General features: G+C 47.7%; 1 protein-coding gene and 9 non-coding genes across 10 annotated transcripts in view; 7 read left to right on the plus strand and 3 right to left on the minus strand.

Moving 5' to 3' along the window:
• Positions 1-8,737: 8,737 nt before the first annotated feature.
• On the plus strand, positions 8,738-8,811 carry TRNAI-AAU (transfer RNA isoleucine (anticodon AAU)). Its single transcript has one exon. It is a non-coding gene; the product is annotated as a tRNA-Ile (tRNA).
• Positions 8,812-14,700: 5,889 nt separating this feature from the next.
• On the minus strand, positions 14,701-14,772 carry TRNAW-CCA (transfer RNA tryptophan (anticodon CCA)). The gene has a single exon. It is a non-coding gene; the product is annotated as a tRNA-Trp (tRNA).
• Positions 14,773-15,789: 1,017 nt separating this feature from the next.
• On the plus strand, positions 15,790-15,860 carry TRNAG-GCC (transfer RNA glycine (anticodon GCC)). The gene has a single exon. It is a non-coding gene; the product is annotated as a tRNA-Gly (tRNA).
• A 611-nt stretch (positions 15,861-16,471) lies between these two features.
• Positions 16,472-16,542, plus strand: TRNAG-GCC (transfer RNA glycine (anticodon GCC)). Its single transcript has one exon. It is a non-coding gene; the product is annotated as a tRNA-Gly (tRNA).
• Positions 16,543-20,094: 3,552 nt separating this feature from the next.
• Positions 20,095-20,165, plus strand: TRNAG-GCC (transfer RNA glycine (anticodon GCC)). Its single transcript has one exon. It is a non-coding gene; the product is annotated as a tRNA-Gly (tRNA).
• Positions 20,166-32,409: 12,244 nt separating this feature from the next.
• Positions 32,410-32,480, plus strand: TRNAG-GCC (transfer RNA glycine (anticodon GCC)). The gene has a single exon. It is a non-coding gene; the product is annotated as a tRNA-Gly (tRNA).
• A 220-nt stretch (positions 32,481-32,700) lies between these two features.
• On the minus strand, positions 32,701-32,771 carry TRNAG-GCC (transfer RNA glycine (anticodon GCC)). Its single transcript has one exon. It is a non-coding gene; the product is annotated as a tRNA-Gly (tRNA).
• Positions 32,772-46,713: 13,942 nt separating this feature from the next.
• TRNAR-UCU (transfer RNA arginine (anticodon UCU)) lies at positions 46,714-46,798 on the plus strand. Its single transcript is given in 2 exon segments — positions 46,714-46,750; positions 46,763-46,798. It is a non-coding gene; the product is annotated as a tRNA-Arg (tRNA).
• A 366-nt stretch (positions 46,799-47,164) lies between these two features.
• Positions 47,165-47,235, minus strand: TRNAG-GCC (transfer RNA glycine (anticodon GCC)). The gene has a single exon. It is a non-coding gene; the product is annotated as a tRNA-Gly (tRNA).
• Positions 47,236-51,495: 4,260 nt separating this feature from the next.
• Positions 51,496-71,573, plus strand: part of LOC137560933 (transcription factor HES-7-like) — an 84,750-nt gene continuing 64,672 nt past the window's right edge. Inside the window, exon 1 of the mRNA XM_068272119.1 lies at positions 51,496-51,537. Within this exon, the coding sequence (XP_068128220.1) occupies positions 51,496-51,537 (42 nt within the window). The remainder of the gene's footprint in view (positions 51,538-71,573) is intronic.

Genomic DNA, 71,573 nt, shown 5'->3' on the forward strand with positions numbered 1-71,573 from the left:
TCATGAATGCGGCAGCCAGAATTATCCACTGCTCTCATCGCTCCACCAGGGCGGATCCCCTCTTTGAATCCCTCCACTGGCTTCCTATCCAGTCCAGAATCAGATTCAAGATACTGTGTCTGACCTACAAGTCTGTCCACAAAACCTGTCCAACCTACATTTCCAATCTTACTCAGAGATACACACCTAGCCGCTCACTCTGCTCCTCCAATGAACTTCACCTAACCGCCCCCCGCATCACCCAGTCCCATGCACGCCTCCAGGACTTCTCAAGAGCTGCTCCAACACTATGGAACTCCCTACCTCCACCCATTAGGGCAGCCCCCTCCTTCAACATCTTCAAGAAGGCCCTCAAAACTCACCTTTTCACTCTGGCCTACTACCCCTCACAAGTGCTCTAAACCCGCAGCTGAACTCTGGTCCCCTACCTTTCGTGTCCTTACCTCTCCCTCTAGATTGTAAGCCTTTGGGCAAGGTCCTCCTCCTTTTGTGTCTGTACAAAGAGGCAAAGAGGCGTGCACCTTCCGTCTTGGGTTTATTTCCGTATAAGTGACAATTCCGTATATCAGTATTCAACCATTGCATAGCTTATAGCGTATTAATTTTTCGTGCATATAAGAACTTACATGTCCTTAAATATGTGGGTCCTCATGGTGGAGGTGGGTGGTGGGTAAGAGGTGGCAAAGCGACGGCCGTTTCGCGTCTCCTGACGCTTGGTCACGCTGCAGACCACTGTCTGTGGTCTGCAGCGTGACCAAGCGTCAGGAGACGCGAAACGGCCGTCGCTTTGCCACCTCTTACCCACCACCCACCTCCACCATGAGGACCCACATATTTAAGGACATGTAAGTTCTTATATGCACGAAAAATTAATACGCTATAAGCTATGCAATGGTTGAATACTGATATACGGAATTGTCACTTATACGGAAATAAACCCAAGACGGAAGGTGCACGCCTCTTTGCCTCTTTGTACAGATGTGATTGGACCTTTCCTTCAGATATTTATGCGGAGCACACGTCTTGTGACATGCAGACAAATTGCATATAGTGGTCCTCATAGGAAGTTGCCTGTGTCATTCATGCTGAGACCTGTCATCTTTTGAGTGGGATGTGCCACACAACTGCTATCCTTTTCTAGAGTGATTTCAAATAGTGACCTCCTCCTTTTGTGTCCTACCTGATCATGCACCTCTATTACTGTGCACCCATGCTATGCATCTGAGTGAACCTAACTTGCCTAATCTCCATGCTCCCCTCCAGTGACTGACTAAGCATTACCCTGTACTCATACTGTGCTGTGTGATCTGGTCTTTCTTGTATTCCTGTATTGTCTTATTGCTGTAGGTCACCCCTAAATATTGTCTGTAACCTAAACTAATGTCCAGCGCTGCGTAATATGTTGGCGCTTTATAAATACAATAAATAAATAAATCAAGAGACTGTGAGATGAATGGAAGTTCAGCTGTTATTGCATAAACTCTTCTTGTATAGCAGAAGATGTTTACCCCTAAACAGCCCCATTACATATCGATAAAAAGAGAAGTCTATTTCTCCTTAACTTCAGACAAAAGCTACAGGCCTATTCCTGGTTACTTCCTGCCAAAAAAACCTAAATTCTATTATATAACTGGAAAAACTAGCACAAGTTCATTCACACTTCAAAGGGAACCTAAACTGAGAGGGATATGGATGGTTCCTTTTAAACAAGACCAGTTGCCTGGCAGTCGTGCTGATCTCTTTGGCTACAGTAGAGGCTGAATCACACACCTGAAACAAGCATGCAGCTAATCCAGTCTGACTTCAGTCAGAGCACCTGATCTGCATGCTTGTTCAGGGGGAGTGGCTAAAAGTATTAGAGAGACAGGATCACCAGGAGAGTCAGGGAACTGGTATTATTTTAAAAGGAAAAATCCATATCCTCAGTTTAGGTTGCCTTGAAGCACTAATTGGCCAATATTGACCAGTGCTGCCCAGCACTGAACAGCGCTTAAAGGATACCTCAACTGAAATGTGACATAATGAGATAGACATGTGTATGTACAGTGCCTAGCACACAAATAACTATGTTGTGTTCCTTTTTTTCTTTCTCTGCCTGAAAGAGTTAAATATCAGGTATGTAAGTGGCTGACTCAGTCCTGACTCAGACAGGAAGTGACTACAGTGTGACCCTCACTGATAAGAAATTCCCCTTTTTTACCTCTTTCTTGCTCTCAGAAGCCATTTTCTATTAGGAAAGTGTTTTATAGTTGGAATTTCTTTTCAGTGAGGGTCACACTGTAGTCACTTCCTGTCTGAGTCAGGACTGAGTCAGCCACTTACATACCTTATATTTAACTCTTTCAGGCAGAGAAAGAAAAAATGGAACACAGCATAGTGATTTGTGTGCTAGGCACTGTACATACACATGTCTATCTCATTATGTCACATTTCAGTTGGGGTATCCTTTAAAGCTACTGTATGTACCTACATTGCAATTTTCCTGACGATTTCCACAAGGACTGACGATTTTTTTGAGCACCGAGGGGTCATTTCTACATTATTGCTACGTGGGTACAGTCAAACGACCATGCGAACGTCGCTTAGCATCGTGCCTCAATAACGACCGTCACGGACTCCCGCGCAAAGTACCGCAATCGCTTGAAGTCGCGTTCGCTCTCTGCCGTGTAGCGTCACGGGACGTCGTGCATACCTGCCGACAGGAAGAAGCATTGCTTGTCGTCAAGGAGACATCGCAGGACCCGTTGGGCGGTGAGTATGGGAATTTACAGTTAAGCCTGGTACACACTTTCAATTATGATTGGCCAATCACGGACCAATTTTACCAACTCCATGTAGTAAGAAAGCTTACCAACACATTCTGCTCTAGTATTTAATATCTGTTGACCCTCATACACCGTGGAGGTGGTAAAATTGGTCAGTGATTGGCCAATCTTAATTGAAAGTGTGCATGAGTTATGTAGGAGACAAGCAGGCAGTCATTGCCCCCAGATGCCACAGGAAATGCCCTGCCTCTCTCCCCCCTCCCTCTCCATAGCACAGTACATGCAGCTCGGAAAAAACGTATAAGTACAAACTGTATACCTCCCAACTGTTTGAGATGGGGAAGAGGGGCACTTAAGCCACGCCCCTGGCCACACCCCTGATCACGCTCCCGCCACGCATTCCATAAAGACTTCATAAGAAAAATATGTTGTTTTATAATTCAAACCACACTGGCCCTTTCTATCCTGGCTCATTTTCCTTCATATTAAGATTTTAAAGAGAACCCGAGGTGGGTTTGAAAAATATTTTCTGCATACAGAGGCTGGATCTGCCTATACAGCCCAGCCTCTGTTGCTATCCCAAACCCCACTAAGGTCCCCCTGCACTCTGCAATCCCTCATAAATCACAGCCACACTGCTGACAAACAGCTTGTCAGAGCTGGCTGTGTTTATCTCTATAGTGTCAGTCTGCTGCTCTCCCCGCCTCCTGCAGAACTCCAGTCCCCGCCTGCATCCCTTCCCTCCCTGCTGATTGGAGGGAAGGGACGGGGGCAGGGACCGGAGCTATGCAGGAGGCGGGGGAGCAGCTGAGACTGACACTACAGATGTAAACACAGCCTCACAGCACGGCTGTGATTTATGAGGGATTGCAGAGTGCAGGGGGACCTTAGTGGGGTTTGGGATAGCAACAGAGGCTGGGCTGTATAGGCAGATCCAGCCTCTGTATGCAGATAACATTCTTTAAACACACCTCGGGTTCTCTTTAAAATTAGTAATATATCAATTTAAAGGATGGGAATAAAGCTTAGAGTCAAACACATTTTTTAATAGAGAATATATATATATATATATATTTATTATTATTATTTTATCATTATTTATTGTATTTATAAAGCGCCAACATATTATTATTACGCAGAGCATAGAAAGAGGGACATATGAGCAGGAAAGATGGACAGGGCTCCCAAAGAGGGACTATCCCTCCAAAAGAGGGACAGTTTGGAGCTATGCAAACTGTGACAGTCTGGCAGCAGGCTGTTGGCCGGAATGATCTCTGCAGCCAAGAGAGTAGAAGAATCTGTGCAGGGCTTTAGCCTAGAAGATCACCAGGCTGTTTTCCTTTCTGACTCTGGGCAAGTCACCTGTGTATGGGACTCTGGGCTCTTCAGACTTGGAGAAGAAACATCAAAGTCTTAGAAGGTGTCAGAGACCCTCAGCATTCCAATGGTGGCACCATAACCACATCTCACTCTTGAGCACACTTCTCAGTCATTGTCCCAGCACAGTAAATGAAGGTAACACTAGACAATAATTGTCAGCTATATGTTAATTCCACACTGGGGCCGGGAAACAGCCAAATGCTTGGTTCCCATGGCCAGGTCTCCTCCTGGAATGGGGAGTCATAGTTATCAGAAGAATGGAGAGGTGTGAGGAGCACAAGTCATGGAGAGGTGTGAGGAGCGCAACTGCTTCCAGCACATGATCCAATGACAGACTTCTTCTACATCTACTCAGGTCTAGGAGGTAATAGTCTTCAGCTTATGCCTAGAAGCATGCCGAGATGTATCCATGAGGCTGTCTTCACTACTTCATGCTTCCACCAGGGTGTTCCCTTTCACCACTTCATACGCTTACAGATAAGGACAGTAAGCATGAAGATCAGCTGTAAAAACCATAATTATGCACGGCACAAACACACTGCAGCCAGCTGACAGTTCTACTGCAGTTAGCAAGCAGCAACTGCTCGTTCAACAGCCTATCTGCCAGGAATCCTATATGCTAACCGAAGGTAATACATATGCATGGACCTGGAAGCACCTGTTAGCGGCAGCTCATTATGGCCACTAACAATCCATCCAATCTTACCATTTCAATGTAACATAAGGGAACTGCATAAATTATCCATTCAATACATTCACTCAATTTATCCTTATATTACATAGATTTGGTCAAATTGGATGAAAAAGATGGAATAATTTGTGGCCCCCTTTAATGTGGACGGTGCCTTAGTGCAGTGGCAGCTTAGCAGCACAGTTGTGGGCAGCGGCTTAGTGCAGCAGTTGTAGTGTGCGCACTAAGTGCACAATTCTTTTGAGAATCGGGTTTCCTGGTAAATATACTGAAGACTACTGGGTACCCCGCTTTCCCAAAATGAAGGCATCCCCCGGAAGTAAGCCCTATCAGGAATTTTGAGCATGCTCGAAATATAAGCCCTACCCTGAAAGTAAGCACTAGCTGCAGAAGGGGTAAAAAGTATGGCAATTTGTGTTATTACTGGAGCCCATAGTCTCGTGGGTGGGACCATGGCTCCATCATTGGGCCAATCACTGCTAATTAGCGAGTGCAGTGATTGGCCCAATAACGAAGTCATGGTCCCGTCTGCAAGACCATCGGCTCCAGTAGAAACACAAGTTGCCATACTTCTTCGGTATTCAGACGAGTTGAAGAGAACTAGTGATATGTGGTCCACAAGACGTTGTTCTACGGTAAGGGTGCCATTGCATCAATCCAGTAGGTCCCAAAGGACTCCTGGGTAGATTGTGATCATGCATTCATGCAGGGAATAATATCACCAGGCTGTCAGGCTGGCGCTCTCCTCCTTCTTCAGAGTATCTTTCCATCTCCATTTCCCGTAAGTAAGTGTAACGGGAAACAGAAAAGAGCCCCCGGTGGGCATTGGCTCCAATTTACAAAGCATTACCGCATTTGGTGATGCAGAAAACAGTTAATTTTACCGAAAATTATGTGAAATGTCAATTCATAAAGGCTGTTACCGCATGGCAAGCAGTAATTACCGACCAGTAGGCCTGAAAGATAAATCGAATTTAAACCAAAGTCGCAATCACCAAGATCACAATTTCGGAATCGTCAAAGTGCAGAGTATCGCGATGATGTAATTTCTGCATAGGGGAAGTTTGAAGAAGCGTCTTCATACTCCCCGAACCCAAGTCCAGACGAGTGCAGCCTGCAGCATCTGCAGTGTTGGACATACTTTCTGCACAAACCCAACAGTCTGGCATCCATCGACTGCTGCCGACTCATGTGCACAGCATACGTCCTAGTTCCTATATGTCACATGACATACAGGAAGTATCCTGTGCATTAGAGGAGAAGAAGTGGATAGACGGGCATCGCTGGAAGGTATCTCCAGAACTGCCGCAGCTTGGGGGACAGAGGGGCCACAGAGAGAGACCTAGAGCGGGTACAGAGAGACACACAGAGGGGGCGCAAAAAGACAAAATGAGGACACACAGAGAGACACAGGGGGTGCACAAAGAGAGACGGGACAGAGACATGGGGATCAAAGCTTGATTTGAAGAAAATCGGGAATCAAATCGAAATCGTGATTTGGGACAGAAATCGCTCAATTCAATTTTTTCCTAAAATCGTTCAGGCCTACCGGCCAGTGAGGTAAATTACTGACGTGTGTGGTAAATACCTCAACAAATGTCAGTAAATGTTAATTCATAAAGATTAGAACATGCAGTAAAGCCCAGAAACGTGCCGTAATTACTGGCATCTCTGATGTGTCAGAAACAGTGTGGTAGACTAACAGAAGCAGAGAGGGATAACACCCCTGACTGACAGGAGCAGAGAGCCAATAGGAAAAGCCTCCCTCTCCTGCAAGTCCCTGTGATATGCTCCGATACTTTCTAGGGAGGGTTAATCTTCTCTTGCTCCCAGGCAGCGGAGGAGAGAACTGGCAGAAAAAAGGTTTCCCGTGCAGCCTTTCAGGCGTTTAAACATTTAGGTTCCTGTTTGAAGATGCAGAGGATCTAATGGGGAAATCACCTAAGCATGGTGTGTTTAATGTTTCGTGGAAGTTCATCTAAACTGTGGCAATTAAATAAAATGTTAAGACTAATAGAGACTAACACAGTAAAACCCCATTATCCGGCGATAAGTTTCTGGTTGCTTGAGAACCAATGTTAAAAAATAGGCCTAGTTAAAAAGAATACCGTACCCCACACGGTACACTTACCATAAACTCTGTATTAGGGCCCTTTTCCACTAGAGCAATTGCGATTGCTAAACCGCAAAATTGCAAATCGCTAGTGATTTTTAAATCGCTAGGGTTGTTACTTTATCATAGAAATCACGAGAAGTATTTTCCACTACAGTGATTCGATTTGGAAATCGCAAATCACTTTCCAACCTGGAGATAACAGTATCTTTGTTTGCATTCCAATGTTGATACATGTGTGTAAACAGAGTGTAACAAGTGAAAAGGAACACTCTGTGATGTTCTCTATGCTTCAAGCATACAAACAGCTCAGAACAGCAAATTAGAAGATGGTAATATATAATAAAAAGCAGTTTGAATAAAATGCAATGGCAGCTTTCAGGGTATGATAAGCTACACTTTGGAAACTTATAATTTGTAAACAGACAATATTACTTATGCACAAAAGCAAATATGATAACTGTATGAGTAATAAAAAGTATTGAATGTTATGTCAGAATTTCAGACTACTTTAAGACAAAGGACAGACTTAACCTAATGTGACAAAGGTCTATTACTGTATAAAGAGATGGAAAAGTAGATTTACGATGCATCCTGCAAGGCCAGAGCTTTTTTCTTCTGATTGCTTAAAGAGAATCTGTATTGTTAAAATCGCACAAAAGTAAACATACCAGTGCGTTAAGGGACATCTCCTATTACCCTCTGTCACAATTTCGCCGCTCCCCGCCGCATTAAAAGTGGTTAAAAACAGTTTTAAAAAGTTTGTTTATAAACAAACAAAATGGCCACCAAAACAGGAAGTAGGTTGATGTACAGTATGTCCACACATAGAAAATACATCCATACACAAGCAGGCTGTATACAGCATTCCTTTTGAATCTCAAGAGATCATTTGTGTGTTTCTTTCCCCCCTGAGGGGGGAGTGCATAGCAGAACCACAACACTGAAGAACTTGGCAGCCTTCCAGACACAGGCTGACAAGTCTGACAAGGGAAAGATACATTGATTTATTACAGAGACTGTGATAGTACAAAGTGCTGCAGTAAGCTAGAACACAGAATAGCTTTTGGAACTTGTAGGATGATAAAAAACAGGATGCAATTTTTGTTACGGAGTCTCTTTAAGGCTTCTGGTTAACGGAGTTCTTGATAATGAGGTTTTTCTGTAGACAGATTCAGAGGGAGTAGAACAAACATGAACATTATTCTAAAGGGAATGTCTGAGATGCCTTTTACTATTGTAATGCTTTCAGTGCAGGGAGAACATCATGTCACAAAACAGAGACTCCATGCTGCTGTTCTACTGATACCGAACAGGACTTTGTGAATTGAAGCCATGATTTTTATTAAATTACCAAACTTCTACCACACCTGTGAAAATCTTTATGAATTTATGAATTGCCCTAAAAAAGTCTAAAATACCAAATAGTGTATTTTGCCGACCTGATTTTTTATTTTTTTTAATCGAACAGCCCGTTGTGAATTGAAGCCATTGAGGCTGAAGGTAAAAGACGGAGGGAGCTAGCTAGCTGTGTGATCATATGTCCTAACATCAGCTGCTTCCTTTTCAGCAGAAATCCTTGGCCAGTTGCTACTGAAAGTCCTGTATAGTCTCCTCTTCATAGGAAAGAACGTGCTGCTAGTCAGGGAGCTAAGCAGGACTTATAGAGAATGCTTATGAATGTTCAATAAAAACAATATATACTCGCATGGTTTTTTCACATTACCGTACTTCCACAAGCAAACAAAACTAAGCTGAGTTCGATTCACAGAAATGCTTGACATTGCTGGCCGGTTAGCTCAGTTGGTTAGAGCGTGGTGCTAATAACGCCAAGGTCGCGGGTTCGATCCCCGTACGGGCCATGTGCTTTTTTTTCCTGTATTGTGATATACTCTTACATCCTACATACTCTCTTCTCTCTATTTTTATCAGTTTTGCTACTCAACGTGAGAAAACAGATGGCTGACATGTTTTGTTCACAAGATACTTTCCTTCTTGGTTAAGAAAAAAAAAATCGTAATTGTTTGACGTGGCCCTGAGCTGAAAAATAAACGCATGAGTTCAACAACTGTATCTGTCACTTGCTGATGCAACAAGGGCAACGGGGTCACTGTACACACACTAGATTCTAGGCAGAGGTGGTTTTTCTCAGTCACCTCGACCGAGTTTCATTTAGCGGATGTACAATGCTTAAAGGTGGCCACTAACGATAGAATTTGCTAAATAATCATTTACGAAATATTCTTCCTATGAACATTCAGAAAAGATCGTTTGTGACCACTAATAGAAAAAAAAAAATCTCCTAACCAATCCGATCAGATTCATAAAATCGATCCCATCTAGTGACTTAGCAGCAGGTGCACCATCCGAATCGGATGGTCCATTCAATAATTATCGAATCGATTATTATTAAATGCAAATCAGTGCCGCCTCAAGCATTTGTCCTTAAGGGCTGGTTCAAACGGACGCTTGCGGAGCGTTTACCGCAAGCGTTCGGAACGTAGCAGTAAACACTCCCATTCAAGTGAATGGGAGCGTTTACACCGAGCTTTTGCGCGTGTTTGCACGATCGCGGCATTCGCGGTCCCGATTTTCGCGAGCGATTGAGCTGCCCCTGGAAGCGACATGTAGCTTCCAGGGGGCGGCCAACCGCGACAGCTAATGTCCCCCTAGGGGAATAAAAAACGCAACCGCATCGGAGCGCGACGCGAAGGCTACTAAAAGCCTGACCGCGCAACGCACCCAAACGCGACGCCACGCAGACGTCCGTCTGAACCAGCCCTATATTGGTCCAATCCAATCTCAATATATCGGTCAGACATGCTGGGAAACCTCAGGCCATCATGGTCGATTGGGTGCATGGCACTAGCGACGTGCGATATCAGGACGAGCGACTGACGCGACGGAGCCCCCCAGTGCTCCAACGTTGCCCACCCAAATGTAATAGTGCCCCCTATCCGGACATTTATACTTTACCTGTCCACTGTCACCCACTGCGGTGCCCATCCATCTTACGCTTCTGCATTCGCTCCCCACCCGTTGCCTGTGTTTGTGATGTCACACACTGAGGCGCTACACCTGCTATTGCTGGAATTCTGTTATGTCCCTACGTTTATTGCCTGATGAAGCGGGCTCGGCCTGCGAAACGCATTGCACTTTTGGGGTACTATATAAAAAAATGTGATTGCTACTTTTCAGACAGTCTTTCGTGTCTGCTTTATGGAGGTAAGCCCACCACTTCCTCCAAGCAAATTTTAAAGGTTTTATCCACTTTTATTCTGCTGGCACCTCTGTTCTCCTACTGCAAAATCGTGTCCACCCCTGGTGGAGGGGTGATTTACCCCTTTTTCTCATCTACAGAGAGCTACTTCTTAGCCCTGAGTGAGGACAGGTCTAATCTCCTCACCTGCCTATACAGTGGTTGCCTGTGTGGTAACCCACGTTTGTGAGTAGATTCTTCTCACTGATTTGCCTTACTTCGTTTATGTTTTAACATACTACACTATATTGGGCTCTCGGTTTCTCTACATTTTATCTTTAGAACAGTCGTTTCACATTAACATAAAGACTAGCGCATACCTCAGACACTCTGCATAACAAGGACAGAAGTGTGTCTGAGAAGTGTGTCCAGGTCAGCTGACACACTTCCAGCAGCCCCGCCCCTTCTGCAGGGGCTCTGAGAGCACAGAATGGGATCTGAGGACATCAAGAGACTGTGAGAAGAATGGAAGTCCAGCTGTTATTGAATAGACTCTCCTTCTATAGGAGAAGAGGTTTACCCCTAAACAGACCCATTATATATCCAAAAAAGGTGGACTAATTGGTTATCAACTAAATGCAAATATTAGGTAACGTTTTCCCCATTACCTCTGGGCAAAAGCTGTATAACAAAAGAGCAAGCAAATATAAGGGCTTGTTCAAGAAATAGGGGAGATTCACAAAGCAGCATTATGTTGTGACACATTGATTTACAGGACTTATTTTACATAACAGTGGGACTAGATGTGACAGGTTGGGGACGCATTTGCGGAGAATCTAGCATGTCAACTGCTTCACATCTCCCACAACCTCAGGTCAAAAGGATCCGATTACTTGACTAACCCAAGAGTCCAACTAAAAACCTTTGGATCCAGAGCTTTCTATCATGCTGCCGCTACCCTTTGGAACGCCTTGCCAAACCCAATCAAGACAGCTCCAACCCTGTCCATGATTATGCAAGTCAAAACTGAAAATCCACCTGTTCACTCTGGTATTTATGATCACATAACTGTTTCCCCTGTACAAATCACTATTTACTGATCTGCGACAAGCGCTTTGGGCCCTATAGGAGAAAAGCACATTACAAATGTTTAGTTGTTGTTTATGGTGGTCACGATAGGTTGGTAAGAGATCTGCTGGCTCAGAGCAGTTTACACTCATAACATGTGCCTAATGCAGTTGACCACTGGGAACCTACCTAAGTGTGGGTGCGTGGCAGGTGTGTTGAGGGAGGGAGTTCCAGAGGAGAGGATCCAGAGAATTCTTGTATGAGGAAGTTGGAAATGTTTACCATGGCAATCTAAGTCATCTTGACAACAGGCATGCCATACGACCGTAGAATTTTTGGTGAAAAAAATGGTATTATATGATGATTTCCAGTGACAATTGAGGAACTGTGGCTCTGCAGATATGCAACCCAGGTCCTCGTAAGCCGCATGTTCTGTCCTATGGACATGGGATGTTTGAGGACTTTCAATAGCAATATGCTGACGCTTACTCCCATCTGCAGAATGTCTCTCCATCGTGCAGCAACCCGATATATGTCCTGCTCCACCACTGAACCATGTAGTCGACTGATGTGTCTGCACATGCTTGTGCATTGCTTACGGCTTAAAGTATTAAGGCCCATACACACGGCATACATTTGTCTGTAGTTGTGAGGCAATGACAAACAGACAAGAGACAACAGGATATTTATGGCAGCGCCAATTCAAGATCTAGACTATCGTACCGACGTGACAACAGAAAGAGTGAAGACACAACGGAAGCTGTCTGCCACAGACTACGTATAGTAGTACTATGGTAGCGACTCTGCTGTCTGTAGAAGACTTTGGTACACACGACAGGATACAACCAGACTAAGTGACGGTTTGTGAAACAAAAGTCACAAGCGAATCACCAGTTGAATTGCTCAAACATGGCTGTGTCTGCAGACAGTCTGCTGACAAACTTTGTTTTTTGCAGTGTACACACAAACAAACCGTCTCACAAACCGTCACTCAGCGCGTGTTTGTACAGACATTTGTATGCCGTGTGTATGAGCTTTTAGAGCAGGGGTCCCCGAACTTATTCGGTCAAGGGCTGGGTCAACATACTTCAGACTGTTGGGGGGGGGGGGGGGGGGAACATACATACAATTATGTTGAAAAACATTACATTGAATCTAGGTATTGATTCCCCCAACCATGCCCGGAGGAGAACTCCCAGCAGCAGCCAGTCACGCGGTGCCAGAAGAACATCTTTGTGCACCAAACAGTAAAGCATACTCAAGTGACAACCTGCTGTTGTCACCTGATGCAGGATTGGAAGCCAGCGAATGACTGCTCACTGGTTTCTACAGTATGTGGATGGGTGGTGCCAGCACTGCTTTTCTATATGAGGGCCACTGATATTTAGGTGCAGTGGGCCACATCTATAAGTTATACATTTTGTGTTTGGGGGCAAGTGAAAAAGTCTCAGGTGGGAGAGGGGGGTGCATTTGGCCCGCGGGCCGTAGTTTGAGGACCACTGCTTTAGAGGCAGAGGATTAGCAGGATAGCCAGGCAACTGGAAATAAATATGGCAGCCTCCATACGCCTCTCACTTCAGCTGTCCATTCATAAACAATTTGTCCTGTGACTTAGACTATGATCTAGATATTTTCCCTTTATATGATTGAAAAAAGGAAATTAATTTGCATTTCATGTAATCATAGTGCCCTGTATATGGTCTTCAGGTCTGCCAGCTGGAGGTTATTACCTAAACATTGCAGTGAGTAGTAGTAGAAGGATGGTGCCCTCAAGGTGGAAAGTGTGCTGGAAGCAGTTGTGACTTGTGCTCCACACTTCACACCTCTCCATCCTACTCCTGCTGGATGTGACACCCATACCAGGACAAGAAAGGACCATGGGAACTATGCATTTGGCTCTTTCCCAGAGACTCAGTGAGGAATTAACAAATAGATGCCAATTGCTGTCTGCTGGTACCTTTATTTATTGTGCTGGGACAGTGAATAAGAAGTGTGTTCAGGGGTGAGATATAGTTATGGTGTCACCATAAGCATGCTGAAGGTGTCTGACTTATGCCTGTTGAACCTTTGATGTCTCAAGTACAAGTCTGAACTGCCCAGTGTCTTGAATTGAAATGACCTCCTTGGAGTCAGATAAAAACACAGCTGACTCAACCCCAAGACCAAAGCCCCACGCATACAACTTGTACACTGGTGGATGTGAGGGCTTGTGAAATCTGCAGAGGACTCCTGAAGGCGTGAAATTTGAATGGGGAACAGTGGTGGGATGAGGGGACATAGCGAGGACTGGGAAGGCTCTATGGCAGACTTGCCCATACTTTTTTGGCTTGCGAGTTACTTAGAAAATTAAGAATTGAAAATGATCTACCAGGTAGACTAGTAGTGAGGAAAGTGCTAAGTGAAGATGGCTTCATGATTGGCCCAAGTGAGAGCAGAACGATTTGCAGGACATGTGCTGCCCCGGAGGTATCGGAACCACTCACAGGAAAGAGTGTGGCTGCCTCTGAAAAGTGACGGCTGCAATTTTTAAGGAGCCTGGATACTGTACCAGTAATTTGTCCAGCCTGGCTATGCAGCCCTAAGATATTCTTAACCCTGTAGTCCACCAAATGTGCAACTGCTTGTACTTCACCTCCAATGGGAGGACAGAGCTGGTCCTGTGCAGCAGAGAATGTACCAGGGCATGCTGGGCCATTTCTAGGTCAATTTCTGATATAGTAAACCAGTTTTTCTAGTCCTTTGGATTTTACTATAGCAAGGATATACTTTAATACAGGTAGTCCTCGGTTAACGAACGAGATAGGGACTGTAGGTTCGTTCTGAACCTGAATCTGTTCTTAAGTTGGACCATTGTGCCATCTCTGTCCCCTGTACCTTCTCTGTGCCTCCAGTGTCCCCCTCTGTGTCATCTCTGCCCGCTGTACCTGCTTATACAAGTTTAATAGTAATTTTTCTTTAATTTTTTTTAAATCAATTTTCTTAAAACCTAGTCCAATTTGCAAATTTTTTCTTTTGACTTGTTCACATGGAAACACAGAATCCATGCCATTCGTATCGGGGGGTCGTTTGTAAGTCGGGCGTTCGTAAGTCAGGGACTACCTGTAATGCCAAGATTGAGGTTTCGACCTCAGTTCATTCTTTTGTATTAGTTCTTTTTATGTCTATGTTGCACCCTAATTCAATTTTTTAAACATTTTTGTCATTTACACCAGTGTAAAAATAAGTGCTGTACAGTACAATGGGGAAAAAAAAAAACCTTTGACAAATGTTATTGTATTGCTGACCATTGCCTATCTTTGCTCTTCCGGCAGATTTTATCCCATTCTTGTTAAAATAGTACGAATGATCCATTAATGTTCATTTTAAAAATAAAGATCCTACTTTGTACAGACGATTTTAAATTTGAGTACATTTCGAAACTCAAAGACAATAAGAAAACGTTTCCATAGGTTGTCATTGAAAAGAAATATAAAAAAGAAACAATTGACCCCGACGTGATTTGAACACGCAACCTTCTGATCTGGAGTCAGACGCGCTACCGTTGCGCCACGAGGTCCTTGGCTTGCCTGAGTGTTGCCTTTCTCTATTTCCCACATGGTGTGTCATGCTTGTGCATTACAACAAGCTGCTACATGCAGTCCCCTCCCTATTGAACTGGTGACAAAGGCATTCCTTTGGCATAATGTTTAACTCCTTCTTGGCATCTAATGCAGATTAACAGAGACACCATAAACCAGCCGTTAGGCTTGCTTTCTATTCTGTTTATTTTCTGTTTACACCAAGCATTTTTTTGTGTGTTTCAGAATGACTTTAACCCAAACAGAAAGTGGAAAACGAAATTTAAAGTGAACCCAAGGAGGAAATAAACTGATTAGCTAAACATTTGTATTAATCCTCCTACTTCTAAAAATGAGTTTGTTTGTTTTTTTAGATAATCCATGGTTTTACTTTATATTTAAACATTTACAAATTAGATTGAATGTTTTGTTGGCTCTGCTCAGTAGTAGCTTATTAAAGGGAAGATCCATGGAGTTGTTTACAAAAAAATAAAAATACTAATCCACTTACCTGGGGCTTCCTCCAGCCCGTGGCAGGCTTCTTCTCCGGTGGCTCACTCGACCTGGCCAGGCCGGCTTCCTGGTCGGGCTTCTCCTTGCTCTCCAACGTGCGTCTCACGCGGTCGCACTGACGTCATCGGGCTTCCTACGGACTGTACTGCGCCTGCGCAGAACAGCCTGGAGGACGTTCAATGAAGTCAGCGCGACCACGTGAGACGCACGTTGGAGCACACAAGAGCCCGACCTGAAAGCCGTCCTGGCTAGGTCGGGTGAGCCACCGGAAAAGACTGGGAGCCTCCGGAGCGGCGTTGAGGGCACGTCCTGCCTGCCACCAGCTGGAGGAAGCCCCAGGTAAGTGGATTAGTATTTTTATTTCTCCGTGAACCCTCCCTTTAAGTGTCCCTAAATAAAAATACAAAAAAGTAAAATTATCTATTGCAGAAAGAATATAACTATACACAGCACACAGCTAAGACTGCAATTTTCAGCACTGAGAGCTTTACCACATCATGTAAGCATTGGTGGTTCAGTGGTAGAATTCTCGCCTGCCACGCGGGAGGCCCGGGTTCGATTCCCGGCCAATGCAAGCTCGAAACTTTTAATGTCTCTTCTACAAGTTCCTGAGGACTGGGAAGATTTTCCTTGGTCCACTAGTTGAGGAACCAATGAGAATCCCTCTGGGGAGGGAATTGTCGATTGCAAACCAATTGTAGCCTGCTTCTGCTGGGGCTCTGGGATTGGTGCACACAGCGTTTTTTTTCAGTGCAGGGACCAGAGCAGTGCTGCCAGGGGCACAAAGAACCTGAATGGTGGGTGGCAGATGAGTATTGTGCAAATCTACGCACTGAGTAACCTAGCGACAAGGGACATTGATTCTGCCTCCATCGCCATTCGCTTCGTCCAGTGAATCCGGAAAAGTCAAACGGGACCCAAACTTGCATTCCGTTCACTGAAATGAACCTATTCAAAAATGGACTAAGGTGAATGGATCCTATTCATTTGCAAAAACACTTATGGTAAACTGAAGAGAAACATCTGAGCTGAGCCAAGTTGTTTTACGAATATCCCACAATTACCATTGTGCCAAATACCCAAGGGAAAAAGTTAAATTATCTACTGCCTAGAGTACAACCATACAAATAACACCGCTAAGCCTATACCATCTTCAGCACTGAGAGTAAAGTCCACAACAAGTAAGCATTGGTGGTTCAGTGGTAGAATTCTCGCCTGCCACGCGGGAGGCCCGGGTTCGATTCCCGGCCAATGCAAGCTCAAAACTTTTTCATGTCCTGTGTCATGTCATTCACTGAATGTAATGTTTAATCAAATTCAGAATAGATTATATTTTGCGTAGTAATCGTTTACGATTGAGGGGGATCAACTTCAGACAAGATAGTTGTAACAAAATAGAATCCATGGGAGAAAAAGAAAGTCTGGCCCTATAGTTTATTACAGCAGATTAAGTTGCAAGAACTTGTACAAAACGTTGCTGTGCAAAAAGGCAAATGTGCAATACAAACTGACATGCATGAGAGAATCCTATCTCAAATAGATCCAAATGGTGGGAGGTGGCAGCTGTGGGCGCCGCTGGTGCACGGCCTTACGACCGTTTCGCTAGGCTAAACGCCAAGCTTCTTCTGAGGTGGGGTGTGCACACTATTTGAGATAGGATTCTCTCATGCATGTCAGTTTGTATTGCACATTTGCCTTTTTGCACAGCAACGTTTTGTACAAGTTCTTGCATCTTAATCTGCTGTAATAAACTATAGGGCCAGACTTTCTTTTTCTCCCATGGACTTTGTTGCAATGTTTGCTTTAGTCTTGAGCACATAGTTCTTTAACCTGGATGGTGAAGCACAGATTATTTTTTAACCCAGTGAACCCCGAGTGCCTGCCTGTTCTCCCTATACTTGTAACAAAATAGAAGATGATGCTACAGCAAAGGTGACACTACCCTAAAGAGCTTACAATCTGCTCTATAATTTTACCAAAGGTAATAGAAATGACCAGATATTTAAACCCATACAAAAAGTTTTGTATGAAGAGCTAGCAATCCACATGGATACAATGGATTCCCAGTTTACCACTTGTCCTATCTGGTATAAAACAAGTTTGCCTAACCACTTCAGGACCACAGGCTTACACCCCCCTAGTGACCAGGCCATTTTTCACAAAACAAGGCTGTGCAGCTTTGTCAGCGTGCTGCACAGCCATAACACTTACCACAAATAAATTTTTCCTCCTTTTCTCGTCCTTAATAGGACACTGTTTAGGACAGGCATGGGCAAACTCGGCCCTCCAGCTGTTATGGAACTACAAGTCCCACAATGCATTTGCCTTTATGAGTCATGACTGTGGCTGTCAGACTCCTGCAATGCATTGTGGGACTTGTAGTTCCTTAACAGCTGGAGGGCCAAGTTTGCCCATGCCTGGTTTAGGAGGTCTCTGATCGCTGCTGCGATCTTTTTGGTTTTTTTTTACCCTCCCTCCTTCCTCGTCCTAAACTAGCCCTGGATGCCGATCCATCTTCTTCCTCGCCTCTCATAGGCATCAGCCTATGAGAGGGCTTTATTCCCGAGCCGCTCTGAGGCACAGCCGAGTGTCCCCCGTATAGTGCTGCTGGAGATGGCAGCGCTGTACAAATGTAAACAAAGGGGTTTATAGTCCCCTTTCGGGTAAAAACAAACAGTCTGCTAGCGTGATCTAGCAGGCTGATCACGGAGCTCTGCTCTGTGACATGGCAGGAAACAATCACACATACGCGCAATCGTTCCCTGCTAAACTGCAGCTCCCGGACTTGACAGCAATCTGCATTAGGCGGTCCTGGGGCTGCCAGCTTGCGACCGCCAATTAGCGTTGGGCGGTCGTAAGGTGGTTAAAACAGAAGGTATTTGGGATAATTCAGGTTGGAGTGAGCATATGTCTGCCACGATGCATCACTGCTGAATATGTAAATTATAGTTTGTTGTCCCTAGGAGCTCTGGTTCACCATGAGCTTGCTGGGTAGTCTGTAACTCCTATCTGGTATGGAGAGGAATAATGAGGGGATTAAACATGGCGGCAGCCAGGCCCTAGGCATCTACCCAAGCTCCCTGTGGATGATCTGGCTTAGAACATGCACATTTTATCTAGGTCCTCTGGCCATCATGTCATGGCAATGTAAGAATCTGTGAGGTTCTTGCAATGTAAAATCCTCATTCATTTAGAACCAAAGTATCAGCAGTAGGGATGGCCCAGCTTAGGAGAACTCATGGAGAAGCATGTGATCAGTCTGATCAGCTGATAGATTTGTAAGGTCCTGATCATGTGTTAAACCAGAAAATCATCACTGCCAATCAGGACCTTACAAATCTATCAGCTGATCAAACTGATGACATGCTTCTCCATGAGTTCTCCTAATCAGGGTCATCCCTAAGCAGCAGAAGTCTATATTAAGAGTTCTCCCTGAAGACATATTCTCAGCTAGTTCTAATCTGCAAATTGTTCTTTCCGGGTATCATATCACCTCGGGTACTTTTTAAGAAGTGTTACCCTGAATACAGATATATGACAGTATTATTTTCTATGTGGTCAGATTGTAATTCAACAGGCTGTTATTGTTTATATTACGATTATTATACAACGTTAGTTTATAATCAGGAAAAGCGCTTGACACCTGAGCCCATATGCAATTCACTTTTTCACTTGAGTTTTCTCCTCGGAGATAATTTTTATCTTCGATTTCAAATAACGTCTCAGCACTTTTCAACTAAAAAAGTACCAAAACGTAGGTGAAAAAGGATTATCAAAATTATCTTGAGTGTTTTCTTGCTTACTGGTTGCTTAAAAGGAATTTTATTGACAAGTTTAAAATGCTGCAGTCCATTCAGGTACTCCATGCCGCTGGTACCACTACTCGGATCTGCTGCACACAAACGCCCGTACAGCAATCCCAGAGTCATATTAGAGGAATCAGGCTCCCATTGGTTTGCAAAAGACTAATGGGAATCCTTCCTGAGCACCAGGTAAGAAACACTTCAACAAAGGTGTCAGAGTGAAACACTCTAAAAAGAGTTTAAAAAGGTGATGGTGGACTTACCTCCACCAGATTTTGTAGAAAATCAGACAAAAATTGGATTTATTTGACTACTCCACAGTGCAACACGTTTCACAGGTATTACCCGCTTCATCGGGCAAAATAGAGAGCAACTGGAAAGAATGTAATTTAAACCTAGCGCTTTTTGTCTCTTCTACAAGTTCCTGAGGACTGGGAAGATTTTCCTTGGTCCACTAGTTGAGGAACCAATGAGAATCCTCCCTGGGGAGGGAATTGTCGATTGCAAACCAATTGTAGCCTGCTTCTGCTGGGGCTCTGGGATCGGTGCACACAGCGTTTTTTTCAGTGCAGGGACCAGAGCAGTGCTGCCAGCGGCACGGAGAACCTGAATGGTGGGTGGCAGATGAGTATTGTGCAAATCTACACACTGAGTAGCCTAGTGACAAGGGACAAGGATTCTGCCTCCATCGCCATTCGCTTCCTCCAGTGAATCCGGAAAAGTCAAGCGGGACCCAAACTTGCATTCCGGTTACTGAAATGAACCTATTCAAAAATGGACTAAGGTGAACGGATCCTATTCCTTTGCAAAAACACTTATGGTGAACTGAAGAGAAACATCTGAGCTGAGCCAAGTTGTTTTACGAATATCCCACAATTACCATTGTGTCAAATACCCAAGGGAAAAGTAAAATGATCTACTGCAGAAAGAAGAGTACAACCATACAAATCACACAGCTAAGACTGTGGCATCTTCAGCACTGAGAGCAAAAGCCACAACAAGCAAGCATTGGTGGTTCAGTGGTAGAATTCTCGCCTGCCACGCGGGAGGCCCGGGTTCGATTCCCGGCCAATGCAAGCTCAAAACTTTTTCATGTCCTGTGTCATGTCAATCACTGAATGTAATGTTTGATCAGATTCAGAATAGATTATATTTTGCGTAGTAATCGTTAACGATTGAGGTGATCAACTTCAGACAAGATAGTTGTAACAAAATAAAAGATTAGGCCACAGCAAAGGTGACACTACCCTAAAGAGCTTACAATCTGCTCTATAATTTTACCAATGGTAATAGAAATGACCAGATATTTAAACCTATACAAAAAAGAGTTTTGTATGAAGAGCTGGCAATCCACATGGATACAATGGATTCCCAGTTTACCACTTGACCTATATTGTATAAAACAAGTTTGCCTTCTTAACCACCTCTGGACCACAGGCTTACACCCCCCAGTGACTAGGCAATTTTTCCCAAAACAAGGCTGTGCAGCTTTATCAGCGTGCTGCACAGCCATAACACTTACCACATAAATGAATATGTCCTCCTTTTCTTGTCCTTAATAGGACACTGTTTAGGACAGGCACGGGCAAACTCGGCCCTCCAGCTGTTATGGAACTACAAGTCCCACAACGCATCTGCCTTTATGAGTCATGACTGTGGCTGTCAGACACCTGCAATGCATTGTGGGACTTGTAGTTCCTTAACAGCTGGAGGGCCAAGTTTGCCCATGCCTGGTTTAGGAGGTCTCTGATCGCTGCTGCGATCTTTTTGTTTTGTTTTTTACCCTCCCTCCTTCCTCGTCCTAAATTAGCCCTGGACGCTGATCCGTCCTCTTCCCCGCTTCTCATAGGCATTAGCCTATGAGAGAGCTTTATTCCCGAGCCCCTCTGAGGGACAGCCGAGTGTCCCCTGTACAGTGCTGCTGGAGATGGCAGCGCTGTACAAATGTAAACAAAGGGGTTTTAGTCCCCTTTCGGGTAAAAACAGTCTGCTAGCATGATTTAGCAGGCTGATCATGGAGCTCTGCTCTGTGATGTGGCAGGGAACGATCACGCATGCGCGCAATCGTTTCCTGCTTAACTGCAGTTCCAGCAGTTTGACAGCAAACGGCGTTAGGCTGTCCTGGGGCTGCCACCTTGTGACCGCCAATTGGCTAAGGTGGTTAAAACAGAAGGTATTTGCGATAATTCAGGCTGGAGTGAGCATATGTCTCCCACGATGCAGCACTGCTGAATATGCAAATTATAGTTTGTTGTCCCTAGGAGCTCTGGTTCACCATGAGCTTGCTGGATAGTCTGTAACTCCTATCTGGTATGGAGAGGAATAATTTAAAACCATTAAAACCAATACTGGTAAGTACATGGAGCCATACTACACATATCTACTTCATCACCCCACTGTCACAGTGATGGTTACTCTCAAAAATGATCGCCCAGCCAAAGCCTATGCAGATCACATTGGTCCACCAACCACTGTCTGACATCTGTGGGCCCACCACCAGCGCACACCGCGAGGCCTCCACTCACACACTCCTAGATGGCCATCAAATACTATGCACAAAGTTGCTAAATCCAGGCTATTCAACACATGGCTTCTTCTCCAAAAGACTGCGACTTTCCTTAATGTCCATGCAAGGTGTCTCTAATGCGCAGTAGTATGTTGCTAATATATATATAGTATTACTGTTGGATCTTCCCTCAATCCGCTAAAAAGCAACCCCCTGCATGATGCATGGATGTCAGTATGCCCCTCTTATGAAGCAAAGTCCTCTATTGACAGCAAAGCAACTCTGGCAAACAAGCAGCTTATAGCAAGTGTGACTGTGGGAAGCTTCAGTTGGCACTTACGCTACCGGCATCCAACGCTAATCTTCACGGGGGAGCTCCGCTCAGGGCGCATCTCAAGATTCCATTACGCTTTGAAAAAGCCCCGTAGGCAGGGCGAAACGCGTCAGCGGGAGGGTCCTGGTTAAGTCATGTGAGCCCTCACGAAGTGGAACCAACAGCGTACATTCGCGGATCTCCGGGGGAAGAGTTGTGTGACGCACCGTCTTCAAGCTGCGGGGTGACGAGTACGTCGGGCGAGCTTCATGAGATGCGCCCTGAGCGGAGCTCCCCCGTGAAGATTAGTGGTGGATGCCGGTAGAGCGTAAGTGCCAACGAAAGCTTCCCACAGTCACACTTGCTATAAGCTGCTTGTTTGCCAGAGTTGCTTTGCTGTCAATAGAGGACTTTGCTTCATAAGAGGGGCATACTGACATCCATGCATCATGCAGGGGGTTGCTTTTTAGCGGATTGAGGGAAGATCCAACAGTAATACTATATATATATTAGCAACATACTACTGCGCATTAGAGACACCTTGCATGGACATTAAGGAAAGTCGCAGTCTTTTGGAGAAGAAGCCATGTGTTGAATAGCCTGGATTTAGCAACTTTGTGCATAGTATTTGATGGCCATCTAGGAGTGTGTGAGTGGAGGCCTCGCGGTGTGCGCTGGTGGTGGGCCCACAGATGTCAGACAGTGGTTGGTGGACCAATGTGATCTGCATAGGCTTTGGCTGGGCGATCGTTTTTGAGAGTAACCATCACTGTGACAGTGGGGTGATGAAGTAGATATGTGTAGTATGGCTCCATGTACTTACCAGTATTGGTTTTAATGGTTTTAAAGGGGAGGGTTCCGTTTGACATTTGCTGGGATTTTTGTATGTCATCAATAAAGTATATTTTGTTACAGCACGTGAAGAGAGGAAGGTTAGTCTTTGTTGTGGTCACAGTAGGGAGAACCAAATGAATCAGCAGTAGGGATGGCCCTGCTTAGGAGAACTCATGGAGAAGCATGTAATCAGTTTGATCAGCTGATAGATTTGTAAGGTTCTGATTTGCTGGTCCTGATCATGTGTTAAACTAGGAAGTCATCACTGCCAATCAGGACCTTACAAATCTATCAGCTGATCAAACTGATCACATGCTTCTCCAGGAGCACTCCTAATCAGGGTCATCCCTAAGCAGCAGAAGTCTATATGAAGCGGTCTCCCTGAAGACATATTCTAGTGAAACATCTTACTTGATAGGAGGGTCAGCTAGTACTAATCTGCAAGTTGTTCAGTCCGGGAGGCACCAGGAACCATTCCAGGACCTTCACATCATGCAGAGGGACAACATGAAATAGCAGGGAACAGGTCACCGGCACTCCAGATATACTCTTGGGTTCCTGACAAGCGTAGTGGATGGGACGTCAATCATAGAAGCTAATAGAAAGCTCATAATGTAGATGACAACTATCATCCACCCACAGTGGGATGTGACTAATGAATACTTGTTAAGTCTGAGAGTTTTCTGTATATAAGATGTACCCATAGTTTAATAGTCAGCTTACTTTAGCTTATTTATGTTAAGCTTAGCTTACATTTGCTTATTTGTGCTTACTTATGATTGCAACGCTAGCTTCCGTTACTTTTCTGTTACTTCAAGCTATGCAATCATATTCGGATTTCCTGATTTGCTGTAACCAAGATAACTGCTGAATGAACACTGGTTGATGCAAATAAATTCCTAACTGCTCCAAGCGTCTCATGGTCTGGGTATATCTGTTAAAAGCAGTGGGAACTCCCAACTAATAGAGACGGGGTATGATCATCGATGCTGAAAGATAATTAGAACAAAGGCCCAAACAAAAATCACAGGCAACAGAATCAGTTCAAACTAGATAGAACTCAGCAGTACTTTGCCCCGTGTCAGCAGGGGCTATGTGGCAATTTGCAACACACCAGAGCACCAGATGTGAGCTAGTGTTGCAGCAAAAGGTGCCCTCTATGCTGTGCTCACACAAAAAGCAAGATAGGATGTTCAAAAATCAAGGACGAATCAGGCTCCAGCCATGGATTGTTTTAATTATCCAGTTGCACATCAATACACAAAACTTGCAAAGATGTACAGCAACAAGACATTACATTTTGGCATGTGAAGCCTGCGTTGGCGAGGTGAATAGAAGAGGTGGATGCGACGGCACAAGGTGGACCTTTAGGAAGACCAAAATGGAGGAAACGGGGTGTGAACTGAGATTCATATGTATATACAGGTGATCTGTAAGGGAAACTATGCGCATGCGCTGTATGCCCTTTCTGCTTACCCGTGGCCGCACATAGCAGGCTGCTGCGTCATTATGCATGGCCAGGGGCATTGATAGTCCCACAGATCAGTGGTACGTGCCTCTTATCTAGTCGGAGGTGCCCCGGATGTCACCCAGGCAGAGTAGAGGCACCACAGGACCCAGCATGGCGCCATACAGTACCCAGCATGCCCCACAGAGGGACCACAGCAACCAGCATGGCACTACACAGCAACCAGCATGGCACCATACAGTACCCAGTACAGTACCCAGCATGCCCTACAGAAGAACCACAGCAACCAGCATGGCAGGACACAGCACCCTGCACAGCACCACAGTACCCAGCATGGCATTAGCATAGCACCTAGCATGGCACTAGAACACACAGCAATGGGGGTATGCTGGGTGCTATGGTGTCTCTATGTGGGCATATTGGGTGATGTGATGCCTTTATGGGGACATGCATGGAGCTGTGATTGTTCTATGGAGACATGCTTGGAGTTGTGGTGCCTCAATGGGAGGTCCGTGGGAGCATGGGAGGGAGTCCACTAGAAGGTCAGGGAATTATATGGGGGACTGGCAGCAGGCTAGCACACTGCCTATTTATGTGATATGCTGCATTTTTTTTTTAATAAAGGGATGGGGCTTCAGCCAACATTTTGCTGGGCTGACCTGCTTAGACCACTGTTAAGTTCATGCAATGTTGGCTCCACCCATGACCACACCCACCTTCCAGTGTATGGCCACACCCACTTTTCATCTGGAGTGCCCAGAAGTGCCCCATATCTCTTAGTATCCTAGTAACGCCCCTGGCCAGGGGGAAGCAGAAAGGACATACTGCGCATGCACGGCTCAGTATGGCCTAGTGCACAGCAGAGCGGTTCGGCTGCGGTTTGCGACCCGCTTGCGGGTGCGGATCCGCTAGGGTAATGTATTTCAATGGGCTGGTGCACACCAGAGTGGGAGGCGTTTTTGAAACGCATACTCCCGGACTGCTGCAGATTTTGGATTGCGGAGGCGTTTCTGCCTCAATGTTAAGTATAGGAAAAACGCAAACCACTCTGAATAACAGCACTTCAGAGCGGTTTTGCAGGCGTTTTTTGTTACAGTAGCTGTTCAGTAACAGCTTTACTGTAACAATACATGAAATCTACTACACCAAAAACGCTTCCCAAAACCGCAAAATGCTAGCTGAAACGCTACAGAAAAAGAAGAAAAAGCGTTTCAAAATCTGCTAGCATTTTGCGGATCTGCAAGCGGGTTTTGGTGTACACCAGGCCTATGTCCAGATTACAAGCCAAGAGAGTCATCTGACTTGCGAGAAGACCGGGATGGATTACAGGAGAACCGAGGCTGACGAAGGAGTACGGAAGGCATGGTAAGTATTACACTTTGTTTTAATACGTCCTTCAGTTCCGCTTTAAAGGGAAGGTTCAGGGAGGGTGGGTAAAAAATAAAAATCAATTTCCACTTACCTGGGGCTTCCTTTAGCCCGTGGCAGGCAGGAGGTGCCCTCGCCGCCGCTCCGCAGGCTCCCGGTGGTCTCCGGTGGCCGACCCGACCTGGCCAGGCCGGCTGCCAGGTCGGGCTCTTCTGCGGTCCAAGGCCCGGAACTTCTGCGTCCCACGCCGGCGCGCTGACGTCATCGGACGTCCGCCGGGCTGTGCTGCGCAGGCGCAGAACTACGTGACGTAGGCGTGACAAAAATAAAATCTTCTATGAACTCACCATACTCCTAACGGAATACCTTGGGGTGTCTTCTTTCTAAAATGGGGTCATTTGTGGGGTTCCTATACTGCCCTGGCATTTTAGGGGCCCTAAACCGTGAGGAGTAGTCTTGAAACCAAATGTCGCAAAATGACCTGTGAAATCCTAAAGGTACTCATTGGACTTTGGGCCCCTTAGCGCACTTAGGGTGCAAGAAAGTGCCACACATGTGGTACCGCTGTACTCAGGAGAAGTAGTATAATGTGTTTTGGGGTGTATTTTTACACATACAGATGCTAGGTGGGAGAAATATCTCTGTAAATGACAATTATTTGATTTTTTTTACACACAATTGTCCATTTACAGAGAGATTTCTCCCACCCAGCATGGGTATGTATAAAAATACACCTCAAAACACATTATACTACTTCTTCTGAGTACGGCGATACCACATGTGTGACACTTTTTTGCAACCTAGGTGCGCTAAGGGGCCTAACGTCCTATTCACAGGTCATTTTGAGGCATTTGGATTCTAGACTGCTCCTCACGGTTTAGGGCCCCTAAAATGCCAGGACAGTATAGGAATCCCACAAATTACCCCATTTTAGAAGGAAGACACCCCAAGGTATTCCATTAGGAGGATGGTGAGTTCATAGAAGATTTTTTTTTTTTGTCACAAGTTAGCGGAAATTGATTTTAATTGTTTTTTTTCACAAAGTGTCATTTTCTGCTAACTTGTGACAAAAATAAAATCTTCTATGAACTCACCATACTCCTAACGGAATACCTTGGGGTGTCTTCTTTCTAAAATGGGGTCATTTGTGGGGTTCCTATACTGCCCTGGCATTTTAGGGGCCCTAAACCGTGAGGAGTAGTCTTGAAACCAAATGTCGCAAAATGACCTGTGAAATCCTAAAGGTACTCATTGGACTTTGGGCCCCTTAGCGCACTTAGGGTGCAAGAAAGTGCCACACATGTGGTACCGCTGTACTCAGGAGAAGTAGTATAATGTGTTTTGGGGTGTATTTTTACACATACAGATGCTAGGTGGGAGAAATATCTCTGTAAATGACAATTATTTGATTTTTTTTACACACAATTGTCCATTTACAGAGAGATTTCTCCCACCCAGCATGGGTATGTATAAAAATACACCTCAAAACACATTATACTACTTCTTCTGAGTACGGCGATACCACATGTGTGACACTTTTTTGCAACCTAGGTGCGCTAAGGGGCCTAACGTCCTATACACAGGTCATTTTGAGGCATTTGGATTCTAGACTACTCCTCACGGTTTAGGGCCCCTAAAATGCCAGGGCAGTATAGGAACCCCACAAGTGACCCCATTTTAGAATGAAGACACCCCAAGGTATTCCGTTAGGGGTATGGTGAGTTCATAGAAGATTTTTTTTTTGTCACAAGTTAGCGGAAAATGACACTTTGTGAAAAAAAAACCAATACATATCAATTTCCGCTAACTTGTGACAAAAAATAAAATCTTCTATGAACTCACCATACTCCTAATGGAATACCTTGGGGTGTCTTCTTTCTAGAATGGGGTCATTTGTGGGGTTCCAATACTGCCCTGGCATTTTAGGGGCCCTAAACCGTGAGTAGTCGTCTTGAACCCAAATGTCTCAAAATGACCTGTGAAATCCTAAAGGTACTCATTGGACTTTGGGCCCCTTAGCACAGTTAGGCTGCAAAAAAGTGTCACACATGTGGTATCGCCGTACTCAGAAGAAGTAGTATAATGTGTTTTGTGGTGTATTTTTACATATAACCATGCTGGGTGGGAGAAATATCTCTGTAAATGACACATTTTTGATTTTTTTTACACACAATTGTCCATTTACAGAGAGATTTCTCCCACCCAGCATGGGTATGTGTAAAAATACACCACAAAACACATTATACTACTTCTCCTGAGTATGGCGATACTACATGTGTGACACTTTTTTGCAGCCTAGGTGCGCTAAGGGGCCCAACGTCCTATTCACAGGTCATTTTGAGGCATTTGTTTTCTAGACTACTCCCCACGGTTTAGGGCCCCTAAAATGCCAGGGCAGTATAGGAACCCCACAAGTGACCCCATTTTAGAAAGACGACACCCCAAGGTATTCCGTTAGGGGTATGGTGAGTTCATAGAAGATTTTATTTTTTGTCACAAGTTAGTGAAAAATGACACTTTGTGAAAAAAAACAATAAAAATCCAATTTCCGCTAACTTTTGACAAAAAATAAAATCTTCTATGAACTCATCATACACCTAACAGAATACCTTGGGGTGTCTTCTTTCTAAAATGGGGTCACTTGTGGGGTTCCTATACTGCCCTGGCATTTTACGGGCCCAAAACTGTGAGTAGTCTGGAAACCAAATTTCTCAAAATGACTGTTCAGGGGTATAAGCATCTGCAAATTTTGATGACAGGTGGTCTATGAGAGGGCAAATTTTGTGGAAACGGTCATAAGCAGGGTGGCCTCTTAGATGACAGGATGTATTGGGCCTGATCTGATGGATAGGAGTGCTAGGGGGGTGACAGGAGGTGATTGATGGGTGTCTCAGGGGGCGGTTAGAGGGGAAAATAGATGCAATCAATGCACTGGGGAGGTGATCGGAAGGGGGTCTGAGGGGGATCTGAGGGTTTGGCCGAGTGATCAGGAGCCCACACGGGGCAAATTAGGGCCTGATCTGATGGGTAGGTGTGCTAGGGGGTGACAGGAGGTGATTTATGGGTGTCTCAAGGTGTGATTAGAGGGGGGAAATAGATGCAAGCAATGCACTAGCGAGGTGATCAGGGCTGGGGTCTGAGGGCGTTCTGAGGTGTGGGCGGGTGATTGGGTGCCCGCAAGGGGCAGATTAGGGTCTAATCTGATGGGTAACAGTGACAGGTGGTGATAGGGGGTGATTGATGGGTAATTAGTGGGTGTTTAGAGGAGAGAAGAGATGTAAACACTGCACTTGGGAGGTGATCTGATGTCGGATCTGCGGGCGATCTATTGGTGTGGGTGGGTGATCAGATTGCCCGCAAGGGGCAGGTTAGGGGCTGATTGATGGGTGGCAGTGACAGGGGGTGATTGATGGGTGGCAGTGACAGGGGATGATTGACAGGTGATCAGTGGGTTATTACAGGGAAGAACGGATGTAAATAATGCACTGGCGAATCGATAAGGGGGGGGTTGAGGGCAATCTGAGTGTGTGGGCGGGCGATTGGGTGCCCGCAAGGGTCTAATCTGATGGGTAACAGTGACAGGTGGTGATAGGGGGTGATTGATGGGTGATTGATGGGTAATTAGTGGGTGTTTAGAGGAGAGAATAGATGTAAACGATGGATTTGGGAGGTGATCTGATGTCGGATCTGCGGGCGATCTATTGGTGTGGGTGGGTGATCAGATTGCCCGCAAGGGGCAGGTTAGGGGCTGATTGATGGGTGGCAGTGACAGGGGGTGATTGACAGGTGATTGACAGGTGATTGACAGTTGATCAGGGGGGATAGATGCATACAGTACGCAGGGGGGGGGGAGGGTCTGGGGGGGTCTGGGGAGAATCTGAGGGGTGGGGGGGTGATCAGGAGGGAGCAGGGGGCAGTTTAGGGACTAAAAAAAAAAATAGCGTTGACAGATAGTGACAGGGAGTGATTGATGGGTGATTAGGGGGGTGATTGTGTGCAAATGGTGGTCTGGGGGGTGGGCAGGGGGGGGTCTGAGGGGTACTGTGGGCGATCAGGGGGCAGATCAGTGTGTTTGGGTGCAGACTAGGGTGGCTGCAGCCTGCCCTGGTGGTCCCTCGGACACTGGGACCACCAGGGCAGGAGGCAGCCTGTATAATACACTTTGTATACATTACAAAGTGTATTATACACTTTGTAGCGGCGATCGCGGGGTTAACAACCCGCCGGCGCTTCCGATTGGCCGGCGGGTTGACGTCGCGGGTGGGCGGAGCCTATTGCCGGTGGATGCGCGCGCATCCCAGCGCGCGATCCCCGGCCAGAGAGTGCCCCAGGACCTGACGCCAATCTGCGTTACGTGGTCCTGGGGCTGCCACTTTGCCGCCGCCAATATGAAGTAGGCGGTCGGCAAGTGGTTAAAGACGTAAATAGTATGGTACTTGGTTACCATTCTGTTTATGCCTTGATAAAGGGGAGCAGCTGTGGCCCCGAAACGTCACGTTGGTTGAATGAATGGACAGCTGACGCTTGATGAGCTAATGGAGTGAGGACCTTCCGAAATTCTATTGCTTGCCACTTTGGTCCTGTACCTCACAATCCTGCATGGTGTGCAACTCTCTGTATGAAATGGTGCACGAAGCAGTGCTTTTCGGCGTTGCTAGATTTGGGCGCAGCCGGTGCCACCATAGGCTACAATAGGAATCAAAACTGAGCGGCGCTCAGTGAGTAACGCCGGCGCTGTCAGAAGACGGAGCCGGGGTTGCTTAAAAAAACACAATAATTTGGCCTCCAGCAATCGCTGGAAGCTGAATTATATCATTTCCCCACTATCCATGGCGGCCTGGAGGGGGAATAGTAATCAACATGACCCGAGCTTGTTCAGAAGCAGGACCAGCCATATAACGGCTGTAGTCTACCGGCGCCGATTTCAAATGCATGCCTACTGCTGCCTGCTGGGTCCCCTAAAGTAGACTAGCACCATGATCAAATCCGCCAGATATCAATGCCAAAAATATAGCCACTCTAACCCACGTCCCCCAAATTAACAATATATTACCTCCATTAACAAGCTTTTTTTACCACTCACACTCCCACCCACTCCATCTAATTAGCACTTTAGCCTAATTCACCCTATATGAAGTATTGCTACAGCACCCCTCCCTTTCCCCCATAAGTGCTGCCTCCCCCCATTAGAAGTGAATCCGGCATTCCAACTCTCCTCATGATGAGCGAAAGTGAAGTTGAACGAACCCCTGGCTATGGTGGTCAGTACCAGAACCATTAGAACATGTGTCGTGTCGAGACAGTACTCCCCTCGAGCTGTTATACCGCCGGCTCTGCGCACGCACATAGCATTTCTGCACATGTGCAGAAAGGCTATGGGCAAGCCATCCGCGGCTTGTCGAGCTTTCCTTTCTCCACATGCCAGCAGCAGAGACAAGCTGTGTGGTGTCCGAGGACGCCGACCAGCCACGTGGTGACCCCCCCAGAGCCTTACGCCAGCTGCCTGGTCACTAGGCACATGTACATATTGATTGTCAATTCATACTGCTTGGTTTAGAAAACCAGATAGGATGAATTGTCAATCAATATCTACATGTGTCACTCTAGACATCCAATTTGGGCAGCATGATATTTTGACATATATATCCAGTGGCGTAGCAATAGGGGGTGCAGAGGTAGCGACCGCATCAGAGCCCTTAGGCCAAAGTGCCCACCCTCAACCACAGCATTAGCTCTCTATTGGTCCAGTGCCGTAATAATTGCTTCTATAGGTGCTTGGATTAGTAGTAATTATCAGGGCTGTTCAAATCCGGATCCGGGAGACCTCCGGATAGTTCTATGTGGATATCTCCCAGGGGGGGGGGGTCAATCTTACCTGTCTGACGTCTTCTTCGGTCCGTCCCTCGGCACCTCCCACGTTGCGGTCCAAGCTGCGGTCACGTGATTACAAACACTTCCTCCTCCGGGTTGGAGGAGGAAGGGTTTGTAATCACGTGACCCGCGTGGAGCACATTGTGGGATGCGCCGAGGGACGGACCGAAGAAGACGTTAGACAGGTAAGATTGACCCCCCCCCCCCCCTCCCTGGGAGATATCAAGATAGAACCATCCGGATGTCTCCCGGATCCGGATTTAAGCAGCCCTGGTAATCATTAACACACTGTTCCCTATCCCCTTCTTGCACCTTTGACACTGTGGTTGTCCTTAGCAGGTGTTGTGTAGTATCAATTGTTATGTATAGATTGATTGGGGGGGGGGGGGCAAGTAAACCTTGCACCAGGACCCACAGCTACTTAACTATGCCACTGTATATATCTAATTGCTCTAGCAAAGTAGCCCGGGTATAATACCTGGACATAGTATAGTACTTTGACATGACACCTGCATCAAACAGACCTCTAACATCCAAGGTGAGGGGGAAACCAGCCACGTGACTCCTCCAGCCGTCATTATGACGTATCTGGGACTCCCCTCACCGCTGCACGCCGCACACTGCATAGATCTCCTGCAGGGAGAGACCACCGTGTCACACGCGGAGGGGGGTGGATAGAACATTTACACGCAGAGAAGCAGAGCTCTGGGGAACCCGGATGTCGTTACTATATCCTCTGGTAGACTGTGGAGCGCCGTTACGTGACGCAGACCATTTACCTGACGTTACAGATTATGGTGCACTCTGCAGTGTGGAGAAATGGCTGAGCTCCGATGTTTGATGAATATCCCGCCTCCGACTGGGAGATACAATTGTTTCAATAAGCCGAGGTAAAACTACTACTGCAGAGTCTCTTATAGCACGAGAGACATGTCTGAAAGCGAAATTATCTTTATGCAAGCATTGGTGGTTCAGTGGTAGAATTCTCGCCTGCCACGCGGGAGGCCCGGGTTCGATTCCCGGCCAATGCAGCAAGACTTTTTTTTAGTTGTCTGTGTCCGTTTCAATTGCAGGATGTAATGTTAAATCAGATTTCAAAAAGTGTATTTTATATACCGTTGGTATTATTTACTACTCAAAGAATAGATGGGATAGTTGTAGCAAAACAGAAAATAAGTGTACCGCTCTGCTGAAGTTTTTGAAATGTTGTACATTACAGGTAATTAAATCTGATAGGTAAAAAACCAGTGCTGCATTGGCCGGGAATCGAACCCGGGCCTCCCGCGTGGCAGGCGAGAATTCTACCACTGAACCACCAATGCTTGCATTTATTGTGTTTCTAGGAGTGTCACTGTACACTTTCTATGATTCATACCTTGATGTGCACAAAGCAAAACTTGTTCAGCGTGTGTTGAATGGGATGCCCTCTGCCCTGCTCCTGTACTTTCTGCTCATGTAGCCCTCTGCCCTGCTCATGTACTTCCTGCTCTCTGTAGCCCTCTGCCCTGCTCCTGTACTTTCTGCTCTCTGTAGCCCTCTGCCCTGCTCCTGTACTTTCTGCTCTCTGTAGCCCTCTGCCCTGCTCCTGTACTTTCTGCTCTCTGTAGCCCTCTGCCCTGCTCCTGTACTTCCTGTTCTCTGTAGCCCTCTGCCCTGCTCCTGTACTTTCTGCTCATGTAGCCCTCTGCCCTGCTCCTGTACTTTCTGCTATATGTAGCCCTCTGCCTTGATCCTGTACTTTCTGCTCTCTGTAGCCCTCTGCCCTGCTCCTGTACTTTCTGCTATATGTAGCCCTCTGCTTTGCTCCTGTACTTCCTGCTCTCTGTAGCCCTCTGCCTTGCTCCTGTACTTCCTGCTCTCTGCAGCCCTCTGCCCTGCTCCTGTATTTCCTGCTCTCTGTAGCCCTCTGCCCAGCCCCTGTACTTCCTGCTCTCTGCAGCCCTCTGCCCTGCTCCTGTACTTCCTGCTCTCTGTAGCCCTCTGTCCTGCTCCTGTCCTTCCTTCCCTCTGCAGCCCTCTGCCCTGCTCCTGTACTTTCTGCTCTCTGTAGCCCTCTGTCCTGCTCCTGTACTTCCTGCTCTCTGTAGCCCTCTGTCCTGCTCATGTATTTCCTGCTCCCTGTAGCCCTCTGTCCTGCTCATGTATTTCCTGCTCTGCAGCTCTCTGTCCTGCTCCTGTACTTCCTGCTCTCTGTAGCCCTCTGCCCTGATCCTGTACTTCCTGCTCTCTGTAGCCCTCTGCCTTGCTCCTGTACTTCCTTCCCTCTGTAGCCCTCTGCCTTGCTCCTGTACTTCCTTCCCTCTGTAGCCCTCTGTCCTGCCCATGTATTTCCTGCTTTCTGTAGCCCTCTGTCCTGCTCATGTATTTCCTGCTCTCTGTAGCCCTCTGTCCTGCTCATGTATTTCCTGCTCTCTGTAGCCCTCTATCCTGCTCATGTATTTCCTGCTCTGCAGCTCTCTGTGCTGCTCCTGTACTTCCTGCTCTCTGTAGCCCTCTGCCCTGATCCTGTACTTCCTGCTCTCTGTAGCCCTCTGCCTTTCTCCTGTACTTCCTTCCCTCTGTAGCCCTCTGTCCTGCTCCTGTACTTCCTTCCCTCTGTAGCCCTCTGTCCTGCCCATGTATTTCCTGCTCTCTGTAGCCCTCTGTCCTGCTCCTGTACTTCCTGCTCTCTGAAGCCCTCTGTCCTGCTCCTGTACTTACTGCTCTCGGCAGCCCTCTGCCTTGCTCCTGTACTTCCTGTTCTCTGTAGCCCTCTGCCCTGCCCCTGTACTTCCTGCTCTCTGTAGCCCTCTGCCCTGCTCCTGTACTTTCTGCTCTCTGTAGCCCTCTGCCCTGCTCCTGTACTTCCTGCTCTCTGTAGCCCTCTGCCCTGCTCCTGTACTTCCTGCTCTCTGTAGCCCTCTGCCCTGCTCCTGTACTTTCTGCTATATGTAGCCCTCTGCCTTGCTCCTGTACTTTCTGCTCTCTGTAGCCCTCTGCCATGCTCCCATACTTCCTGCTCTCTGTAGCCCTCTGTCCTGCTTATGTATTTCCTGCTCTCTGCAGCCCTATGCCTTGCTCCTGTACTTCCTGCTCTCTGAAGCCCTCTGCCCTGCTCCTGTACTTCCTGCTCTCTGTAGCCCTCTGCCCTGCTCCTGTACTTTCTGCTCTCTGTAGCTCTCTGCCTTGCTCCTGTACTTCCTGCTCTCTGTAGCCCTCTGCCCTGCTCCTGTACTTCCTGCTCTCTGTAGCCCTCTGTCCTGCTCCTGTACTTCCTGCTCTCTGTAGCCATCTGTCCTGCTCCTGTACTCCCTGCTCTCTGTAGCCCTCTGTCCTGCTCCTGTACTTCCTGCTCTCTGTAGCCATCTGTCCTGCTCCTGTACTTCCTGCTCTCTGTAGCCCTCTGTCCTGCTCATGTATTTCCTTCCCTCTGTAGCCCTCTGTCCTGCCCATGTATTTCCTGCTCTCTGTAGCCCTCTGTCCTGCTCCTGTACTTCCTGCTCTCTGTAGCCCTCTGTCCTGCTCCTGTACTTACTGCTCTCGGCAGCCCTCTGCCTTGCTCTTGTACTTCCTGTTCTCTGTAGCCCTCTGCCCTGCTCCTGTACTTCCTGCTCTCTGTAGCCCTCTGTCCTGCTCCTGTACTTACTGCTCTCGGCAGCCCTCTGCCTTGCTCCTGTACTTCCTGTTCTCTGTAGCCCTCTGCCCTGCTCCTGTACTTTCTGCTCTCTGTAGCCCTCTGCCCTGCTCCTGTACTTCCTGCTCTCTGTAGCCCTCTGCCCTGCTCCTGTACTTTCTGCTCTCTGTAGCCCTCTGCCCTGCTCCTGTACTTCCTGCTCTCTGTAGCCCTCTGCCCTGCTCCTTTACTTTCTGCTCTCTGTAGCCCTCTGCCTTGCTCCTGTACTTCCTGCTCTCTGTAGCCCTCTGCCCTGCTCCTGTACTTCCTGCTCTCTGTAGCCCTCTGCCCTGCTCCTGTACTTTCTGCTATATGTAGCCCTCTGCCTTGCTCCTGTACTTTCTGCTCTCTGTAGCCCTCTGCCATGCTCCCATACTTCCTGCTCTCTGTAGCCCTCTGTCCTGCTTATGTATTTCCTGCTCTCTGCAGCCCTATGCCTTGCTCCTGTACTTCCTGCTCTCTGAAGCCCTCTGCCCTGCTCCTGTACTTCCTGCTCTCTGTAGCCCTCTGCCCTGCTCCTGTACTTTCTGCTCTCTGTAGCTCTCTGCCTTGCTCCTCTACTTCCTGCTCTCTGTAGCCCTCTGCCCTGCTCCTGTAATTCCTGCTCTCTGTAGCCCTCTGTCCTGCTCCTGTACTTCCTGCTCTCTGTAGCCATCTGTCCTGCTCCTGTACTCCCTGCTCTCTGTAGCCCTCTGCACTGCTCCTGTACTTCCTGCTCTCTGCAGCCCTCTGCCCTGCTCCTGTACTTCCTGCTATCTATAGCCCTCTGCCCTGCTCCTGTCCTATACTTCCTGCTCTCTGTAGCCCTCTGCCCTGCTCCTTTACTTTCTGCTCTCTGTAGCCCTCTGCCTTGCTCCTGTACTTCCTGCTCTCTGAAGCCCTCTGCCCTGCTCCTGTACTTCCTGCTCTCTTTAGCCCTCTGCCCTGCTCCTGTACTTTCTGCTCTCTGTAGCTCTCTGCCTTGCTCCTCTACTTCCTGCTCTCTGTAGCCCTCTGCCCTGCTCCTGTAATTCCTGCTCTCTGTAGCCCTCTGTCCTGCTCCTGTACTTCCTGCTCTCTGTAGCCATCTGTCCTGCTCCTGTACTCCCTGCTCTCTGTAGCCCTCTGCACTGCTCCTGTACTTCCTGCTCTCTGCAGCCCTCTGCCCTGCTCCTGTACTTCCTGCTATCTATAGCCCTCTGCCCTGCTCCTGTCCTATACTTCCTGCTCTCTGTAGCCCTCTGCCCTGCTCCTGTACTTCCTGCTCTCTGTAGCCCTCTGCCCTGCTCATGTACTTCCTTCCCTCTGCAGCTCTCTGTCCTGCTCCTGTACTGCCTGCTCTCTGCAGCCCTCTGCTCTGCTTAGGGTTGCCAGGTGTCCGGTTTTACACCGGACAGTCCGGTTTTTGTGCGCTGTGTCCGGTGCAAAGAGGCATGCTAAACCGGACAATTAAGTTGTCCGGTTTAGAGCCCCCCCCCCCCGCAGCGCAGGAGGAGAACAGCGCAGCAGAGAGAGAGCTGGGAGCAGCGGTGGAGAAGGGGGGCAATCTCCCCCCCCCTTCCCTCACCTTAGGGTGCTCTCTCTCCCTCGCTGTCTCCTCCAGGATGATGTGCAGGCTGGCGAGTGGCTGCAGGCGGAACTTACCTCTGTGTCGCTCCAGCGCCGGAAGTTCGGGTCCCGCAGCCGCTGAGATTCGACTCAAAAAAGATCCGGATCAAAGATCCGAATCATTCATGAGCCGGACAACACTAATCAGTCTGAATAGTGTTGTCCGGCTCATAAATGATTTGAATCTTTGATCCGGATCTTTTTTGAGTCGAATATCAGCGGCTGCGGGACCCGAACTTCCGGCGCCTGCGACACAGAGGTAAGTTCCGCCCGCAGCCACCCGCCAGCCTGCACATCATATTGGAGGAGACAGCGGGGGAGAGAGAGCACCCAAAGGTGAGGGAAGGGGGGGAAGATTGCCCCCCTTCTCCACCGCTGCTCCCAGCTCTCTCTCTGCTGCACTGTTCTCCTCCTGCGGGGGGGGGGGGGGGGGGGGCACCTGGCTACCTAACCTATTCTGGGCACATATAGCCCCTGTCTACCTATTCTGGGCACATATAGCCCCTGGCTACCTATTCTGGGCACATATAGCCCCTGGCTACCTATTCCGGGCACATATAGCCCCTGGCTACCTATTCCGGGCACATATAGCCCCTGGCTACCTATTCCGGGCACATATAGCCCCTGGCTACCTATTCTGGGCACATATAGCCCCTGGCTACCTATTCTGGGCACATATAGCTCCTGGCTACCTATTCTGGGCACATATACCCCCTGGCTACCTATTCTGGGCACATATACCCCCTGGCTACATATACTGGGACATATATACCCCTGCCTACGTATACTGGGACATTTACACCCCTGCCTACATATACTGGGACATATATACCCCCTGGCTACATATACTGGGCACATATATCCCTGGCTACATATACTGGGAACACTGGCTGTTTGTCATTATGTGCATTTAGTGGTGAAAAGCTGTCTCTTTTGTGCATTTACTGGTGAAAAGCTGTCTCTTATTATGTGCATTTACTGGTGAAAAGCTGTGTCTTATTATGTGCATTTACTGGTGAAAAGCTGTGTCTTATTATGTGCATTTACTGGTGAAAAGCTGTCTCTTGTGCATTTACTGGGGAAAAGCTGTCTCTTATTATGTGCATTTACTGGCGAAAAGGTGTCTCTTATAATGTGCATTTACTGGTGAAAAGCTGTCTCTTATGTGCAGTTACTGGTGAAAAACTGTCTCTTATGTGCACTGGACCAGTACTACTGGTGAGGACAGTTAGTGACATGGCTATGTACTCTGTAATGTGCTGCAGAAGATGTCAGTGCGATATAAATACTATAATTTTTTTTTTTAAAAAAGCCCATTGCTTAGCCCCACTCTACATAAAAGTGTGCTTCTGACTCCGCCCCTAACTCCACCCCCTGTCCGGTTTTCTCTATCAGCCGACCTGGCAACCCTAATACCCCCTGGCTACATATACTGGGACATATATACCCCTGCCTACGTATACTGGGACATTTACACCCCTGCCTACATATACTGGGACATATATACCCCCTGGCTACATATACTGGGCACATATATCCCTGGCTACATATACTGGGAACACTGGCTGTTTGTCATTATGTGCATTTAGTGGTGAAAAGCTGTCTCTTTTGTGCATTTACTGGTGAAAAGCTGTCTCTTATGTGCAGTTACTGGTGAAAAACTGTCTCTTATGTGCACTGGACCAGTACTACTGGTGAGGACAGTTAGTGACATGGCTATGTACTCTGTAATGTGCTGCAGAAGATGTCAGTGCGATATAAATACTATAAATTTTTTTTAAAAAAAGCCCATTGCGTAGCCCCACTCTACATAAAAGTGCGCTTCTGACTCCGCCCCTAACTCCACCCCTAACTCCACCCCCTGTCCGGTTTTCTCCATCAGCCGACCTGGCAACCCTAGCTCTGCTCCTATACTTCCTGCTCTCTGTAGCCCTCTGCCCTGCTCCTGTACTTCCTGCTCTCTGCAGCCCTCAGCCCTGCTCCTGTACTTTCTGTCCTCTGCAGCCCTCTGTACTGCACTTGTACTTTGCTGTCTCTAGCACTCTCCTCATGTGCACCCTGCTCTCTGTAGACTTCTGTTCCGCTTCTGTACCTCTTGCTCTATGTAGTAGCCCTCTGCCCTGCTCCTGTACTTCCTGCTCTCTGTAGCCCTCTGCCCTGCTCATGTACTTCCTGCTCTCTGTAGCCCTCTGCCCTGATCCTGTACTTCCTGCTCTCTGTAGACCTCTGCCCTGCTCCTGTACTTCCTGATCTCTGTAGCCCTCTGCCTTGCTCCTGTACTTTCTGCTCTCTGTAGCCCTCTGTCCTCCTCCTGTACTTCCTGCTCTCTGTAGCCCTCTGCCCTGCTCCTGTCCTATACTTCCTGCTCTCTGCAGCCCTCAGCCCTGCTCCTGTACTTTCTGTCCTCTGCAGCCCTCTGTACTGCACCTGTACTTTGCTGTCTCTAGCACTCTCCTCATGTGCACCCTGCTCTCTGTAGACTTCTGTTCCGCTTCTGTACCTCTTGCTCTGTGTAGTAGCCCTCTGTTATGATCCTGTACTTTTTTCTTTCTGTAGCCCTCTGCCTGTGTATATACAATAAAGGCGTGGGGATATTTGGGCGCAGGGTAATGCCGAAAAATGTCTCATCCTGCTCCGGCAGAAGTCCCGGCGGTGCTAATAATTATTCCCCCTTCAGGTCGACGTGGATAGTGGGGAAAGATGTCATTTGGCTTCTGGTTCCAGCTATTGCTGGCGGTCGAATTACTGTTTTTATAGTAATTTGTGCTCCGTCTTTTGACGGCGCCCAAATTATTCACCGAGTGCCGCTATAGCTGTAATTCCTATTACCATCTATGCTGGGGCCGTCTGCGCCGAATTCTCCACTGTTTTACAGCTCCTGTAAAACTAGCATTGTTTTTGCCCACGAAGTTCACACGTGTTGGGGCTCACATATATGAATTGGAGACTGGTCATGAGCTATTATCTAGAATCATATGCCATACAATTAAGTGCACGAATCAACGGCCTCCTTTGCATTTTTATCCTTTGTTTTTAATATATGTACATATATTGTTTTTTAAAAAACTCAATGAACTCATTTTTTCCAGTTTGCTCATTTGCACAGCCTGTCTGCTACTTTGCACAGACACTAGATAGCTGTTCTTCAGCCCTCTAGCAATAGCTGCTGATTTTTATAAAAATAAAAATTTATTAATTTTATCTTTTTCCATAGTAGCGCAATCTGTTATTTTGTATTGTATTTTTTAGTGGGGGATTGGGATCCTTCAACAGACCTCTGCAGCTACTGGTCTAGGCGCAGCGCTATCCTCTACTTAATTGTGGCTTGTGTTTGTCACTTCTTATTCTTGTCACAACATCCTTCAATCTCCTGTGAAGTGTGTGAGTGGAGTGGAGAAGATCATGGGAAGCAGAAGAGAACTCGTAACATCAAAAAGAAAATGAAAGGAGTGAACTTGAGGCCACTACTTCCATCCAGTGCAGGGAAACATTTCCCAGGCTGACCAGAACTGACCTCAGGAATCTACAGATGATTCAGTAATGAAAAGTAAATGCCATATGGTGATGAGAATGTTCCAATCACCAACAAAAACCGAACCACAAACCAGAAATAGCAGAGTATCGGTAATCACAACACTGATACTCTGGTTATAGGGTGCTCATGCCAAAACCACCCCCAAAAAAAAGGCTGTTGGCCCACTGCTCCATGAACTGAGCAAAGTCTTCATCTACTTCCACTGAAACATCATCTAACTCCAGCGTACCAATACATGCTACCTGCAGAAACCGAGCTCCACTCTCAGAATCTCCATCACTTGGGATGAGCAAGAGCATTCTCACAAGTCCCACTTTTTCTAACCCTAACACACAATTACTCAATGACCTAGTTTGTGAGCTTTGCGGTCTTCGGCATCAATAATTTGCATTGAAATGAAACAAGTCTGATTGGCTGTGGCTCCACCCCCTTTTCTGAATTTGAACCCCAGTCATCCAATGACCAACTGTTCCAGGTTTGAGGCTTGTGCCATAAACAGTGCAAGAAGAACAATCTCACAAGTCTGTGCAGGTTGTGTACACAGAGATTAACTCGCCTAAGCCGACACCTCCCTTCCGATGCCCTCCACGCCATATTGTATCTTCATACTCAGGGCTGGCCCGCTCATGAGGCGGGGTGAAACTTTTGCCTCAGGCGGCAAAATTCCAGGGGCGGCACCCGCCCGTCCGTGGGTGCGGGGAGCCGGCCGCCGAGCTGGAGGGGTAGCTGGCAGGACGGGGGTATTGGGCCTAGCGGCGGGGAGGGGGGTCGGACCCCCCCCTCCCTCGCCTGGGTCCCCCGTGCTCCGCTCCCCTCCAGCCTTAAATACAAGCAGCCGCTATGTGTAAGAGGCACGGGCGGGTAGGACTCACCTCTTCCTCGTTCCAAGCGTGCGTTCCACTGACGTCACTTCCTGCAGCGTTGCAGGAAGTGATGTCAGTGGAGCGCACGCTGGGAAGAGGTGAGTCCTCCCCGCCCGTGCGTCTTACACATAGCGGCTGCTTGAATTTAAGGCTGGAGGGGAGCGGAGCACGGGGGACCCAGGCGAGGGAGGGGGGGGGGTACGACCCCCTCCCCGCCGCTAGGCCCAATACCCCCGTCCTGCCAGCTACCCCTCCAGCTCGGCGGCCCCCCAGAGCGCGCCCCCCACCAGGGGGGGGCGGGTGGCGGCGGAAATTTTTTTTTTTTGCCTCAGGCGGCAAATAGTCTAGGGCCGGCCCTGTTCATACTCTTCAACCTTCAGAGCAGAAGTTCCAGTATAGAAGGTAGAAGTGTATGAAAATGGAATGCAGCATGGAGGTCATAAGAAGGGAGGTGGCAGTTTAGGTGAGTTAAAGTAAATGTAAAGGCAATATAAATAAAATAAAAACGTACCTATGGACAGGGAAGGCTGTGGATCCTATTGTGCCTTCCATCTTCTCTTGCCCCCCTCGTTCCAGCATTGTCACCCATGTTGTATGTACGCGACCCATTGGTCAAATACACGTTCACAAGCTCTCGGGAGGCTTCAGAAGCACTTGTATCTGTGAGTGCTTCCAATTGATGGGCGGCTCCATACTGCACATGTGTGAGCGTGCTTGCGCATGCTCAGTATGGTGCTGCTCATCTTTAGAAGCACTCGGGGACACCAGTACTTCCTAAGCCTCCCGAGGTTAAAATTTAAGTGGGGATGACAGCGCTGGAACAAGAGGAACAAGATCTAAAGGGATCCAGAGACATCCCTGTCCATAGGTAAGTATTTAACTTTTTTTTTTTTAATCGCCTTTACTTTTACTCCTCCTGTACACAGTCCGCACACTCCGGGGCGGGATGATCTTGCTTTTCGTGAGATCGTTTTCACTCATTCCTATTTACCATACCTCACTGGAAATATTTAAATCCCTTATTCTGATTTTTACTAGTCAGGGCCCAAGAGCAAGATGGCAGCCCCCATGCAACAAATAACCCCCCATTCTGCAGATCCAACCTGCTAGTTTGGAAGGTAGTAGGCATTAGCAGAAGAACAATGTTGTTTCAGTGTGCAGAACATGACAGAAATAAGATCGGTAGCAGGAAAGTCCAGTTTGGATTTGCTGGGTAATCTGTGATCCACCACAGTGAGTTTCCCAGGGCTGCAGAGTGTAAAAGAGTCCTCAGGATAGAGATTGATGCTCACATAGACTTGTTAATGGCTCATTGCCCCATAATTGTCACCTAGATGGTGGGACTTGTGTCTAGAAGTGTGTAGGAGAGGACTGCCTCCTCAAGAGTTGTCACTGTCTGCACTGTCCCATCCTCCCATGACTGGCTTGTTATTTCAGGACCTACAAGTAAACACAAATTCAGTTCAACCTCTCTAAGATTGTGTAGCTCTGAATTAGAGCCATTTTTTAAGGTATACTCTGTGATCATTCTGTGACTTTGTACTTTGAATAATGTGCTGCGAAAGATGTCGATACTATATACTGTAAATACATAATGATAATATGGTAGGACATTCGTCTATGACTAAAATCTGCAGAGAAGATCATCGGAACCTCTTTCCCATCTCTTGAACTTGTCTATGCCTCCAGATTGCAATCTAGGGCTGCCAGGATTGCTAACGATCCCTAAACACCGCTCAATACTTACCTAAGAAGTGGGAAGCCCCTGATTGCTTCAGAGGCTTCCTGTGTCCTCCTCACCCCTACTGACTCTTGCCAGGACACACCTGAAGATTGTGACTGTGCTCCTCTTCGTGCACAAACGTGGCAAACTGCACCCGCACAAGCGTGGCCACGCCTGCGCAGAAGCACTGAGCTGCTCGTGTGTGAACGGCTCTGGTGTACTGCGCAGGAGGCACAGTGAGGCCACACTTGCGCACAAAGGGGAGCACAGTTGGGAACAGAAATCCAACAAGCTCTTGTCAGATTTTTGGGGGGGTTTCACAAGCGGCAAAAGAGAACCGGGGATGGTGTGAGGTAAGCCTCTGTAGGATCCAGAGCCTTCTTTCCCACTTTCTGGGTAAGTGTGTGTTTTTTGACCCAAGGTTCGTTTCAGGTACATTTTAAATGCAAAGTTGATGACATCATTGGCCCTTTCCCAGCCTTATCTCTCTATTTGGGATGTAGAATTATCCCACAAAGATTCCCACAGAAAGAGTGTGTGAAAGAAGCCTGCAGAATGGTCTTCACAAGGACCTGCTAACAACTTGTCAGCTTTCTAACCAACAGTTTGGAGGAACTTGTGTGCAGAACCAGAAGTGTGTCAGTGGGCTGTAATTCACACCAGCCTGTCTGGGGAGGCTTTCATCTCTGACACAAGTGCTCAGAGGTGTCACTGTCTAGCTTTTCCCAGCCTTTCAGAGGCACTAAGCTGGCCTCTCACTTCTGGGACAACAAGTGACTAATGGGACAGATGGAAGACCCCCACAACATTCTGCAAAAAGAAGTCAGTATGCAGTACAGACTGGGACATGTTTATGGTACAAGCTGGTTTGTTTATGAACAAACTTTTTAAAACTGTTTTTGACTACTTTTAATGCGGCGGGGAGCGGTGAAATTGTGACAGAGGGCAATAGGAGATGTCCCCTAACACACTGGTATGTTTACTTTTGTGCGATTTTAACAATACAGAATCTCTTTAAAAGACACTGAAGCGAAAAAAAAATTATGATATAATGAATTGGTTGTGTAGTACGGATAATTATTAGAACATTAGTAGCAAAGAAAATATTCTCATATTTTTATTTTCAGTTCTATAGTGTTTTTTTATAGCATTGCATCATTCTCTAATATTTGCAGTTTACACACTACTTAGCACTCTAAATTATTTTACAGAGCAGGCCAGTGAACTATTGACCAGTCCTCTGGGGATAAAAAGAAAATACAGTGACTGACAGTTGAGATAATAAGCTTCAGAAGACAGAGCTCTCTGTGATTTTGAAAGTCGTGGAGCTCAATAGCTCTTTTGCATAGATAACAACTGGAGTTTCTTAACTCTTCCTGTACTGGAAACAATACTAGTCTCATATCTCTGCTCCTAATGTTTTATTTCTTAGCTGTACTACACATACAAATCATAATATCACTATTTTTTTTTCGCTTCAGTGTCTCTTAAATGTGTACCTGAGACGGGGCAGGAGAAAAAAAATATTGATACCTGGGGTTTCCTCCAGCCCCCTCCAGGCTGATTGCTCCCTTGGTGTCCTCCGCCGCTGCCTGGATCCTCTGCAATTGGCCCCGGAAAGTCCTCTAGTCAGTGTCAGAACACAGGCATAGTCAGGCCGTGTGCCCTCCCCCATCGCGCTCCCGCAGGTGCAAAACAATCAACAAGAGCGCAATGGGGGTGTGCACAAGGCCGGGCCTAGCAGCTCAGTATGTCCAAGACGGTCAAGACCAAAGGACTTTCCTGGGCAAATTGCGGAAGAGTCAGGTGGCGCAGGACTACAGCGAGGGAGCGATCAGCCTGGAGGGGCGTAGCAGAAGCCCCATGTATGTAAACATTTTTTGCCAGGCCCCATCTCAGGTTTACTTTGAAGAGATAACAGCGGGACAGAGGACTTTGGTTAGAAAGGAAGGATGGTTGGGACCCGTATGAGACTCCATCTTGTCAGGCCTGCCTTATGAGGAGAAGCAAGCCTCTGTGACATCATAAAGGCTGCAGCCCCCAGGGGCCACACCTTGTAGAGCCATTAGAAGAGGAATAGTCTCAGTGAATGGGGTAATTAGGGCTGAGGTGTTGGAAGACACAGAAGTGTGCTTCCTCCTGACAGGATGTGATGTGATCTACACATGAATAGGAAGGCAGCATGTTCACACCTCAGGCACACTTCTCAGACACGTCTCAGGCACATGTCCCCTCTTCCCACCATGAGACCTCCAGGCTTCTGTGTAGCTTCCTAGCATCTCCTAGAAGGGAAATTCTACTGCTGTTATGAAATAGCCCAAAACAAAGGAAAAAAAATCAACAGGAAAGTACAATACAATACAATACAATACAATAACATTTCTATAGCGCTTTTCTCCAATAGGACTCAAAGCGCTTAGGCTCTCTCAGATTCAGTAATTGGCAGTAGGATGAAGTATTCACACAACAAAAGTTATATTTCTGCAAATGCCAAACTGAACAGGTGGGTTTTCAGTCTGGATTTAAACACGTCCAGGGATGGAGCTGTCCTGATCTGTTGAGGTAAGGAGTTCCAAAACGTAGGGGCAGCATGACAGAAGGCTCTGGGACCAAAAGTTTCCAAGTGGACTCTGGGTATGACTAGATTATTAGAACCTGTGGATCTGATATTTTCAAAAGCACTTAGTGAATGGCAGTTGCTCTGTCCAACTGCCAAAAAACTGTGTAGCAAGCAGGGAAGCTGACCAGCATCATTGTTTAAATCCTATTTAGGGAATATATTTATAAAGAATAAAATCCTTGCTGAGAATCCTCTATGAAGAGATGGACTAGTCTAAAACCTTTCACTTCTGTCAGATTTCTACTATCTACTGTAAGTGACAGCAGCACGGGAGAAAAGTAATCTGTGGCTCATTTTACTCTGGAAAAAAACATACTTCTTTATGTTTGCACATATTTTAAATTTTACAATTTTTCGCCATAGTGCTTCTTTAAAATCCGACAGAACCGACAGGTTTTGAACTAGTCAACCTCCTCATGGGGAATTCTCAGGGATTTATTTCTTTCAAAAGCATTCCCTGAAGAGCAGTTTAACTGCTAAAATAGCATGATACCAGCCAACCTCCCTACTCACTTGCACACTATTCGGCAGTTAGAATTAGCATCTGACGTTGAGGAAATGCTTGTGAGAACAAAGAAAACCCTGATTCTCCCCCCATGAAGAGATGGACTAGTCCGAAACATGTAGATTCTGTCAGATTTTAATTGCTTTTTTTTTTTTTTTCGCTGGAGTGGTCATTTAAAACTAACTTTTGTTACTTTTTTTTCATAAACCGCTAGCGATTACTAACGCTTATGTAAAAATCGTCTCCGGAAAACCACGGCCATTTTCAATGGACTCAAGTGTGATCCCTTCCTAAGGCAGCGAGCCCCGGACCCTGCTGATGACAGTAATTACGCACCTTCAGACTTCAGATACATATTTCCATCCACACAAAAGAAAAAAGTTGGATCTGCCTGTTTTTCACTGTATGGGGTTTTTGCGTTAAATGCATTATTGTTAGGAGTGAGCTTATCACATCATGGAAAATGCATGCGCAAAACTGCGAAAGCAGATTATTATGTGAGCAAACTCTAAGTGCTAACAAAGCATTACATATACCAGGCTCCTCTATATTACAGGGCTGTAGCAAGTCCAGTACTATATGGATGTAACTCATTACTATTATTTACACTGGTTTTTTCAGGTATGTTGCCAGTCAGTGGTAGCAGTAGGGAGAGTTGTATCACTGCTTATATACTACAGACTGATAGACATCCTTTGTAGGCACTGCAGCAAAGTCAAAGCTATATGCAGAGGACAGTCCCTCCTCATGAGACACACTGCAGTAAGCATAGAACACGTGGCTCTGTGGCGCAATGGATAGCGCATTGGACTTCTAGCTGGTGAAGCAATTCAAAGGTTGTGGGTTCGAGTCCCACCAGAGTCGCTTTTTATATTTTGCTAAAGTTAACACTGTTACTTGAATTTTTTTTTTTTGCTGCGGGACTCACTGCTTATATCCCCAACCTAGGCTTATTTAGATTTGCTATAATGTTCCTCCATCTCTAGTAAACAGATGATAATGAGGGAAGGGCTGCAGGACGACCTTGCTTTGTTTATGGAGGTCGTTTGAAATGATAATATAGATTGATTTTTTTATCTATACGTCTATAGTACAGAAAAAGCATGTGAGAATATAACCTGCAACCTATGGGGTCGTATGCTAAACAGTTATGAATAATAATGTTTGCAAAGCTGAATATAAAGCAGAAATAACTATTAAGATTATGTAGAGGAAAAAAAAAATACTTGCTGCATTGGCCGGGAATCGAACCCGGGCCTCCCGCGTGGCAGGCGAGAATTCTACCACTGAACCACCAATGCTTACATACTGCTGATTCTATACATTGAGCTGAACTGGAATACTAGCCGGATACTTTACAGCTTGAGTTCACAGTCCAGTAAAAAATATAGTAATGTTTTTATTTATTTTAAAGGGAAGGTTCAGGGAGGGGATTAAAAAAATAAAAATAAATTTCCACTTACCTGGGGCTTCCTCCAGCCCGTGGCAGGCAGGAGGTGCCCTCGCCGCCGCTCCGCAGGCTCCCGGTGGTCTCCGGTGCCCGACCCGACCTGTTCTGCGCATGCGCAGTACAGCCCGGCGGACGTCCGATGACGTCAGCGCGCCGGCGTGGGACGCAGAAGTCCCAGGAAATGGAGCGCAGAAGAGCCCGACCTGGCAGCCGGCCTGGCCAGGTCGGGTCGGGCACCGGAGACCACCGGGAGCCTGCGGAGCGGCGGCGAGGGCACCTCCTGCCTGCCACGGGCTGGAGGAAGCCCCACGTAAGTGGAAATTTATTTTTATTTTTTTAATCCCCTCCCTGAACCTTCCCTTTAACTGAACCGGATACAGGTGAGAATTGTAAAGTTGTCTGCTTGTCTACGAAGAGGACAGCCTCTGGATCTTTCAGAGGATTTCCTTATCTCAAGACCACCAACTCTACCCGAACCAGGACTGTTTTTTACGCACCCAATTGTGCACGAGCGCAGCCGTACTGCAGCCACGACTGAGGAGCAGCACAGAGCCACTAGCGCAGTATGGCCACACTTGTACACGGGGCGGGGAGCATGGCCACACAAACAAATCCGACAAGCTCTAAGCCACGTTCACACTCAGGAACGCAAAATTGCCATTTTTTATTGCATTACACTGCAATTTCCAGCGATTGCATTTAGCAACTCTCATACCAGTAAATCGTGACTGGGAAAATGCTGCATGTAGCGAGTTTGTGATCTGCAATAATCAAACGCATCACAATCGCTGCAGTCAGAGTAATCTCATAGGATTACTAGCGCAGCGCGTTTGCAGCAGTGATCAGGAAAGCACAAATCCAGACTGCAAAGCACCCCCGGTGTGAATGAGCCCTTTATAGGATAGGTTCCTATATTCATGCAGAAATTGAGGCCGCCCGGAGGATGTGGGAAGGTAAGTAGCGACCTTTTTTTTTTCCAGCACACAACTCAAACGACATAGGGTTTACTAATGACTGAGGCACTCAGATATCCGTGTAGACAATCCATATCCGATAGATACTTCACATTTACCTGATCTTGGTCTAAAAAGCCAACTCCACAGAATTAAAGCAAACCATTAAAAAAAAAAGCACTCTGATTGGTCCAGAGACTTCCGTATCTTTGTACATCATGCCGTTACAGCACTGGCTCCACCTCAACATATTTCATCGAGCGAATCGAATATTTTTATTCAATGTGCAAGGTGCAGCCATGCACAAGCATTTCTGTACTGCGCATGCGCAGGTAGGGTTCATGCATGCCCAGTAGGAGGAAGTCTCTTGCGCAGTTGTCATTCTGCTGGGCCTGTGCGGCCATACTTGCACATGCGCTCTATAGACTCGACTCATTCATGGCCGCCCTTGTGCAAGCACTGAAGACATTGAGAGACCCAGTGATGTAAGATGCGGGAAGCCCCTGGACTGTCCAGAGGTTTCTCCCAACAAGGCAAGTACCTATTTTTTTTGAGGGCCCATTTCCACTTGAGACGTGCGGCGGCACTTCCGGGTCTGCGGATACACAGACGAATCCCAGTTTCTAGGCCGTGCGGGCCAGGTATACATGCCCGCAGTATAGGTTAGCGACGTCCAGTTGTACTCAGTATAGGGAGCCAGCTATAGGTCCCCCCCAGTATAATTGCCGCCAGTATAGGTTAGCCAGGTAGGTGCCTCCAGTATAGTTAGCCAGTATACTTGCCCCCAGTATAGGTTAGATAGGTAGGTGCCCCCAGTATAGGTTAGAAAGGTAGGTGCCCCCAGTATAGGTTAGATGGGAAGGTGCCCCCAGTATAGGTTAGAGAGGTAGGTGCCCCCAGTATAGGTTAGAGAGGTAGGTGCCCCCAGTATAAGTTGGATAGGTAGGTGCCCCCAGTGTAGGCTAGATAGAAGCCTCAGCTACAGGTTAGATAGGTAGGTGCCCCCAGTATAGGCTAGATAGGTAGGTGCCCTCAGTATAGGTTAGATAGGAAGCTGCCCCAGTATAGGATACATAGGTAGGTGCCCCTAGTATAGGTTACATAGGTAGGTGCCCCCAGTATAGGCTAGATAGGTAGATGCCCCCAGTATTGCTAGATAGGTAGGTGCCCCAGTATAGGCTAGATAGGTAGAAGCCCCCAGTACAGGTTAGATAGGTAGCTGCCCCCCCTATAGATTAGATAGGTACTCGCAATATACGGTAGGTTAGATAGGTAGGTCCCCCCCTCCCCTCCATAATGATAATGGAGGGGGGAGTCAGCTGCGGGGAGGGCGACCCGACCTTTCCCGTGCCGCCCTCCATGCTCCCCCCTCCTCTGCAGACTGCAGAGTGAGCACAGGGAGGCGCTGTATAGAGCAGCAACTCACCTCCCTGGTTCCATTTGCCGATCACTTGCTGCTGGTCTCCTGCTCTGCATAGCCGTGTATACACACTCTATTTCCTGAGTGTGTATACACGGCTATGCAGAGCAGGAGACCAGCAGCAAGTGATCGGCGAATGGAACCAGGGAGGTGAGTTGCTGCTCTATACAGCGCCTCCCTGTGCTCACTCTGCAGTCTGCAGAGGAGGGGGGAGCATGGAGGGCAGGCCCAGGAGAGGAAGGTTGGGTCGCCCTCCCCGTGACTCCTCCTCCATCACGGCGCCCCTATTTCCCTCAGCGCTCAGGATGGCCGCAACGCCCTAGAAACGGGCCTGAATGGATGGCAGTCGGCTGAATCACTAGCGCAAGTGAATCGGCCGGCGGCGCCATTTTTTCCTATGGCAGTGTTTTGCCTGCGGGGAAACTCTGCGGATTCAGCGCGTTAGTGGAAACGGGCCCTCAATGACTTCATGATTTTTTACCACAACGATTGTTCCTGATCATTTAAAGTGGCTCACAAACGATACAATTCCAAGGCCGATCTACCGTTTGTGGTAATGATGAGTCACACCCATTAACAGCCGAATTCCAACAAACCAATTTGATCAGATTAATGGAATCGATCCGTTTTTCAGATTGATTCCATCAAACTGATTGGATAAGGTAGTGGGAATTTGGTCTTGAAAAATGACTACCATGGCGACTGGAAACAATCGGCAGCAGAATTGAACTGTTAATGGGCCCCTTTAGGCAGATCTAAATAGTGTACTGGTATCCCACTGTGGCTCTTGGTTTATTCCAACAGCACAGTGCCACGCTTGCACTCAGAAGCGTATCTAGAGGGGTGCAGGGCGCCATGGGCCATGTGCCATGGGCGCCACAGAACCATGGGCGCCTGCCCGTGCTGTGCCGCCATGCCTGCCCCTGTGCTGTGCCGCCATGCCTGCCCCTGTGCCTGCCCCGTCACTCAGACCTCAGATCATATTAATGCTGTTATACTGGGGGACATGGCAACTTAATTTATGTATGTAGGGAGCACTTCGCTTAGTGTTAGAAAAGAGGACAGAGAGGGAATAAGAAGAGATATTTCCCCAAAAAATGAACTTCAGCAATATCCCGAGCCAAAATACACAGGCAACCATAACACATGTACATGAGAAAGGATACTGTTTTTAGAGGGGAAGAAGGCTCTGACGAGGGGGACGCCATTTCAGTGTTTGCCATGGGCACTATATTACCCAGATACACCCCTGCTTGCACTATCCCCCTTTCCCTCTCCATAGAGCCATACATACAGCTCAGCCATCTGGTGCACTGTGTTCCTGTACCCAAAACCTACATCCAAAATCTATACACAACAGTAGGCGACAGAACCGTACACCAGATTTAACCCTGTAGTCATCCATGATGTCATATGATTTGTGGCACAACAACTTCACCTTACTGAACTTTTAAAGCACCCCGTAACACTACTCCACCCTGCTTCATAAGGGTCACCCTGCATCACACACACGTGTAAAGAATGGACAGCAGTCATTTTCTTCACTGCGGGGACAAACGCCACCGTGTCACCCGGCCAGCAAATGGCAGAGAGTCCGGGAGGAGTGAGGAGGGGGCGTGTCCCGGCACTGAAGCATGCAGAGCGCGTGGAGGGGGAGTGGGCGTGGCTGAAGAGGGGGATTTAAACTTTCTCCACGTTGAATTGGGCATATTTCGCTAATCGCTGCACAGCTGCCAGCATGCCAGACGTGGAGTGTGCCGAGGCTTTCCCGTCCAGGAAGGTAAGGCCGTCCCGATGCATATATAGCCTCCTGTATAGCCTCCCTCTGCTGCACAACTCAACCATTTACTTTTATTATGTTTTATTATTATTTATTTGAACTCTTCAATTTCATACTTGAGTTGACCTGCATGGATACAGCCGCACGGAATGCCAGTCTTACCAGTCATGTAGCCCTATGGAGGATTTCACTAGTTGGGTGTTCTAAACTTTTCTTTTGGGGGGAGAAGATTTGCAGGAGTTTGAGATGCTGCCAGCCGACAGATGTGTGCTGTCCTTTAAATCTGAATGAAAGAGAAAGCATATGATAGAAGGAAAAACCAAAGAGCACAAAACGTGCGAAACGATGTATTTTTCTAATCTAATCTAGGCATGAAATATCCCTTGGAAATGATATGAGTGACGTGTAGTGGATGCACGTCTAGAGCCAATGTAGCTGGTGTATGGACATTTTTAAAGGACATTAAAAAAATCAGTTTAATCACCTGGGGGTTTTGCAGAATCCTGGAGTCGTGCTGTGCCCACGCTGTCCTTCATCGACCCTCCAGCAAGCAGCGGAGACCCCCTGAAAGCTGGTCGAACGCTCGACAGTCGAAGGCTACTGTGCAAGCGTGGCCCTTATTGCGCGATGAGGTGCGTGACAAGCCAGCTTTGCGGGGGTGGCTGCTGCTGGCAGGAGGGTCTCCGAATGATGGCACAGGCACAAGATGACTCCAGGCGGCTGCAAGAAGCCCCAGGTAAGTTAGACTGTTTTTTTAGATTTCCTTTAATGCAAGGAACTCCCCCCACACACATACAATCTTGGTTGTTCGATCTCTCCACTTTCGTGTAGTATACTTTCGTGTAGTATAAAGGTAGTTACCTTTATACTACACGAAAGTGGAGAGATCGAACAACGGTACAATTTTTTCATCAGATGTGATTGTTTGACGTAGTTTTTACGATCAGAAGTAATCGGAAAAGTAATTATTGATTGTTTCCATAAACTGGTCGATTAGGGCATTTTCTCTCTTCCAGTTCATTTGTAGTATCCAGCATTCGCATTAGTTACATTTCTCTGATCCAATCGACCATAGAATCATTTCACATTGAATTTTTGCCAAACACTGCGCAGATTTCTGTACAATTCGATTGTAAAAATTGCATCAAAAGATTACATCTGATGAAAAATTTGCGCCATTACTAGACACCTGAAGAGCTTGTCAAAAAGATCAAGGTGTTTTCAATCTGTTGGCCCTTATACTACATAGATATGGAAAATGTGTACAATCAAGATTGTATGGTGTATGCGGCCATATTGAATACGCCATAGATCTCTGCCTGTATATCTGGAATAGTTGTGGTTAGCGTGCAGATTGTATGCGGTTGAGAACTGGGTCTAATAAAATTGGCAGGCGGCTGTACATTTGATTGGCCCATTTTGAACTACAAATAATCTGAATGCGCAATCTTAATGCGTACAAAAGTAGCACCGTCCTGCTTGCTGAAACCAGAATGAGGCCTGGAACCCAATACAAAACGCTATCGCTAATCGCAATCGCTAGCGTTTTGTGTGAGTGTTTTGTAAGCAATTTCATGAGCGTTTCTGGCAGCGATTTTAAGCAGTGCGAGGTTTTTGCCAGCGATTGTGTAGCGATTAGCGTTTTTAATTCTGATTGGTCCTTTCAATTAATTTTAATTATTTTACAGTGTGCAGTAACTTCAAAACGCTAGCAAAATGTGTAGGTTTTGATGAGCGGTTATACCAGCGTTTATATACTTTACATTGCAGAAACGCTAAAAATGTTGCATGTTTTGGTAATCACAATCACTTCAGTGGAATTTGGCCCATCCATTAACATTAGCTGAGCATTTAGAGAAATCGCTAGCGGTTTGAATCGCTCACTAAACGCTCACAAAATCGCTCTATTGAGTTCCAGGCCTCATGCTGTTTCTGGGGAAATTCTCCATTTCTGCATTCTAGATTTAGCACTCCGCCATCCCCAAACAGAATTCTGTCAGTTTTCCACCGGCTGCGATCTCCTGCATTAAAGAAAATCTGTAATGAAAAAAAACATCCCCTGGGGGTACTCACCTCGGGTGGGGGAAGCCTCCGGATCCTATTGAGGCTTCCCCTGTCCTCCTCGGTCCCACGGCGGCGGAGAAAATCCTCCCAGAGCGGCGGCGATGTAACTATTTACCTTTTGGCTCCAGCGCAGGCGCAGTATCCGCTCCTTCCCACAGAGATAGGCAGAAATAGCCGATCTCCGTTGGGCCGCTCTACTGCGCAGGTGCAAGTCTCCATCAGAAGAGCCGCAACAGCGCCCTCGCTGGAGGCCGAAAATGTAAATATTGCACAGGCTGTTGGATTTGTCGCCTGTGCGTTCCGGGGGCTGCAGTGAGACCGCTGTGGGACACATGAGGACAGGGGAAGCCTCGATAGGGTCCAGAGGCTTCCCCCACACATATGCTAGATCCACAACTGAGGTAGCCCCCTGTCTCGGACAAGAATCAGTCTAAATTGTACATCGGTAGATCATTTTGACTTGCTTATTTTTTTAAGTAGCTCACAGGCCAAAAAAGTGTGGGCACCTCTGCGCTACACCCATTGGCTGGATTGCAATAATAAATTCTTTATTACGACCAGGGCAGTTTCTAGGCTAAAATGCACCCAGGGCGAGGGTGTAAAAATTGCGCCCCTCCCCCCACGGATCCAGGTATAGGTGCCCGCAGTATAGGTTAGCCAGGTCTAGTTGTACTCAGTATAGGTCCCCCCAGTATAGGTAGCCTAATCCTGATCCTAGGTCCTACCCCACTATAGGTAGCCAGCTATAGGTCCCCCAGTATAGGTAGCCAGGCATAGGTGCCCCAAGTATAGGTTAGCCAGGTAGGTGCTTCCAGTATAGGTAGCCAGTATAGTTGCCCCCAGTATAGGTTAGATAGGCAGGCGCCCCCGGTATAAGTTAGATAGGTAGGTGCCCCCAGTACAGGTTAGCTAGGTGGGTGCCTCTAATATAGGTATCCAGAATAGTTGCCCCCTGCATAGGTTAGATAGGTAGGTGCCCCCAGTATAGGTTAGTTAGGTAAATGCCTCCAATATATGTAGCCAGTATAGATGCCACCAGTATAAGCTAGGTAGGTAGGTCCCCCCAATACAGGTTAGATAAGTAGGTGACCTCCAGTATAGGTTAGATAGGTAGCTGCCCCCCAGTATAGGTTAGATTAGGTAGCTGACCCCCAGTGTAGGTTAGATTAGGTAAGTGCCCTCCAGTGTAGGTTAGATAGGTAGCTGCCCCCCAGTATAGGTTAGATAGATATGTTCCCCCCCCCATGATGCAGGGGGGAGCCACGGGGAGGGCAGCCCGACCTCTCCCTCCCTTCCTCTCCTCGGGCCGCCCTCAGCGCTCCCCCCTCAGATGCAGAGTAATGCACAGGGAAGCGCTGTAAATAGTAACTCACCTCCCTGGTTCCAATTGCCGATCACTCACTTGCCGCCGGTCTCCTGCTCTGCATAGACATGTATACACACGCTGCAGTAGCGTGTGTATACGCGTCTATGCAGAGCAGGAGACCGGCGGCAAGTGAGTGATCGGCGATTGGAACCAGGGAGGTGAGTTACTATTTACAGCGCTTCCCTGTGCATTACTTTGCATCTGAGGGGGGAGCACGGGGCGGCCGGGGAGAGGAAGGGAGGGAGAGGTCGGGCTGCCCTACCCGTGGCTGCGGCGCCCCCCTCCCAATAGCGCTCAGAGCGGCTGCACGGCCCCTAGAAACGGGCCTGATTCCGACATCATGGTACATACAGGTAAAAGCTCATGCGTATCGGAGCAAAAGCATGGCTCCTTAATCATACTGCAACTCACACAATTGCTCACTACCAGTTCAAGCAATTTCCTACCTTTATCTGGTCAGCAGACGCCAGTCAGCCAATTGTTGGCTGACTGGCGCCTGCTGACCAGATAAAGGTAGGAAATTGCTTGAACTGGTAGTGAGCAATTGTGTGTGTTGCAGTTAGCATTCAGTTTAGAGGCAATGGGGGTGAAGTCCCTGGAAGTGAGAGGTCCAGGGCTTGCCCACATTTTCCTCTAGGTATCGCATGGTGGTTTGGGGGCCCCAGCCAGTGAGAGAGACTGGGACCCCCGGCTGTCGTGCGAACCAGTGTTTGTGATCCTTAATCATTGCTAGCTTTATGATTAAGGCGCCATGCTTTTTCTTCCGATACACGTGAGCTTTACCTGTATGTACAATGATGTCGGAATAAAGAGTTTATTATTGCAATCCAGCCAATTGGTGTAGCGGAACATCCTTTTCAACTACCATCTACGATTCAGCACTTCATTTTCTGCTCCCCTCTAGTGTGATACCGGTGAGTTGTAGCAGCCCACTCTCCTTTTCTTGGTTATAGCAGAATCCGTTACAGCCAGTAAACTATTTGTGTAACCTTTCCCCCCTTCCCCTGCCCTCACTTGTAAAACACATAGATGGTGTAGTCTAAAAAAAATGAACTTACCAGCAGGGGCGTAGCTAGAAATGACTGGGCCCCATAGCATTTTTTTTGTATACATGGAGAGAGAGGACAGAGCCAGCACTGCAGTTAGGGTTCTTTAATTGGTAAAAGTTAAGCACTCACAGTTGTATGGTAGCCAGGTGTCAGAGCAGGTTGAGTGGGCGCCAGGTCTGAGGTTCCCTGCGGACGACCGTTTCGCGCTGCACGCGCTTGTTCACCGCTGTGGGAAGGTTGGGGGCGGGCTGCCTCAACGCGGGTTACATACCCGCGCCACGGCGGCACTTCCGCCTTCATCTGCTAGCCACGCCCCCATTACTGTGTCATGCCATGACGCTCACTCGTCCTGCGGACAGGACGGAAAGCGTCCATGTTCCCCAGCAACAGAGTGTACGCCCACAGGCACGCCCAGCCGCGTCACCCGGTGTCCAGCCAACCAGTCCCGGGATGCGCATAGATGGCTGCCGTTGGTAAACAACAGGACATGTGCGCGTTGTGTAAAGTGCGTACTGTATTAGAGGCACATATATGAACAAAGTGGCGCGAGGCTGGAAAGGCACGGGCAGCGGAGACAGGGGCAGGAGCGCCTGCAAGCGCAACACGGAGTGTCTGGGTGAGAGAGCATAACATAAAAACAAATACCAAAAGGTATATGTACAGTAAGGAACAGGCCCTTAAAGAGAGGAGAGAGAGAGGCGAAAAGGGAGGCAGAGCAGTATAGCAAACCGCTAACCAATCGTTGAGGGAGGAAGAACGTGCAAAGAGGGAAGGGAAAGAAAAGGGGAGAAGAGGAAGGAGCCAGCAAAATATGGTAGAGGGCAGAACCAAGGGACAGGATTCCGCAGGTGTATCGAAGTCAGGGCACAAGTGGAGATCAGAGACAAGAATTCATTTTAAGTCATTTCTCCAGGAAGCACGCCAACTCATTTTTATCGTTCAGTCCAAGAGGGCCAAGGGCATTGGTTTGTATAATCCACCGAGCTTCATGTTGTAGTAGGGTTCGCTCCCTGTCCCCTCCTCGGTGTGTAAAGGATATACTTTCTAGGGCAAAGAACCTGAGGCAATGGGCGTTCCTCCCATGGTACTGGGCCATATGAGTTACTAATCTAGTAGATTTGTCCTTGGATTTGAGTGAACGGAAATGTTCCTTTATCCTTGTCTGCATTTCCCGAGTGGTTTGGCCGATATAGTATCTATTGCAGGGGCACAACAGGCAATACACTACAAATTTGGTCCTACATGACAGAACATCTTTAATTTTTTTCGGGGTCCCTCCTAACATCGGTATTTCATGTTTCAGGATTTGATCACAAATGCCACACGTCCCACAACGATAATTGCCTGGCCGTTTAAGGGTGTTCAGCCAATTACTCGAGTTGGGTTTCCTGTACTCACTGCTGGTCAGCATATCGCCCAAAGTGGGGGCCTTTCTGAACGTTACCAGAGGGGGTGCGCTGGTTACCCCTGTCAAGTACGGATCTCCCTGTAGGACGTGCCAGTTTTTACAAATAATTCCTTTGATAGTTGTTGCCATTGGTGAATAATCAAAGGCAAACACTTGTCTGGTGTTAGTGTTAGGACCCTCTTTTTGTGCAGAGTGTTGGCGTCGTCTCCTGATCAAGTCACTTCTGGGTTTAGAGAGGGCCCTATTGCTCGCCTCTTCCAACAATTTCGGGTCATAGCCTCTGTGCTGTAGACGTGCCTTGAGCTCCTCTGCCTGTTTCAGATATTGGGAGACTTCACTGTTGTTTCTGCGGAGACGCAAAAATTGTCCGTAGGGTATAGACTTCATCACCCAGGGGGGATGAAAGCTCTTTCTGTGCAGAATTGAGTTGGTAGCTGTGCTTTTTCGATAGCCTCTAGTTATCAATCTATCATTCTGAACCACAAGTTCCAGGTCAAGGAAGCTAATACTGCATGGATGTATTTCCGCCGTAAACTTCATGTTGATCTGGTTGTCGTTCAGATAGTCGACAAAGAGGGAGAAGTCCTGCTCAGTACTTGACCAGAACACCAGGACGTCGTCCACGTACCTCGACCATCTCCGCAGACACCCACGGTACGGATTGGCATCGCCATGCACGCAAATCTCCTCCCAGCGAGCCAGGAAGAGATTCGCGTATGTGCAAGCCACCGCCGTTCCCATGGCGGTGCCTGACACCTGCTGGTACCACTTCTCTCTAAATAGGAAGGAGTTGTGGGTGAGCACGAATCGCAGGCAGTCGCAGATGTAGTCGCAATGTCCATCCGAACGTGTACCACGCTTGAGGAATGACTCGACCGCCGCGATACCGTCCTCATGTGGTATCCTGCTGTACAGGCTGACCACATCAATCGTGGCCAGCCTGTCGCCCGCGCACCAGTCGAGGTCATCGATCCCGTCGAGTACGTCGACATTTTTTTTGTATGCCCCTTCCCCCCCCCGCGCCGCCATCCCCACCGCCATTTCACCAGAAAATAATCGTAAAGTGGGCAGCATTTCACCATAAAATAATCGTAGAGAGGGCAGCCTTTCACCATAAATTAATTGTAAAGAGAGCAGCATTACACCATAAATTAATCCAGGGCTGTGGAGTCGGTACAAAAATCTTCCGACTCCAACTCCGACTCCTCAGTTTATGAAACCACGACTCCAACTCCGAGTACCCAAAATGGCTCCGACTCCTTAGTCTAATACTTAACAGGGCTGTGGATTTTGTACAGAAATCATCCGACTCCGAAGTTTATGAAATCAACGACTCCGACTCCGGGTGCCCAAAATTCCCCCGACTCCGACTCCTTGACTGCGACTCTACAGTACTGAATTAATCATAAAGAGAGCAGCATTTCACCATAAATTAATCGTAAAGAGAGCAGCATTTCACCATAAATTAATCATAAAGATAGCAGCATTTCACCATAAAATATTTGTGAAGAGAGCAGCATTTCACCAGAAATTAATCGTAAAGTGGGCAGTATTTCACCATAAAATAATCGTAAAGAGAGCAGCATTTCACCAGAAAATAAGCATTATGCGGGCATCATTTCACCAGAAATCGTAAAGTGGGCAGCATTTCACCAGAAAATAATCGTTATGCAGGGAGCATTCACCAGAAAATATTTGCTATGTGGGGAGCATCCACCAGACAATATTTGCTATGTGGGGAGCATCCACCAGACAATAATCGCTATGTGGGGGGAGCATTCACCAGACAATAATCGCTTACTATGGGGGGGCATTCACCAGACAATAATCGCTATGTGGGGGGAGCATTCACCAGACAATCTCTCGCTATGGGGGGGGGCATTCACCAGACAATAATCGCTATGGGGGGGCCATTCACCAGACAATAATCGCTATGGGGGGACCATTCGCCAGACAATAATCGCTATTTGGGGGGAGCATTCACCAGACAATCGCTATGTGGGGGGAGCATTCACCAGACAATAATCGCTATGGAGGGCAATTCACCAGACAATAATCGCTATGGGGGGGACCATTCGGCAGACAATAATTGCTATGTGGGGGGAGCATTCACCAGACAATCACTATGTGGGGGCAGCAGCCAGCACCTCTCTGTCTCCCCCATCCCCCCCCCCCCCCCCCCCATAGCAGCCAGCACCTCTCTGTCTCCCACAGCAGCCAGCACCTCTCTGTCTCCCCCATCCCCCCCACCACACAGAGCAGCCAGCACCTCTCCCTCCCCCATCCCCCCACAGCAGCCAGCACTTCTCTCCCCCATCCCCCCCCCCCCCACAGCACCTCTCTCTCCCCCATCCCCCCCCCACAGCAGCCAGCACTTCTCTCCCCCATCCCCCCCCCCACACACACAGCAGCCAGCACCCCTCTCTCTCCCCCATCCACCCCACAGCAGCCAGCACTTCTCTCCCCCATCCCCACACACACACGCAGCACCTCTCTCTCCCCCATCCCCCCACAGCAGCCAGCACGTTTCTCCCCCATCCCCCCCACACACACACACACGCACAGCACCTCTCTCTCCCCCATCCACCCCACAGCAGCCAGCACTTCTCTCCCCCATTCCCCCCCCCCCCCCCACGCACATCTCTCTCTCTCCCCCCCCCCCCCCCCCCACAGCAGCCAGCACTTCTCTGTTTCCCCCATCCCCCCACACACAGCAGACAGCAAGTCCCCCGGCCAGGCCGTTCCCCAGCACCCACCCACCTCCGACCGTGCTCCACAGCAGCCAGCAGCACCAGCCAGCCAGGCACATGTATTAATTTACTTGCGGGCAGCTTGCGTGGGACGGTCACGGTGGGGTGGGGCCGGGTCGAGTCGCTCCGCTCTCCTCCGCTCTGGCCTCCTCCAGTCCAACAGGCACAGTCAGCACCCTGAGCAGTCCGCTCCCTCCCTCGCACGCGCATAGGACGTCACTCCTCCTTCTCCCTGGCTGGCCGGCCCGGAAGCCGGAACTATAGAGTAACTGTCGGGCCGGCCGCCAGGAGTATCATTGCGCCCAAGTAGTCCCCCTCCTCACAGCCACCTTATCAGAGGAGGAGGGCCAGGGAGGTGGGGGCCCGCAGCTCTAAAAGTATGGGGGGTGGGGGCCCCGGACAGGACCGACATTAAAAAAAAAAAAAAAAAACTAAACGAAAAAAAAAAAAAAACTGATGTACGGGCAGGCGGGCCCCCTGTGGCGTAGGGCCCCGTAGCAACGCTATGGTTGCTATACTTATTGCTACGCCACTGCTTACCAGCTACTGAGTGTCCTATGTGGCCACAAACCATCCTCCTTTCTTGGTCAGGTCTCCGCCCACCAGTGAGTTGCTTAGCAACCACAGTGGTGCAGCCAATCATGTCATGGGGAAAGGGGGGGGGGGGAAGTGTGATAAGTCAGCTATGTTTCTTTAGTGTAACTCAAGGACTAGCAGATAGGCAGATATAACACTGTAGTGTCTGTAGCAGCTGTGTGGTGTAACTCAAGGACTAGCAGAGAGGCAGATATAACACTTTAGTGTCTGTAACAACTCTTTCTGAGTAATGTCACTGTGGCAGGTAAGGTAATTCCTGAGTGGCAGCCACCATAATATTCAGCGAATTCTGCAGCCCCGGCCAGCAAGGTAAGTTGTCATTGTGCAATAGTAAAATGTTTAAGATATGAATATGTTTTCTTTGTTTTTTTTTTTTTTTCAGTTTGAGATTTAATTTATAAAAAAAACCTGATCTGATGCATAGGGAGGCCACCATCTGTTTCTTTAATGGTGCCAGTCCTTTGGTTGCCATTAGTGATCTTTTGAGCGTTTGTCTTAACCTCCTTAGCGGTAACCCCGTGCTGTACACGGGGTAAGCTGCCGGAGGGTGCCGCTCAGGCCCTGCTGGGCCGATTTGCATCATTTTTTTTTCAAACACGCAGCTAGCACTTTGCTAGCTGCGTGTTTGGTCCGATCGCCACCACCGATGCGCCGCTCCCCGCCGCTATACAGGCGCCCCCCGCATACCCCTTGCGCAGCCTGGCCAATCGCCTCCAGGCTGCGCTATGGGGTGGATCGGGATTCCCTGTGACGTCACTGTTCGGGGGAAGCCCTCAAGGAAATTCCGTTCAGAACGGGATTTCCTTATGGGCAAGCAGCGCCGGCGGCAATCGGGCATTACGAGGGGACGCCGCAGGGAGGGGGGAAGCATGTAGCTAGCGCTAGGCTAGCTACATGCTATAAAAAAAATAAAAAGTGGAAAAAACCCTCCCGCGGGAATCATACTGCCAGGGAGGTTAAAGCGGACCTTAACTCAGAACTTCCTCTCTGCTATAAGCAACATTGACCTTTAAAGAAAAACATATTTGTTACATCTGATACAAATCCTGCAGTGTCTACTTCCTGCTTTCATGAAAGCAGACATAGGGTTAACATCCTGTGTTTACAAATTAGCTGCTCTGTCGAGACAGTAGAGATTCCTGAGCTGACAGCTGAGGGATCAAATTGCACTTGTGATTAGTCACAGATGAGGGGGGGGGATTAGATGGGCTAAACTCTCTAAATACACACAGGGTGCATTTCTCTATGATTTCCTTCTGTCCTGTGCAAGAGTTCAGGTCCACTTTAAACACAAAAAGCCCTCTAATCAGTTTTGACTAACTACCTGAGGGCTCGTTTCCACTTGAGCCGCATGCGTCTGCAAGGCGTGCGGCGGTACTTCCTGGTCAGCGGGTACGCAGACAAATCCCATCAGCTGTGCCATGCACGGTTATGGGATTTGCAGCCTCCCGCACCATTTCGGATGAGAAAGCCGGCTGAATCGCTAGCGCAAGTAATTCGGCCGGTGGCGCTATTGTTCCCTATGGCAGAATCCCTCCCCTCACCTCCGGCCGCGATTTGCCTCAGGGCTGTGGAGTCGGAGTCGTGGAGTCGGGCAATTTTGGGTGCCTGGAGTCGGAGTCGGGAAAAAATGCACCGACTCCGACTCCTAATGAATTTGTAACTGTAATTAAAATAGAAAATATGATAAAATGTTCTATTTCTCAGATAATAGTCATTAAAAATAATGTATATATACAGTAATAGCTGTGTTTAGTCCACAAAAATGAAATAAACCAATCAAAATTAGTTACTTGTGCTGCTTCAATAAAGCAGTCCCCGTATTTTTAAGGTCAGATATACATATCTGATTGTGACTGTATATATGATGTGTACACAGGAATCTCTTATATATACTAAATAACATCTATGCTGTAAGAATAAAGCCTGATGTGTAGCCGTGTCACTAATAGAGATGGTCAACGAGATGGAAATAATTCTGCATTGATGCTGATTTATGCAAATGTATGCACTCCCTTTGCTGATGAAATCAAATAATGTGATATGTTATTAAAATTTGGTTTAGTGACTACAAATTAAAGGGTAACTGAGACGGATGAAAAGTAAAGTTTTATACATACCTGGGGCTTCCTCCAGCCCCCTTCAGGCTAATCAGTCCCTCGCGGTCCTCCACCACCCGGATCTTCTGCTATGAGTCCTGGTAATTCAGCCAGTCAGCGCTGTCCGGCCGCATGCCGCTCCCACAGCCAGGAACATTCTACACCTGCGCAATAGTGCTGCACAGGTGTAGTATGCTCCTGGCGGCGGAGTGTGTGCATGCGCACTACGCCTGACTGGCTCAAGTACCTGGACTCATAGCAGAAGATCCAGGTGGTGGAGGACAATGAGGGACTGATTATCCTGAAGGCGGCTGGAGGAAGCCCCAGGTATGTATAAAACTTGAATTTCATCTGTCTCAGGTTTACTTTGTTACACAGTAGTACTATACTCTACATATGCACTCCCAACAGAGCTGCAGGGAATCCACTGAGAATGCTGTGCACATTGAACACAGAGGTGTTGTCTGTTTACAATCTCCTCATTCCCCTGCAGAGTACCTGCACATCATTCTTACATGTACCCACACTTACATTGCCTAGGGCCTGATAGATCTTCTTTGTTCCGGTTTGTACCTTTTACAAGTACTCTTACCAAGGACTAGTTTTAGTCTAAAGGGAATAAATATAGTAGTCTACATATCCTTCTCACTTCAGTTGTCTTGTAAAATTCCTAAGCGTTGGCAGTTAAGAGACGAATTTCATGTTACATACTTTTAATCAACAAAATTGTAATATGCAAATTAGAGGAGTCGGAGTCGAGGAGTCGGAGTCGGTGGAATCCTAAACTGAGGAGTCGTAGTCAGTGGATTTTTGGACCGACTCCACAGCCCTGATTTGCCTGCGGGGAAACTGCAGGTTCGAAAACGGGCCCTTAGAGGTTTGACACAGCATTTAAAGATAAAAGAGAATCTTAATTGCCCATACATGCATCAATTTCCCCCAATGTGGCAAACCGATTCTTCACACCCTGATTAGATTGCGATCGTTTCCTATCACACACACACACACACTGCACAATGATTTTTCTATAGATTTCAGTGCAATGCTATTGCCCATCGATTGACTACTCCTGCCTTGCCCCTGATAGTCTTTTTTTCCATCCTGTCTGATCGATAAATCTGCTTGATTCGTAGGCTAAAACATCAAATGTTGGTGCAGTATGATTTGATCAGAGTGATAGAATTTTCCGGGCACTGATCAGGAAAGTCGAAGAGTGCATGACCTACTTAAAGGATACCAGAGGCGAAAAAAGGTTGGAGAAACGGGCGGGGGTGGGCGTCGGGAAGCTGTCCTTAAAGAGGAACTTCAGCCTAAACAAACATACCGTACTGTCATTAAGTTACATTAGTTATGTTAATTAAAATGATAGGTAATATAATCTCTTATCCACCCTGTTTTAAAAGAACAGGCAAATGTTTGATTTCATGATGGCAGCCATCTTTTTGGTTGAAAGGAGGTGACAGGGAGCATGAGACACATTTCCAACTGTTCTGTGTGCTGATCACCCCTCCCAGTTGCTAGGCAACGTGAATAACAACATAGGGAATCCCATCATGCTTTTCACGCATCAGGGAAAAAAGCCAGAGCAGTTTTCTTTGATGGGTGGAGCTTAGCTAAAAATGCAGCTAAAAATGATGCTAAGAAAATCAAAGTTCTGATGCTGTGAAACTGTTAAAGAAACACCAAGCCTTTTCAGTTCTGCTGAGTAGATTTTTAGTCCGGAGGCTCACTTTAAGGCCACTGCTCCCCCCCCCCCCCCCCCCCCCCCCCCCCGTTCTCCACTGACACAACTCTTTCTCACCTAAACACCCCCAAAGCAGCTTCTTCTGGTTCACCAGGAGTTGCTATTACAGCCGAGAGCACTCTGCGCGTGCCTACATTTTTCACCTCTGGTATCCTTTAAAGAGTACCTGTAGTGAATAAAAGTGCCCCATAGGGGGTACTTACCTCAGGAGGGGATGTCTCTGGATCCTAATAAGGCGGACAACCATCAGTATTGTGGTGGTGGCCCCTCCTCTGGGGGAACCAGCGCTGGATCAGGGCTGCTGAGAAGGACTCCAGTGGGTTTGGGTGTGTGCAGTAGCATAGAGCTGGTCGTGCACACGCAGCTACAGGCGGTACTTTGCACCTGTTCAGTGTGGCCACGCCCATACACGGAAGGTTGTGTGGATAACAGCCAAGATTGATTAGAGGGTCCTAATGCAACGCAGAAGGGAGACTAGGGAGGCCACTGCACCATCCAGAGGCTTTCCCATACTGAGGTAAGTATCTAACGTGAAAAAAAAAACAAAGGTTACAGGTACCCTTTAATGCCTGGTACACACCATGCAATTTCACATCAGATGGGTCGATAGATAATTTCCGACAGATCCGATCAGATTTCCAATTGTTGTTCTGATCACTTCTATGCAAATCGATCAGAAAATCAAAAATCAGATCGGACCTCTCGGAAAATATCTATTTACCCATCTATCTGACAGGAAATTGCATGTTGTGTACCAGGCTTCAGTGTATTCCACTTCAAATTGGGACAAACAGATGAACCTTCCCTTGGTTTTGATTGGCCAAGTTTCAAGCATCTAATTTGCAGGCAGACCAGGGTTACTAGCGCCTCTTTGAACGTCTCTGTTGAGGTAGTGAAGCGATACTGTAATTATACATATCCTGGGCTTTCTCCTACATCTCCAGTATACAGGAATACTAAATGATAAATGACATTCAGATAATGATTTCACTTGCATAGTATTTGAGGCATAATAACTTCAGTGAAATGGGGTGCGTAATGTAAGCACACTCTACAGATCAGCCGTTGCAGGATGTTTGGACGCCCGCTAGCGACAGAAGTGTGGGTGCCGCCAACCTTAGGAGCCTAAACGCAAAACCAGCATGCAATGGAAACTGTTCCATTGCTGTGCATTGGTTACAGTGCAACCGCGCACAATGGAAACGGGCCATTATGATAGGTGTCGGGTAGCATTTTTGTGCAGGTGTGGGGAGGATGGTTTGGTGTCAGGCAGGAAGTTTGAGTGTGTGCGGGGGGGGGGGGGGGGGGGAGGCAGTTAGGGTTAGGCATCAGGTAGAAAGTTTATGCGGGAGGTGAGGTGGTTTCTCGTACTGCGCCTGTGCGAGAGTAGGTAAGTTGTGCGAGAGTAGGTAAGTTTAACTTGCCTGGGGCTTCTACCGCAACCCCTCCCCCCGGTGCAGATGTCCTGAAGCCACTCCATCCAGGACAAACAGATCCTCCGGTCCCCAGCTGCGGCTCACTTCCGCTTTTTGTGACTTTAGCAGGCCACTGAGTCTCCTCAACCCCGCTGATTTCGCCGGGAGCTTCCTGCGCAGTTTGTCCCAGCGCAGGCACAGGACGTCGGGGGGGGGGGGGGGGAGGGATGAAACCCCAGGTAAGCTAAACTCTCTTTTTCTCTTTTTTTTTTTTTATACTACAGTACTCCTTTAAATGCCGTTAATTTTACTTTTAAATCGATGTCCACTGCGCCCTGGCCATGCGTATCCTTGCACGCGTTCCGGGGGCCAGGAGCGTCCTGCACAGGCGCAGTACGAGAAACTCTCTACTGCGCAATTCATGTGAGACCGCCCCTAGTATTGGCCTCTTTGACTTTCATTACTGAAATTGAGGCTTGCAGATGGTAATATATGATGGACAACCAAAGCTCAGCACCTCCACCCAGAGGCCAGTGCTGTAAATAACAGCATGCAGCAGTCAAGTACTCCTGAACAGAGTTTTTTTCCCCCTTATGCTTTCTATAACCTGCTGTGCTGTGACCTATGTCACAGCACCATCCTCACCCTCCAATCCGCAGTCTCAATCCTACTTAGAACTAGGTTGTCCTTTTTTTTTCTTTGACTGTCACTGTAAGGGTTAAGGGTCCAGGGCACTAAATGCCAGTGCAGTCAGAGTAGCGTAACACAGGTACGTACAGACATCCAATTATGATTGGCCAATTTTACCACTTCCATGTAGTATGAGAGGCAACACATTTTGAATACTGTGCTCAAATTGTTAAGCAAAACAAGTTTGTCTTCCTAAAACCGAAGGTATTTGCGATAATACAGGTTGGAGTGAGCATATGATGTCTCCCACAATGCATCACTCCTGAATATGCAAATCATCCTTTGTTGTCCATGTAAGCTAACCACACCTCCAGAACCGATTAGCTTACACGGACAACGAAGGATGATTTGCATATTCAGCGGTGATGCATTGTGGGAGACATCATATGCTCACTCCAACCTGTATTATTTCAAATACATTCGGTTTTAAAGTGTACCAGAGACAAAACACTTATAAAAGATTAATACATACCTTGGGCTTCCTCCAGCCCCCTCTGCACTGATCGCTCCCACGCCCTCTTCCTCCGCCTCCTCCTTCTCTCGGTAGAAGCCCTGTAAGTTTAGGCAGTCGCGGTCAGACGGCGCAAGTGCCGTCTTTGCTCCCGTGGCTGAGAGTGTTGGCGCTGCACAGGCGCTCCCGGCCATGGGAGCACAGCGGGGCAGGTGGCGCATGCGCAGTACGCCCCGATCCAGGGCTGGCTGCTCTCCATCCGGGTTACCCCCCCAAAACCACAACCGACAAGAATGTCGGCTGTAGCTTTCCGATTGGGCTCAAACAGAAATAACTGAGATGCCTGTGCAGTGGAGCCGCTGGTGTTCAGGGGCTGCCAGCACTGGATCCCGGATCGTAAAGAGGACAGGGAAAACCTCATTAGGATCCAAAGACCCCCCCCCCTCCTGCGGTAAGTACAGCAAACTTTGTGCGGCCTAGGCTGCATGCTGTGCACTGCGGGCTGCCTTCCTCACATTTCTCCCCTCCTTCCTCCCTCCCTCCCTGCAGAGCCAGGTAACGGGGTCACATGACACGCCATCAGGGCATACCAGCGTAATACACTGGTACGATGCCATGTCATGTGATGCCCTGTTGCCATGGAGACGCAATGTTGGAATCGGTGATCAGGTGAGTTTTAAGTAACCCCTGCAGGGACGGAAGAGAGGAATCCGAGGACCATAGTTTGCCCGGTGCTGGGTAAATATTTCCCGGGGTGGGTTTACTCTTTAAAGCCTGTTCCATTCCCAGCCTGGAGCAGATGCAGGTGATTTCTACTAGCTGTGCACACAGTCCCTCGTTTTTTTAGAGTTAACAGAAGAATAAATAATGTAATCAATACAATAATCAATCATTATAAGCATTAGTCCCTAGTCAATGAAATGCCAATAATTTGATGGTGATGCAGGAGTAGGCAAATAGGTTCTTTTCCGTTAGCCGGGCGCATCCACTAGGTGGCGATAAAACTCCACCAGAGTTACATCTTTCCCTACTATCCATGGCGGGCCTGGAGGGGGAATAGTAATTAACGCCACCTAGTGGTTTCGCCCGGCTAACGGAATAGTACCGGCAATTATTTGCAACTAGAAAATGGAGCAATCAAATTCCATTTTCCATTCGGGATACAATTGGTCGGTTTTAAAGCCAATGGGTACCGTTCAAAAAAAGGAAAAGTCAGATAAGGAGAGGGAAGGCTCGGTCCTAATGAGCCTTCCCTCTCCTCTCCCGGTGCCCTCGGTGCTGCGCTGGCTCCCCCGTTCGCGTCCGCCACCGCAGGGACTTCGGAGGTCTTCGGGAGCACTCGGGCTTCCGAAGACGGGTCGCTCCATACTACGTACGCGCGAGCGCGTCATAGAGGGCGCTCGCGCATGCGTAGTATGGAGCGGCCGCCTCATCGGGAGCCCGAGTGCTCCCAAAGGCTTTCCGAAGGGAGCCTTCGGCATGCGGAAGTGGCAGTATTTGACCGAACTGGTCGAATACTGCCACGGGGGATCCTGTGCGGGACCGGGCACCGGGAGAGGAGAGGGAAGGCTCATTAGGACCGAGCCTTCCCTCTCCTTAGGTGAGTATCTGACTTTTCCTTTTTTTGAACGGTAAACATTCACTTTAAGCTGCACACATTTGCATTATCGTGCATGAGCTTGGAATTATTAGCATCTGATTGACCATCTATATTTGCATATCTTCACACACACATTGCTCCACTCATGAATCCTGGGCTCCCCCTACTGGTGAGTAAAAAAAAAAAATTCACACAATAGAATAGATTTTTTGTTGTTGTTGTTGAAGAAAAGAGGTAGATTTGTTGTTCATGGAAAAATCGAACCTTCCCTGAAAATAAGACCCTGTTTTATATTCAGGGAAACAGTACAGCAAAGTCTCCCGTATCCGGCATCGGTGGGGATTGCCTATGCTTGCCAATTGCTTTAGCAAAAAGTAGCGTGAAGGCCAAGAGGTATTGAATACAAAGATCAGATTGTGTAGGTAAACCCTCAGGCCGGTTTCACACTGAGAATTGGTGGAGCCCGGGGGTGGCACCGCCAAAAACAGGCTTTTGGGGACTACCGCGTTAGTACTCTGTAATCCCCTTCTGGCTGACAGCCAAACAGGAAGTGACGTTTGCTTGCTCTCACTTCCTGTTTCAGGAATACAGACATGCACTAAAGCATGTTGTAAAAATACGCTTCCGTGCATGCAGGCCGCAACACCACTGCATAAGTGTTTAAAAAAAACCTGCGTGGCTATAGACTTATATAGCATCTGGTCCACCGCAGGAGCCGCACGGTAACGTAGGTATGCGCTTTACAGCCGAAAGCTTGCTTACTCTTATTCTTTTAAGTTAGCCAATTAATGGTACCATCATGATACAAAATGTCTTGCTTTGTATGCGCTCGTCTTAGACTTCCTGTGCAGCGCACCGCAGGCAATGTAATTTAACCCATTGGGCCTGATTCACAAAGCGGTGCTAACAGTTAGCACGCTGGTGAAAAGCCCTTTATCACGCCTAAACTCTCTGTTTAGGCATGATAAGTTTAGGTGTGATAAGTTTAGGCATGTTAAGTTTAAGCACCAACTGCGTTAGCACCGCAGTGCACAGCTGATCAAAAGTTTTGCGCTAGCAAAGTCTGGTGCACTTCGCATAGAGTTTAATGGTGCTGCTTTGCATGCGGGACTTTGCGTGCGATCTAAACTTATCTAAACTTAGCATGCCTAAACTCATCACACCTAAACTGGCTTTTCACCAGCATGGTGCAATGGTTATCACGCCTAAAGTCTTTTAGGCGTGCTAACTGGGTTAGCACCGCTTTGTGAATCAGGCCCATAAACTTACATTGCCCTGCGGAATGCGGTGAAATGCAGCACTGCCCCAGTGTGGAAGGGCCCTCATACTACACAGAGGAGGTAAAATTGGTCAGTTATTGGCTAATCATAAAATGTGTGTCCCAGGCTTACTGGGGAGCTATAGACTAGAGCAGCAGGCCTATGGTGCTACCATAAACATTGGGATAGTCAAGTGTCTCATGTTGCCAAGCAATGCCTGGTGTCCTGATAGAGAACACATTAATTGAGGGCATAAACCAGTAACTCCTAGTTTTCTTTTCAAAGCTAGTCCAAAGTCAAAATAATCAGAGGTAAAAGACTATCACTATAGAACTAGTACTAAAAAGGATTTTTCTGGAATTCCCAAAGGGCTCAGTTCCACTAGGAGCCACGGACTTTCCGATTCAGCCGCAACTCCCGTTCTGAATCGCTAAGCTATAGGGATCGGTGACGGGCTGCAGAAATCTGCAGTGTGGTGTCCAGATTATTATCGCAGTGCAATCTGGATGGCGAGCCACTAGATAGATAGGCAGCGGTTTAAAAGAGAAGAATAGCATTACAAGAATGTTTTTACATAAAAAGCGCAAATGAAAAACACATAACTGTATCTCCATAGTAAAGCATTGTATGTGAGTCGCATGCGATCCACGTACAGTATGTGGAAGAAAAACCCTCACTGTGCAATACTTAAAGGATCCCGAAGTGACATGATGAGATAGACATGTGTATGTACAGTGCCTAGCACACAAATAACCATGCTGTGTTCCCTTTTTTTCTTTCTCTACCTGAAAGAGTTAAATATCAGGTATGTAAGTGGAACACAGCATAGTTATTTGTGCGCTCGGCACTACACATACACATGTGTATCTCATCATGTCACGTGTCACTTCGGGTATCCTTTAAAATGCCCATAAAATCTTATTATGAATTGCCACAATTGCCACAATTTTTGTGCAGCCCATAGCTGTACTTCATATGCAAATTTGCATGCGTTTTTCACTATGCTACAAAGCGCATGCAAATCAAACAAGTGTACTCCCTGCCTCAGGCCTGCAACCCAAGCCGGGGCGTTTGAGCGTTTAGGGATCGCTTTGAATCGTTAACGATTTCCCTAAACGCTCTGCCAACATAAATGGATGGGACAGATTCCTCTAGAGCGATTGCGATTAACCTCCCTGGCGGTAAGCCCGAGCTGAGCTCGGGCTATGCCGCGCAGGAGGATTTCTCCGGCCCTGGTGGGGCGATTTGGCCCATTCAAAGTGCTGTGCGCGCAGCCAGCACTTTGCTAGCCGCGCGCACAGCTTGATTGCCGCTGCCCTGCGGCGATCGCCTGCACGCAGCGGCGAAAGAGGGCCCCCCCCCCGCCAGAGCCCTGCGCTGCCCGGACCAATGATTTCCGGGCAGCGCTATGGGCTGGATCGGGTGCACCTGACTTCAGGACGTCGGCTGACATCCATGACGTCATTCCCATCATCGCCATGGCGACAGGAGAAGCCAAACAGGGGAGCGTGTTATATACGCGTTCCCCTGTTTGCTATTAATGC

The sequence above is a fragment of the Hyperolius riggenbachi genome, chromosome 3, assembly GCF_040937935.1.
Source record: "Hyperolius riggenbachi isolate aHypRig1 chromosome 3, aHypRig1.pri, whole genome shotgun sequence".
NCBI classification, from domain to species: Eukaryota; Metazoa; Chordata; class Amphibia; order Anura; family Hyperoliidae; genus Hyperolius; species Hyperolius riggenbachi.